At 42.9% G+C, this 72,089-nt stretch overlaps 1 protein-coding gene and 1 long non-coding RNA gene across 3 annotated transcripts; one reads left to right on the top strand and one right to left on the bottom strand.

Moving 5' to 3' along the window:
* Positions 1–27,491: 27,491 nt before the first annotated feature.
* On the bottom strand, positions 27,492–48,168 carry LOC311302892 (neoverrucotoxin subunit beta-like). Of its 2 annotated transcripts, none has more exons than XM_084429019.1 (4): positions 48,117–48,168; positions 40,340–40,432; positions 29,599–31,314; positions 27,492–28,332 (listed from the first exon to the last, which is right to left on the bottom strand). In XM_084429019.1, exons 2-4 carry the CDS (start codon positions 40,428–40,430, stop codon positions 27,875–27,877), a joined length of 2,265 nt encoding a protein of 754 aa, XP_084285145.1. In that variant the 5' UTR covers positions 40,431–40,432; positions 48,117–48,168; the 3' UTR covers positions 27,492–27,874. The 2 variants fall into 2 exon arrangements, with proteins under 2 accessions (XP_084285145.1, XP_084285144.1); XM_084429018.1 differs by lacking the exon at positions 48,117–48,168 and adding an exon at positions 40,796–40,864.
* LOC311302893 lies at positions 39,240–40,864 on the top strand. Its single transcript, XR_014629681.1, has 3 exons — positions 39,240–39,281; positions 39,328–39,490; positions 39,855–40,864. It is a non-coding gene; the product is annotated as an uncharacterized lncRNA (long non-coding RNA).
* Positions 48,169–72,089: the final 23,921 nt, after the last annotated feature.

Below are 72,089 nucleotides of genomic sequence, written 5' to 3'. Positions count from 1 at the left end.
ACTAGCATTAGCAGGCCCTTCCAGCATTAGCAGGCCCTTCCAGCATTAGCAGGCTCTTCCAGCATTAGCAGGCTCTTCACTAGCCTCAGGCAAAGAATGGAGGATACGTGTAACTCACAGCATTAGCAGGCTCTTCACTAGCCTCAGACAGGGAGTGGAGAATACGTATAACTCACAGCATTAGCAGGCTCTTCACTAGCCTCAGACAGGGAGTGGAGAATACGGATAACTCACAGCATTACCAGACTCTTCACTAGCATTAGCAGGCCCTTCCAGCATTAGCAGCCTCTTCCAGCATTAGCAGGCTCTTCACTAGCCTCAGGCAAAGAGTGGAGAATACGTATAACTCACAGCATTAGCAGGCTCTTCACTAGCCTCAGACAGGGAGTGGAGGATATGTGTAACTCACAGCATTAGCAGGCTCTTCACTAGCCTCAGGCAAAGAATGGAAGATACGTGTAACTCACAGCATTAGCAGGCTCTTCACTAGCCTCAGACAGGGAGTGGAGAATACGTATAACTCACAGCATTAGCAGGCTCTTCACTAGCCTCAGACAGGGAGTGGAGAATACGTATAACTCACAGCATTAGCAGGCTCTTCACTAGCCTCAGACAGGGAGTGGAGAATACGGATAACTCACAGCATTAGCAGGCTCTTCACTAGCCTCAGACAGGGAGTGGAGAATACGTATAACTCACAGCATTAGCAGGCTCTTCACTAGCCTCAGACAGGGAGTGGAGAATACGGATAACTCACAGCATTAGCAGGCTCTTCCAGCATTAGCAGGCTCTTCACTAGCCTCAGACAGAGAGTGGAGGATATGTGTAACTCACAGCATTAGCAGGCTCTTCACTAGCCTCAGGCAAAGAATGGAAGATACGTGTAACTCACAGCATTAGCAGGCTCTTCACTAGCCTCAGACAGGGAGTGGAGAATACGTATAACTCACAGCATTAGCAGGCTCTTCACTAGCCTCAGACAGGGAGTGGAGAATACGGATAACTCACAGCATTAGCAGGCTCTTCACTAGCATTAGCAGGCCCTTCCAGCATTAGCAGCCTCTTCCAGCATTAGCAGGCTCTTCACTAGCCTCAGACAAAGAGTGGAGAATACGGATAACTCACAGCATTAGCAGACTCTTCACTAGCATTAGCAGGCCCTTCCAGCATTAGCAGCCTCTTCCAGCATTAGCAGGCTCTTCACTAGCCTCAGGCAAAGAGTGGAGAATACGGATAACTCACAGCATTAGCAGACTCTTCACTAGCATTAGCAGGCCCTTCCAGCATTAGCAGCCTCTTCCAGCATTAGCAGGCTCTTCACTAGCCTCAGACAGAGAGTGGAGGATACGTGTAACTCACAGCATTAGCAGGCTCTTCACTAGCCTCAGGCAAAGAATGGAGGATACGTGTAACTCACAGCATTAGCAGGCTCTTAACTAGCCTCAGACAGGGAGTGGAGAATACGTATAACTCACAGCATTAGCAGGCTCTTCACTAGCCTCAGACAGGGAGTGGAGAATACGGATAACTCACAGCATTAGCAGACTCTTCACTAGCATTAGCAGGCCCTTCCAGCATTAGCAGCCTCTTCCAGCATTTGCAGGCTCTTCACTAGCCTCAGGCAAAGAGTGGAGAATACGTGTAACTCACAGCATTAGCAGGCTCTTCACTAGCCTCAGACAGGGAGTGGAGAATACGTATAACTCACAGCATTAGCAGGCTCTTCACTAGCCTCAGACAGAGAGTGGAGAATATGTATAACTCACAGCATTAGCAGCCTCTTCACTAGCATTAGCAGGCCCTTCACCAGCATTAGCAGGCTCTTCACTAGCCTCAGGCAGAGAGTGGAGGATACGTGTAACTCACAGCATTAGCAGGCTCTTCACTAGCCTCAGACAGGGAGTGGAGAATACGTATAACTCACAGCATTAGCAGCCTCTTCACTAGCATTAGCAGGCCCTTCACCAGCATTAGCAGGCTCTTCACTAGCCTCAGGCAAAGAGTGGAGGATACGTGTAACTCACAGCATTAGCAGGCTCTTCACTAGCCTCAGGCAAAGAGTGGAGGATACGTGTAACTCACAGCATTAGCAGGCTCTTCACTAGCCTCAGACAGGGAGTGGAGAATACGTGTAACTCACAGCATTAGCAGGCTCTTCACTAGCCTCAGACAGGGAGTGGAGAATACGTATAACTCATAGCATTAGCAGCCTCTTCACTAGCATTAGCAGGCCCTTCACCAGCATTAGCAGGCTCTTCACTAGCCTCAGGCAAAGAGTGGAGGATACGTGTAACTCACAGCATTAGCAAGCTCTTCACTAGCCTCAGGCAAAGAGTGGAGGATACGTGTAACTCATAGCATTAGCAGGCTCTTCACTAGCCTCAGGCAGAGAGTGGAGGATATGTGTAACTCACAGCATTAGCAGGCTCTTCACTAGCCTCAGGCAAAGAGTGGAGGATACGTGTAACTCATAGCATTAGCAGGCTCTTCACTAGCCTCAGGCAGAGAGTGGAGGATATGTGTAACTCACAGCATTAGCAGGCTCTTCACTAACATTAGCAGGCCCTTCCAGTATTAGCGGGCTCTTCACTAGCCTCAGACAGAGAGTGGAGGATACGTGTAACTCACAGCATTAGAAGGCTCTTCACTAGCCTCAGACAGGGAGTGGAGAATATGTATAACTCACAGCATTAGCAGGCTCTTCACTAGCCTCAGACAGAGAGTGGAGGATACGTATAACTCACAGCATTAGCAGGCTCTTCACTAGCCTCAGGCAGAGAGTGGAGGATACGTGTAACTCACAGCATTAGCAGGCCCTTCCAGCATTAGCAGGCTCTTCACTAGCATTAGCAGGCCCTTCCAGCATTAGCAGGCTCTTCACTAGCATTAGCAGGCTCTTCCAGCATTAACAGGCTCTTCCAGCATTAGCAGGCTCTTCACTAGCATTAGCAGGCCCTTCCAGCATTAGCAGGCTCTTCCAACATTAGCAGGCTCTTCCAGCATTAGCAGGCTCTTCACTAGCCTCAGACAGGGAGTGGAGAATATGTATAACTCACAGCATTAGCAGGCTCTTCACTAGCCTCAGACAGAGAGTGGAGGATACGTATAACTCACAGCATTAGCAGGCTCTTCACTAGCCTCAGGCAGAGAGTGGAGGATACGTGTAACTCACAGCATTAGCAGGCCCTTCCAGCATTAGCAGGCTCTTCACTAGCATTAGCAGGCCCTTCCAGCATTAGCAGGCTCTTCACTAGCATTAGCAGGCTCTTCCAGCATTAACAGGCTCTTCCAGCATTAGCAGGCTCTTCACTAGCATTAGCAGGCCCTTCCAGCATTAGCAGGCTCTTCCAGCATTAGCAGGCTCTTCCAGCATTAGCAGGCTCTTCCAGCATTAGCAGGCCCTTCCAGCATTAGCAGGCTCTTCACTAGCATTAGCAGGCCCTTCCAGCATTAGCAGGCTCTTCACTAGCATTAGCAGGCTCTTCCAGCATTAACAGGCTCTTCCAGCATTAGCAGGCTCTTCACTAGCATTAGCAGGCCCTTCCAGCATTAGCAGGCCCTTCCAGCATTAGCAGGCTCTTCCAGCATTAGCAGGCCCTTCCAGCATTAGCAGGCTCTTCCAGCATTAGCAGGCTCTTCACTAGCATTAGCAGGCCCTTCCAGCATTAGCAGGCTCCTCACTAGCCTCAGGCAGAGAGTGGAGGATACGTGTAACTCACAGCATTAGCAGGCTCTTCACTAGCCTCAGACAGAGAGTGGAGAATACGTATAACTCACAGCATTAGCAGGCTCTTCACTAGCATTAGCAGGCCCTTCCAGCATTAGCAGGCTCTTCCAGCATTAGCAGGCTCTTCACTAGCCTCAGGCAAAGAGTGGAGGATACGTGTAACTCACAGCATTAGCAGGCTCTTCACTAGCCTCAGACAGAGAGTGGAGGATACGTGTAACTCACAGCATTAACAGGCTCTTCACTAGCCTCAGACAGGGAGTGGAGAATATGTATAACTCACAGCATTAGCAGGCTCTTCACTAGCCTCAGACAGAGAGTGGAGGATACGTATAACTCACAGCATTAGCAGGCTCTTCACTAGCCTCAGGCAGAGAGTGGAGGATACGTGTAACTCACAGTATTAGCAGGCTCTTCACTAACATTAGCAGGCCCTTCCAGCATTAGCAGGCTCTTCACTAGCCTCAGACAGGGAGTGGAGAATACGTATAACTCACAGCATTAGCAGGCCCTTCCAGCATTAGCAGGCTCTTCCAGCATTAACAGGCTCTTCCAGCATTAGCAGGCTCTTCACTAGCATTAGCAGGCCCTTCCAGCATTAGCAGGCTCTTCCAGCATTAGCAGGCTCTTCCAGCATTAGCAGGCTCTTCACTAGCCTCAGACAGGTGGGAGAGTACGTATAACTCACAGCATTAGCAGGCCCTTCCAGCATTAGCAGGCTCCTCACTAGCCTCAGGCAGAGAGTGGAGGATACGTGTAACTCACAGCATTAGCAGGCTCTTCACTAGCCTCAGACAGAGAGGGGAGGATACGTGTAACTCACAGCATTAGCAGGCTCTTCACTAGCCTCAGACAGAGAGTGGAGAATACGTATAACTCACAGCATTAGCAGGCTCTTCACTAGCATTAGCAGGCCCTTCCAGCATTAGCAGGCTCTTCCAGCATTAACAGGCTCTTCCAGCATTAGCAGGCTCTTCACTAGCCTCAGACAGAGAGTGGAGGATACGTGTAACTCACAGCATTAGCAGGCTCTTCACTAGCCTCAGGCAAAGAATGGAGGATACGTGTAACTCACAGCATTAGCAGGCTCTTAACTAGCCTCAGACAGGGAGTGGAGAATACGTATAACTCACAGCATTAGCAGGCTCTTCACTAGCCTCAGACAGGGAGTGGAGAATACGGATAACTCACAGCATTAGCAGACTCTTCACTAGCATTAGCAGGCCCTTCCAGCATTAGCAGCCTCTTCCAGCATTTGCAGGCTCTTCACTAGCCTCAGGCAAAGAGTGGAGAATACGTGTAACTCACAGCATTAGCAGGCTCTTCACTAGCCTCAGACAGGGAGTGGAGAATACGTATAACTCACAGCATTAGCAGGCTCTTCACTAGCCTCAGACAGAGAGTGGAGAATATGTATAACTCACAGCATTAGCAGCCTCTTCACTAGCATTAGCAGGCCCTTCACCAGCATTAGCAGGCTCTTCACTAGCCTCAGGCAGAGAGTGGAGGATACGTGTAACTCACAGCATTAGCAGGCTCTTCACTAGCCTCAGACAGGGAGTGGAGAATACGTATAACTCACAGCATTAGCAGCCTCTTCACTAGCATTAGCAGGCCCTTCACCAGCATTAGCAGGCTCTTCACTAGCCTCAGGCAAAGAGTGGAGGATACGTGTAACTCACAGCATTAGCAGGCTCTTCACTAGCCTCAGGCAAAGAGTGGAGGATACGTGTAACTCACAGCATTAGCAGGCTCTTCACTAGCCTCAGACAGGGAGTGGAGAATACGTGTAACTCACAGCATTAGCAGGCTCTTCACTAGCCTCAGACAGGGAGTGGAGAATACGTATAACTCATAGCATTAGCAGCCTCTTCACTAGCATTAGCAGGCCCTTCACCAACATTAGCAGGCTCTTCACTAGCCTCAGGCAAAGAGTGGAGGATACGTGTAACTCACAGCATTAGCAAGCTCTTCACTAGCCTCAGGCAAAGAGTGGAGGATACGTGTAACTCATAGCATTAGCAGGCTCTTCACTAGCCTCAGGCAGAGAGTGGAGGATATGTGTAACTCACAGCATTAGCAGGCTCTTCACTAGCCTCAGGCAAAGAGTGGAGGATACGTGTAACTCATAGCATTAGCAGGCTCTTCACTAGCCTCAGGCAGAGAGTGGAGGATATGTGTAACTCACAGCATTAGCAGGCTCTTCACTAACATTAGCAGGCCCTTCCAGTATTAGCGGGCTCTTCACTAGCCTCAGACAGAGAGTGGAGGATACGTGTAACTCACAGCATTAGAAGGCTCTTCACTAGCCTCAGACAGGGAGTGGAGAATATGTATAACTCACAGCATTAGCAGGCTCTTCACTAGCCTCAGACAGAGAGTGGAGGATACGTATAACTCACAGCATTAGCAGGCTCTTCACTAGCCTCAGGCAGAGAGTGGAGGATACGTGTAACTCACAGCATTAGCAGGCCCTTCCAGCATTAGCAGGCTCTTCACTAGCATTAGCAGGCCCTTCCAGCATTAGCAGGCTCTTCACTAGCATTAGCAGGCTCTTCCAGCATTAACAGGCTCTTCCAGCATTAGCAGGCTCTTCACTAGCATTAGCAGGCCCTTCCAGCATTAGCAGGCTCTTCCAACATTAGCAGGCTCTTCCAGCATTAGCAGGCTCTTCACTAGCCTCAGACAGGGAGTGGAGAATATGTATAACTCACAGCATTAGCAGGCTCTTCACTAGCCTCAGACAGAGAGTGGAGGATACGTATAACTCACAGCATTAGCAGGCTCTTCACTAGCCTCAGGCAGAGAGTGGAGGATACGTGTAACTCACAGCATTAGCAGGCCCTTCCAGCATTAGCAGGCTCTTCACTAGCATTAGCAGGCCCTTCCAGCATTAGCAGGCTCTTCACTAGCATTAGCAGGCTCTTCCAGCATTAACAGGCTCTTCCAGCATTAGCAGGCTCTTCACTAGCATTAGCAGGCCCTTCCAGCATTAGCAGGCTCTTCCAGCATTAGCAGGCTCTTCCAGCATTAGCAGGCTCTTCCAGCATTAGCAGGCCCTTCCAGCATTAGCAGGCTCTTCACTAGCATTAGCAGGCCCTTCCAGCATTAGCAGGCTCTTCACTAGCATTAGCAGGCTCTTCCAGCATTAACAGGCTCTTCCAGCATTAGCAGGCTCTTCACTAGCATTAGCAGGCCCTTCCAGCATTAGCAGGCCCTTCCAGCATTAGCAGGCTCTTCCAGCATTAGCAGGCCCTTCCAGCATTAGCAGGCTCTTCCAGCATTAGCAGGCTCTTCACTAGCATTAGCAGGCCCTTCCAGCATTAGCAGGCTCCTCACTAGCCTCAGGCAGAGAGTGGAGGATACGTGTAACTCACAGCATTAGCAGGCTCTTCACTAGCCTCAGACAGAGAGTGGAGAATACGTATAACTCACAGCATTAGCAGGCTCTTCACTAGCATTAGCAGGCCCTTCCAGCATTAGCAGGCTCTTCCAGCATTAGCAGGCTCTTCACTAGCCTCAGGCAAAGAGTGGAGGATACGTGTAACTCACAGCATTAGCAGGCTCTTCACTAGCCTCAGACAGAGAGTGGAGGATACGTGTAACTCACAGCATTAGCAGGCTCTTCACTAGCCTCAGACAGGGAGTGGAGAATATGTATAACTCACAGCATTAGCAGGCTCTTCACTAGCCTCAGACAGAGAGTGGAGGATACGTATAACTCACAGCATTAGCAGGCTCTTCACTAGCCTCAGGCAGAGAGTGGAGGATACGTGTAACTCACAGTATTAGCAGGCTCTTCACTAACATTAGCAGGCCCTTCCAGCATTAGCAGGCTCTTCACTAGCCTCAGACAGGGAGTGGAGAATACGTATAACTCACAGCATTAGCAGGCCCTTCCAGCATTAGCAGGCTCTTCCAGCATTAACAGGCTCTTCCAGCATTAGCAGGCTCTTCACTAGCATTAGCAGGCCCTTCCAGCATTAGCAGGCTCTTCCAGCATTAGCAGGCTCTTCCAGCATTAGCAGGCTCTTCACTAGCCTCAGACAGGTGGGAGAGTACGTATAACTCACAGCATTAGCAGGCCCTTCCAGCATTAGCAGGCTCCTCACTAGCCTCAGGCAGAGAGTGGAGGATACGTGTAACTCACAGCATTAGCAGGCTCTTCACTAGCCTCAGACAGAGAGGGGAGGATACGTGTAACTCACAGCATTAGCAGGCTCTTCACTAGCCTCAGACAGAGAGTGGAGAATACGTATAACTCACAGCATTAGCAGGCTCTTCACTAGCATTAGCAGGCCCTTCCAGCATTAGCAGGCTCTTCCAGCATTAACAGGCTCTTCACTAGCCTCAGGCAAAGAGTGGAGGATACGTGTAACTCACAGCATTAGCAGGCTCTTCACTAGCCTCAGACAGAGAGTGGAGGATACGTGTAACTCACAGCATTAGCAGGCTCTTCACTAGCCTCAGACAGGGAGTGGAGAATATGTATAACTCACAGCATTAGCAGGCTCTTCACTAGCCTCAGACAGAGAGTGGAGGATACGTATAACTCACAGCATTAGCAGGCTCTTCACTAGCCTCAGGCAGAGAGTGGAGGATACGTGTAACTCACAGCATTAGCAGGCTCTTCACTAACATTACACTGCAAAAAATGCTGTTCTTACTTAGTATTTTTGTGTTGTTTCCAGTCCAAAAATCTAAAAATTCTTAAATCAAGAAGTATTTACTAGAGAAGTAAAACTACATAAGAAATTATTTTTTGTTTTCAGATAAACAGTAAGTAACTTAAGTAATTTTTGCTTAAAACAAGCTAAATTATCTGCCAGTGCAGTAAGAAAAAAAAACTTAATTCAAAAAAACTTAATAAAAACATAATCTTAAAACAAGATTATTTTCCTTACTGCACTGGCAGATAATTTAGCTTGTTTTAAGCAAAAATCACTTAAGATACTTTCTGTTTATCTGAAAACAAAATAGAATTTCTTATGTAGTTTTACTTCTCTAGTAAATGCTTCTTGATTTAAGAATTTTTAGATTTTTGGACTGGAAACAACACAAAAATACTAAGTAAGAACAGCATTTTTTGCAGTGTAGCAGGCCCTTCCAGCATTAGCAGGCTCTTCACTAGCCTCAGACAGGGAGTGGAGAATACGTATAACTCACAGCATTAGCAGGCCCTTCCAGCATTAGCAGGCTCTTCCAGCATTAACAGGCTCTTCCAGCATTAGCAGGCTCTTCACTAGCATTAGCAGGCCCTTCCAGCATTAGCAGGCTCTTCCAGCATTAACAGGCTCTTCCAGCATTAGCAGGCTCTTCACTAGCATTAGCAGGCCCTTCCAGCATTAGCAGGCTCTTCCAGCATTAGCAGGCTCTTCCAGCATTAGCAGGCTCTTCACTAGCCTCAGACAGGTGGGAGAATACGTATAACTCACAGCATTAGCAGGCCCTTCCAGCATTAGCAGGCTCTTCACTAGCATTAGCAGGCCCTTCCAGCATTAGCAGGCTCCTCACTAGCCTCAGGCAGAGAGTGGAGGATACGTGTAACTCACAGCATTAGCAGGCTCTTCACTAGCATTAGCAGGCCCTTCCAGCATTAGCAGGCTCCTCACTAGCCTCAGGCAGAGAGTGGAGGATACGTGTAACTCACAGCATTAGCAGGCTCTTCACTAGCCTCAGACAGAGAGTGGAGAATACGTATAACTCACAGCATTAGCAGGCTCTTCACTAGCATTAGCAGGCCCTTCCAGCATTAGCAGGCTCTTCCAGCATTAGCAGGCTCTTCACTAGCCTCAGGCAAAGAGTGGAGGATACGTGTAACTCACAGCATTAGAAGGCTCTTCACTAGCCTCAGACAGAGAGTGGAGAATATGTATAACTCACAGCATTAGCAGGCTCTTCACTAGCCTCAGACAGAGAGTGGAGGATACGTATAACTCACAGCATTAGCAGGCTCTTCACTAGCCTCAGGCAGAGAGTGGAGGATACGTGTAACTCACAGCATTAGCAGGCCCTTCCAGCATTAGCAGGCTCTTCACTAGCATTAGCAGGCCCTTCCAGCATTAGCAGGCTCTTCACTAGCATTAGCAGGCTCTTCCAGCATTAGCAGGCTCTTCACTAGCATTAGCAGGCCCTTCCAGCATTAGCAGGCTCTTCCAGCATTAGCAGGCTCTTCCAGCATTAGCAGGCTCTTCACTAGCCTCAGACAGGTGGGAGAGTACGTATAACTCACAGCATTAGCAGGCCCTTCCAGCATTAGCAGGCTCTTCACTAGCATTAGCAGGCCCTTCCAGCATTAGCAGGCTCCTCACTAGCCTCAGGCAGAGAGTGGAGGATACGTGTAACTCACAGCATTAGCAGGCTCTTCACTAGCATTAGCAGGCCCTTCCAGCATTAGCAGGCTCTTCCAGCATTAGCAGGCTCTTCACTAGCCTCAGGCAAAGAGTGGAGGATACGTGTAACTCACAGCATTAGCAGGCTCTTCACTAGCCTCAGACAGAGAGTGGAGGATACGTGTAACTCACAGCATTAGCAGGCTCTTCACTAGCCTCAGACAGAGAGTGGAGGATACGTATAACTCACAGCATTAGCAGGCTCTTCACTAGCCTCAGACAGAGAGTGGAGGATACGTGTAACTCACAGCATTAGCAGGCTCTTCACTAGCCTCAGACAGGGAGTGGAGAATATGTATAACTCACAGCATTAGCAGGCTCTTCACTAGCCTCAGACAGAGAGTGGAGGATACGTATAACTCACAGCATTAGCAGGCTCTTCACTAGCCTCAGGCAGAGAGTGGAGGATACGTGTAACTCACAGAATTAGCAGGCTCTTCACTAACATTAGCAGGCCCTTCCAGCATTAGCAGGCTCTTCACTAGCCTCAGACAGGGAGTGGAGAATACGTATAACTCACAGCATTAGCAGGCCCTTCCAGCATTAGCAGGCTCTTCCAGCATTAACAGGCTCTTCCAGCATTAGCAGGCTCTTCACTAGCATTAGCAGGCCCTTCCAGCATTAGCAGGCTCTTCCAGCATTAGCAGGCTCTTCCAGCATTAGCAGGCTCTTCACTAGCCTCAGACAGGTGGGAGAATACGTATAACTCACAGCATTAGCAGGCTCTTCCAGCATTAGCAGGCTCTTCACTAGCATTAGCAGGCCCTTCCAGCATTAGCAGGCTCCTCACTAGCCTCAGACAGAGAGTGGAGGATACGTGTAACTCACAGCATTAGCAGGCTCTTCACTAGCCTCAGACAGAGAGTGGAGAATACGTATAACTCACAGCATTAGCAGGCTCTTCACTAGCATTAGCAGGCCCTTCCAGCATTAGCAGGCTCCTCACTAGCCTCAGGCAGAGAGTGGAGGATACGTGTAACTCACAGCATTAGCAGGCTCTTCACTAGCCTCAGACAGAGAGTGGAGAATACGTATAACTCACAGCATTAGCAGGCTCTTCACTAGCATTAGCAGGCCCTTCCAGCATTAGCAGGCTCTTCCAGCATTAGCAGGCTCTTCACTAGCCTCAGACAGAGAGTGGAGGATACGTGTAACTCACAGCATTAGCAGGCTCTTCACTAGCCTCAGACAGGGAGTGGAGAATATGTATAACTCACAGCATTAGCAGGCTCTTCACTAGCCTCAGACAGAGAGTGGAGGATACGTATAACTCACAGCATTAGCAGGCTCTTCACTAGCCTCAGGCAGAGAGTGGAGGATACGTGTAACTCACAGCATTAGCAGGCTCTTCACTAACATTAGCAGGCCCTTCCAGCATTAGCAGGCTCTTCACTAGCCTCAGACAGGGAGTGGAGAATACGTATAACTCACAGCATTAGCAGGCCCTTCCAGCATTAGCAGGCTCTTCCAGCATTAGCAGGCTCTTCCAGCATTAGCAGGCTCTTCACTAGCCTCAGGCAAAGAATGGAGGATACGTGTAACTCACAGCATTAGCAGGCTCTTCACTAGCCTCAGACAGGGAGTGGAGAATACGTATAACTCACAGCATTAGCAGGCCCTTCCAGCATTAGCAGGCTCTTCCAGCATTAGCAGGCTCTTCCAGCATTAGCAGGCTCTTCACTAGCCTCAGGCAAAGAGTGGAGAATACGTGTAACTCACAGCATTAGCAGGCTCTTCACTAGCCTCAGACAGGGAGTGGAGAATACGTATAACTCACAGCATTAGCAGGCTCTTCACTAGCTTCAGACAGGGAGTGGAGAATACGGATAACTCACAGCATTAGCAGGCTCTTCACTAGCATTAGCAGGCCCTTCCAGCATTAGCAGCCTCTTCCAGCATTAGCAGGCTCTTCACTAGCCTCAGACAAAGAGTGGAGAATACGGATAACTCACAGCATTAGCAGACTCTTCACTAGCATTAGCAGGCCCTTCCAGCATTAGCAGCCTCTTCCAGCATTAGCAGGCTCTTCACTAGCCTCAGGCAAAGAGTGGAGAATACGGATAACTCACAGCATTAGCAGACTCTTCACTAGCATTAGCAGGCCCTTCCAGCATTAGCAGCCTCTTCCAGCATTAGCAGGCTCTTCACTAGCCTCAGACAGAGAGTGGAGGATACGTGTAACTCACAGCATTAGCAGGCTCTTCACTAGCCTCAGGCAAAGAATGGAGGATACGTGTAACTCACAGCATTAGCAGGCTCTTCACTAGCCTCAGGCAAAGAATGGAGGATACGTATAACTCACAGCATTAGCAGGCTCTTCACTAGCCTCAGACAGGGAGTGGAGAATACGGATAACTCACAGCATTAGCAGACTCTTCACTAGCATTAGCAGGCCCTTCCAGCATTAGCAGCCTCTTCCAGCATTAGCAGGCTCTTCACTAGCCTCAGGCAAAGAGTGGAGAATACGTGTAACTCACAGCATTAGCAGGCTCTTCACTAGCCTCAGACAGGGAGTGGAGTATACGTATAACTCATAGCATTAGCAGGCTCTTCACTAGCCTCAGACAGAGAGTGGAGAATATGTATATCTCACAGCATTAGCAGGCTCTTCACTAGCCTCAGACAGAGAGTGGAGGATACGTATAACTCACAGCATTAGCAGGCTCTTCACTAGCCTCAGACAGGGAGTGGAGAATACGTATAACTCACAGCATTAGCAGGCTCTTCACTAGCCTCAGACAGAGAGGGGAGGATACGTGTAACTCACAGCATTAGCAGGCTCTTCACTAGCCTCAGACAGAGAGTGGAGAATACGTATAACTCACAGCATTAGCAGGCTCTTCACTAGCATTAGCAGGCCCTTCCAGCATTAGCAGGCTCTTCCAGCATTAGCAGGCTCTTCACTAGCCTCAGGCAAAGAGTGGAGGATACGTGTAACTCACAGCATTAGCAGGCTCTTCACTAGCCTCAGACAGAGAGTGGAGAATATGTATAACTCACAGCATTAGCAGGCTCTTCACTAGCCTCAGACAGAGAGTGGAGGATACGTATAACTTACAGCATTAGCAGGCTCTTCACTAGCCTCAGACAGGGAGTGGAGAATACGTATAACTCACAGCATTAGCAGGCTCTTCACTAGCCTCAGACAGGGAGTGGAGAATATGTATAACTCACAGCATTAGCAGGCTCTTCACTAGCCTCAGACAGAGAGTGGAGGATACGTGTAACTCACAGCATTAGCAGGCTCTTCACTAGCCTCAGGCAAAGAGTGGAGGATACGTGTAACTCACAGCATTAGCAGGCTCTTCACTAGCCTCAGACAGGGAGTGGAGAATACGTGTAACTCACAGCATTAGCAGGCTCTTCACTAGCCTCAGACAGGGAGTGGAGAATACGTATAACTCATAGCATTAGCAGCCTCTTCACTAGCATTAGCAGGCCCTTCACCAGGATTAGCAGGCTCTTCACTAGCCTCAGGCAAAGAGTGGAGGATACGTGTAACTCACAGCATTAGCAGGCTCTTCACTAGCCTCAGGCAAAGAGTGGAGGATACGTGTAACTCATAGCATTAGCAGGCTCTTCACTAGCCTCAGGCAGAGAGTGGAGGATACGTGTAACTCACAGCATTAGCAGGCTCTTCACTAACATTAGCAGGCCCTTCCAGTATTAGCGGGCTCTTCACTAGCCTCAGACAGAGAGTGGAGGATACGTGTAACTCACAGCATTAGCAGGCTCTTCACTAGCCTCAGACAGGGAGTGGAGAATATGTATAACTCACAGCATTAGCAGGCTCTTCTCTAGCCTCAGACAGAGAGTGGAGGATACGTATAACTCACAGCATTAGCAGGCTCTTCACTAGCCTCAGGCAGAGAGTGGAGGATACGTGTAACTCACAGCATTAGCAGGCCCTTCCAGCATTAGCAGGCTCTTCACTAGCATTAACAGGCCCTTCCAGCATTAGCAGGCTCTTCACTAGCATTAGCAGGCTCTTCCAGCATTAACAGGCTCTTCCAGCATTAGCAGGCTCTTCACTAGCATTAGCAGGCCCTTCCAGCATTAGCAGGCTCTTCCAGCATTAGCAGGCTCTTCCAGCATTAGCAGGCTCTTCACTAGCCTCAGACAGGTGGGAGAGTACGTATAACTCACAGCATTAGCAGGCCCTTCCAGCATTAGCAGGCTCTTCACTAGCATTAGCAGGCCCTTCCAGCATTAGCAGGCTCCTCACTAGCCTCAGGCAGAGAGTGGAGGATACGTGTAACTCACAGCATTAGCAGGCTCTTCACTAGCCTCAGACAGAGAGGGGAGGATACGTGTAACTCACAGCATTAGCAGGCTCTTCACTAGCCTCAGACAGAGAGTGGAGAATACGTATAACTCACAGCATTAGCAGGCTCTTCACTAGCATTAGCAGGCCCTTCCAGCATTAGCAGGCTCTTCCAGCATTAGCAGGCTCTTCACTAGCCTCAGGCAAAGAGTGGAGGATACGTGTAACTCACAGCATTAGCAGGCTCTTCACTAGCCTCAGACAGAGAGTGGAGGATACGTGTAACTCACAGCATTAGCAGGCTCTTCACTAGCCTCAGACAGGGAGTGGAGAATATGTATAACTCACAGCATTAGCAGGCTCTTCACTAGCCTCAGACAGAGAGTGGAGGATACGTATAACTCACAGCATTAGCAGGCTCTTCACTAGCCTCAGGCAGAGAGTGGAGGAAACGTGTAACTCACAGCATTAGCAGGCTCTTCACTAGCCTCAGGCAGAGAGTGGAGGATACGTGTAACTCACAGCATTAGCAGGCTCTTCACTAACATTAGCAGGCCCTTCCAGCATTAGCAGGCTCTTCACTAGCCTCAGACAGGGAGTGGAGAATACGTATAACTCACAGCATTAGCAGGCCCTTCCAGCATTAGCAGGCTCTTCCAGCATTAACAGGCTCTTCCAGCATTAGCAGGCTCTTCACTAGCATTAGCAGGCCCTTCCAGCATTAGCAGGCTCTTCCAGCATTAGCAGGCTCTTCACTAGCCTCAGACAGGTGGGAGAATACGTATAACTCACAGCATTAGCAGGCCCTTCCAGCATTAGCAGGCTCTTCACTAGCATTAGCAGGCCCTTCCAGCATTAGCAGGCTCCTCACTAGCCTCAGGCAGAGAGTGGAGGATACGTGTAACTCACAGCATTAGCAGGCTCTTCACTAGCCTCAGACAGAGAGTGGAGAATACGTATAACTCACAGCATTAGCAGGCTCTTCACTAGCATTAGCAGGCCCTTCCAGCATTAGCAGGCTCTTCCAGCATTAGCAGGCTCTTCACTAGCCTCAGGCAAAGAGTGGAGGATACGTGTAACTCACAGCATTAGAAGGCTCTTCACTAGCCTCAGACAGAGAGTGGAGAATATGTATAACTCACAGCATTAGCAGGCTCTTCACTAGCCTCAGACAGAGAGTGGAGGATACGTGTAACTCACAGCATTAGCAGGCTCTTCACTAGCCTCAGACAGAGAGTGGAGGATACGTGTAACTCACAGCATTAGCAGGCTCTTCACTAGCCTCAGACAGAGAGGGGAGGATACGTGTAACTCACAGCATTAGCAGGCTCTTCACTAGCCTCAGACAGAGAGTGGAGGATACGTGTAACTCACAGCATTAGCAGGCTCTTCACTAGCCTCAGACAGAGAGTGGAGGATACGTGTAACTCACAGCATTAGCAGGCTCTTCACTAGCCTCAGGCAGAGAGTGGAGGATACGTGTAACTCACAGCATTAGCAGGCTCTTCACTAGCCTCAGACAGAGAGTGGAGGATACGTATAACTCACAGCATTAGCAGGCTCTTCACTAGCATTAGCAGGCTCTTCCAGCATTAGCAGGCTCTTCACTAGCATTAGCAGGCCCTTCCAGCATTAGCAGGCCCTTCACCAGCATTAGCAGGCTCTTCACTGGACTCAGACAGAGAGTGGAGAATATGTATAACTCACAGCATTAGCAGGCTCTTCACTAGCCTCAGACAGGTGGGAGAGTATGTATAACTCACAGCATTAGCAGGCCCTTCCAGCATTAGCAGGCTCTTCACTAGCATTAGCAGGCCCTTCCAGCATTAGCAGGCTCCTCACTGGACTCAGACAGAGAGTGGAGGATACATGTCTCACTCACCACCTTCTTCCTTTTATTGGCGGGTGGCAACCGACATTTAAGGTGCATATCCGCCACCTACTCTGCTGGAGTGTGGGCCAGAAATGTAAGCATCACAATAGATAAAAAAAAAAAGTAAAAAATAAAATAAAATAAAATAAAAAACTCACTTTACCTTCTTTCTACCTTTATAATAACTTCACCAATCAATTAAATCTTTTTTATTAAACCAGTTTCTTTCAAAAACTTAAACAAAGCTCCCATTATCTGCTCTCCAATTTTAAAAAGATTTTTAAGGTTCAACACATTTTCCCCAAATTTCAATAATTCCTCTTTTAATTCTATCCTTTGATTTTCATATTTAACACATTCACTAATCACATGTTCAGCTGATTCCTCTCCCCTTCCACAATCACACAAACCTGAAGGGTGCTTTTTCAATAAATACATATTTTTATTTAATTTAGTATGTCCTAATCTCAACCTCGAAATAATGCTACTTTCTCTAATACATCGATCTATAGATTTCCTTTTCCCTACTTCTTGCACAATATTGTATAAATGTCGCCCTTTCTTCCCTTCATCCCATTGTGTGATGTGGAGTGCCCGTGTGAGCCACTGGAGGGCACTCTCTCCCTGCATTATGTTTCACCTTGGACTCATTATGTTTAATTATGTTTCAGTTGTGTTTGATTACTGGTGATTGAGTTCCTTATTTAAACCTGTATGTTTCCTTTGTTCAGTGCTCAGTATTGTACGTGTCACACTGCTTGATCTAGCTTTGTTTCTAGTTTCTAAGTTTTCTAGTATTTAGTCTCCGTGTTTCTGACCTCTTGCCTGCCTGCTTTGATTACGCGACTGCTTGTTCCCTGTTTGTACTGCTGCTGATTTGGACTGCTTATCTGGACTCTGACTACTGCCTGTTTCCCCGTTTGTGCTCTTTGGATTGTCCTTCAATAAAAGCCTGCATTTGGATCACCTGTCTGTTTCCCGGTGCAGTTCGTGACAGAATACTGAGCCAATACAGATCCAGCGGCTGAGAAGGTCCCGGTCCTCGAGATGCATCCTGTGGCAAAGATAATGTGTCTCCGTCAGGGAGATCGTTCTATTGAAGAGTACGTGGTGGACTTTCTGGAACTGGCTCCCCAAACTCCCCTGGACGAGCAATGTCTAATGATATTCTTCCGTGGAGGTCTGTCGGAACCACTGTATTCGTATATGCCCACCCATGGTTCGTACAGCAAGTTAGTCCAGTATATTGAGTGCGCTCTTTCCATGAGCGGTTCTACGTTCTCGGTGGGCTCTGCGAGAGAGGAACAAGCTCATCAGGAAAGCTTCATTGAACCAGCGCTTCACTCTAGCTCCGCCAAGTTCACGCCACTCAACAGCCCCGTTGTACCGGTGTTTTGTGAAAGGTCTGTCAAACCTCCACCACGAGTGCTTCACGTGGGCTTTATTGCTCTGGCGTCTCACATGCGCTCTGCCGCACCAGCACCCCAGATGAATTCCGTTAAGACACCGCTTCAGGAGGGTCTCGCGACTCTCGCTGATTCTGCGCATCTAGTCAGCCCCGCCGAACCGGCGCTTCCAGAGAGGATTGAGTCAAGTGAGTCGAGTCCCGCCAAGTCAAGTGAGTCGAGTCCCGCCAAGTCAAGTGAGTCTACTGAGTCAAGTGAGTCTACTGAGTCAAGTGAGTCTACTGAGTCAAGTGAGTCAAGTGAGTCTACTGAGTCAAGTGAGTCAAGTGAGTCTACTGAGTCAAGTGAGTCTACTGAGTCAAGTGAGTCTACTGAGTCAAGTGAGTCTACTGAGTCAAGTGAGTCTACTGAGTCAAGTGAGTCTACTGAGTCAAGTGAGTCTACTGAGTCAAGTGAGTCTACTGAGTCAAAGCCACCATGCCCTGCTTTTACCCCACGCCGACGCAGGAGAAAGAGGAGGACTCGCAGGGCTCGGCTGACTCCAGAGGGCGTTCCCAGGCTCCTCGCGCTGCCGGCCCCGCCTCTGCGCCTCGCCCTGCCGGCCCCGCCTCTGCGCCTCGCCCTGCCGGCCCCGCCTCTGCGCCTCGCCCTGCCGGCCCCGCCTCTGCGCCTCGCCCTGCCGGCCCCGCCTCTGCGCCTCGCCCTGCCGGTCCCGCCTCTGCGCCTCGCGCTGCCGGTCCCGCCTCTGCGCCTCGCCCTGCCGGCCCCGCCTCTTCTCCCCGCTCTGCCGGTCCCGCCTCTTCTCCCCGCTCTGCCGGTCCCGCCTCTTAAGCTCCGTGAGGTTGTTTTAGAGCTTGTTTCCAGCCCGGAGGCTGGAACCTTAAAATTTCCCAAGTACTTTTTGGGGGGGGGCAGTAGGGGTCCGAAAAGGGCCATGGAGGCGAGGGCGACATGGACCACTACACCACTGCCTACTCCTGAGGGGATCATGGAGGTGGCAGCTACATGGACATTGACACAACCTCCTAGACCTGAGAGGGCCATGGAGATGGCTCCTACATGGACCTTTATCCCATTGTTGATTATGCCTGAGCTTCCCATGTTACTGGTTCCTTCCAGCTTTGCTAGATGTACTCTGCCCTGGTCTTGTGCCAAGCATGCTCTGCCTTGGCTGCCTGCGGAGCGTGCTTTCATGTGGACTCATGTTCTGCTCTGGTCTCCAGGCCCCAGGTCTCTCCATGCACCTGGCCTACTGCCTCTCCACGGGCCTGGCCCTCCATCCCAGCCCCCGTTGACCTCCCCCCAGAGCTCTTAAGAGCGTCTGGAAGCCGCTCCTTTGGTGGGGGGCTATGTGATGTGGAGTGCCCGTGTGAGCCACTGGAGGGCACTCTCTCCCTGCATTATGTTTCACCTTGGACTCATTATGTTTAATTATGTTTCAGTTGTGTTTGATTACTGGTGATTGAGTTCCTTATTTAAACCTGTATGTTTCCTTTGTTCAGTGCTCAGTATTGTACGTGTCACACTGCTTGATCTAGCTTTGTTTCTAGTTTCTAAGTTTTCTAGTATTTAGTCTCCGTGTTTCTGACCTCTTGCCTGCCTGCTTTGATTACGCGACTGCTTGTTCCCTGTTTGTACTGCTGCTGATTTGGACTGCTTATCTGGACTCTGACTACTGCCTGTTTCCCCGTTTGTGCTCTTTGGATTGTCCTTCAATAAAAGCCTGCATTTGGATCACCTGTCTGTTTCCCGGTGCAGTTCGTGACACATTGTCTCTGCCATGTCTTCATAATATTTTCCTTTATTTTTACTTTAACTTCAGCTTTACTTAGTGCCACTTTTGTAATTCTGTCGAGTTTCAAAGCTTGCTTAGCCAACATATCTGCTGTCTCATTTCCCTCAATCCCCCTATGAGCCGGAATCCACAAAAATCTGACCGCTGCATTAATATGTTGCAGTCTATATACAGTCTCATAAATTCCGTACACAATATCAAGTCTACTATTAGATGATAACGACTGAAGAGACATTAATGATGATAAACTATCCGAGCAAATTAGAACCTTGGTAATTTTATTTTCCTCTACCCACTGTAATACCCTTAAAATAGCTAACATTTTCACAGTAAATACTGTCAAATGATCAGAGGTTCTTTCCTTAACATTTATCTTTAATTCTGGAATAGTGAATGCAAAACCAGTAACACCACTCTTAGGATCTTTTGATCCATCCGTAAATGCAGCTATAAATGAATTATATATAGGCTTATTCTGTCCTCCATTTTTTCTACCCAGTTTCCTTTCCCATTAAGTCTTATTATTTCTCCTTGAATATAGAAGTCTATAATTAGTGGCGAAAACAACCAAGCTGGCGTACTTGAAGAAAGGAACATTAGGACTGAACTTATTCTCCTGCAATTTCATTTCAATTGCTATTTTACTAGATGCCCAAGCAAAGCATTCTATCTTAGCCTTCCCACTTTCCCAACAAGGGATAAGACTTAACTGTAGGATGCCATCTTTCATTATGACCTTTTAGATTAGTCCAATAGTTCATCATCAGTTGCTCAAATCTTAAAGTAACAACATGTAACTTTTCAACCTTCATAATATATTTCCAAGACCCTTGTGATAGTACATCGACTTACAATAGGTTGAATGAGACGTCTGCCAGAGCCTGACGGGGTCTGTATCGCTTTTACTGGCACTATGTAACTTCGGGGAGCGGGTAGTAATCAGCGCTCAAAAAGAACTACAAAATTCGACTGCTTTACGGCATACGTCATTTCGCCCACCACTTCCTCAAATACGGCTGTGATAGGCCAACCAACGCGTTTGTTTTCGTGAGTCTGTTTTTGTCATGGCTGAAGCAGCAGCTAAACGTAAGAAGTCCAAGGTTTTGTCGGAGTAGAGTCGGAAGAGGAAAAGGGAGAGTGATAAACTGAAAGGCAGGACAAGGATCAATATTGGTCGAGCGCTGGCGTGAGCTTATGGAGGAGGAGTGTTACCAGACCGATGCTGACTTGGCCGTCATGCTGTTGAACTAGTAAGTAAATTGCTTGCATACTATCTTTAGTTTTTCTAATCTGTTGTCTGCCTGGCTACGGAAACTATCTGGTCCTCCATTTATCTTCATGAATCGGCTAGTAGATGAGCGAATTATCAATCTGGTAGCTAATAAACACTAACATGCTAGTTTTAGATGGTTAGGATGCTATCGCTATCCTTCTCGTTCAGATTTGAGCATTGCAATCGACATGCAAATCACAAATGTTTGAGTTAAAATGTTTAGTCTACTAAACATGTAGAAATTATGAAAGGAGGAAGATTAATAATATTATCATTGCCCAAATGCCCATATGAAAAAAACCTGCATGCTTCATATACAGTAACCGTAAATCATTTTACGACAGCGGTAATGGACAATTCCGCTTCCAACCTGTAGGGCGACCGCAGAGGAAAAGTTCCATGTTGTTGCTTTAAACTTAATGGAAGCTCGCCCACCTCAACTTGCAATGCACAAGCCGGTGAGGACCTCATGGCTCCACAACAAATTCGTAGTGCTTGATTTTGTATAATTTCCAGTCTCTTTAATGATGTTTTCGACACAGATCTAAACACTATACTTCCATATTCCATCACTGGTCTTATTAAAGCCACATATACCCCTCTTAAGGCTCCTTTACTAGAACCCCACTCTGTCCCAGTTAAGCACCTCATTATATTTAAAATCTTCTTACACTTTTCCTCTACTTTCCTTACCTGCTCTGTCCAAGTTAGTTTAGAGTCAAATGTTACCCCTAAAAACCGAAAGTAATTTACCTGCTCAATTTGATTCCATTACAATAACACCTTAGCCTCTTTATCCCTCTTTTGAGTAAAAACCATCATCTTTGTCTTTTCCACTGAGAATTTAAAACCCATGAATAAGGCCCTTTCTTCATTTAAACCTACTGCTTCCTGTATCTTCTCTTGAACTAAAAATAAGCTCTTACCATTTTTCCAAAGGGCAGCGTCATCAGCAAATAATGACTTCCCAATACCATACCTTATTTTACTAAAAAAATCATTGATCATAATAGAGAAAAGCAATGGGCTTATCACACTACCCTGCGGGGTCCCATTATCCACTTTGAATTTATTAGATACTGAAGCACCAATTTTAACCTGAATATACCTTTCAGATAAAAAACTTTTGACCCAATTAAAAGCTCTTCCCTTAATACCCATTTTATCTAATTTAATCAATAGCCCCTCTTTCCATACCATATCATAAGCTTTTTCCACATCCAAGAAAACTGCCATAACCGATTCCTTATTTATCATAGCTTTTCTAATTTCTGTTTCCAAGCAAACCACAGGGTCCATTGTTCCCCGTCCTTTCCTAAACACACTTTGATAAGGGGATAAAAGATATTTATATCTTTCTATATAAAATGTCATTCTTTCTACAGTACAATCATCCGTTCCATAATTTTCCCAACATGCGACGTAAGGGCAATGGGCCTGTACTGTAGTTTGCTGGATTCGTTGAATCCTTACCTGGTTTTGCTATAGGTATAATAATAGCCTCTTTCCAACTTATTGGTAATCTCCCTTCTTCCCAGCTCTTATTATACCTAAAAGTTTCATTTGCATTAAAATTCCAAACTGTTGCAACATACTATAACTAATCTGATCTTTTCCTGGAGCAGTTACCTTAGCTTTATCTATTGCCCGTTTCATTTCGCTTAATGTAAAAGGGGAATCCATAGCATCCTCTGTACTTTCCTTTCTTATTAGTGCCTCTGGGTATGCATCTCTAGTCACTTCTCTTCCTCTTTTTCCAGCCTCTGACAGATTATTAGAACTATGAATTTCAACCAAGGCCTTAGCTATGATATCAGCTTTTTCCCTATTTGTTACTGCAATGGTTTCTCCTGCTTTTAAAACTGGAAACTGCCAGTCCTTTCTAATTCCCCTCATTTTCCTTATCATTCCCCACACATTTCCTAATGGAGTCGTTCTACCTATTTTATTACAATATTCTCTCCAACTGTCTCTTTTTGCCTTCTTTACTACTTTCCTAACTTGAGCTTGGGGCTTTTTGTATTATATTAATCTTTGGAAGTTAAGATTATTCTTCAGCATTTTAAATGCCTTATTTCTTACTTTAATGCTTTTCCCACACTCTTCCGTCCACCATGGAACTGGTTTTTCTATTAATTTTTCTTTTGCTTTTTGGAATACATAAGTTAGCCACTCTAATCACTACTACTTTAAATTTTTCATCAATTTCATCTATATCCTGGCTTAAATCAATTTCACTACTCGCCTCCTCACATAAATATTCAAATTTACCCCACATAGCCTTATTTAATATCCATTTATCCTCTCTTCCTTCTTCCCTCTCATCCTTTCTCACACATAAGTTACATAAAACAGGAAAATGATCACTATCCATAGTAGAGTCCTCCCATAACTCCCACTCACAAATACCTGCCACCTCTTTTGACACTAGTGTTAAATCAAGTGCTGAACTTTTACCTGTGTGAACATCTATTCTTGTACTTCTCCCATCATTAATGCATACCAGATCAAACTCATCCAACAACTGTTCTATTATTAGACCATTTAAATCAGTTTTTCCCCCTCCCCATAATGAACTATGGGCATTAAAATCTCCACATAAAACAATGCGGTCACTTGCTAGTTCAACGATCTGCTTTAATTTATCACCATCTAATCTTCTACATGGATTATAATAATTTACCACAGAAAACTTCTCTAGCTTAGTCCATATTTTAATCATAATATACTCTTCCTCCCTTCCTTTTGATATAACTTGATATGGAATATTCTTCTTGATAAATGTAGCACACCCACCCCCTACACCATCTTCCCTATCATTCCTTACACCAACATAATTATTAGGGGTGTAACGATACGCGTATTCGTATCGAATCGTTCGGTACGAGGCTTTCGGTTCGGTTTTCGGTACGCATTTTGGCTTTCGGTTCGGTTTTCGGTACGCATTTTCAAACCGAACGGTTCGTTGTACCATTTTTCCTGCCGACCAAAATTTGATCATTTCAAATGTAGGCGCATGGCAAGCGCGCTCATAATGTAAGAGACGCCGGCGTGACCACAACATTGTCCAACATCAAATGGCAAACGTAATGCAAACGGAACGAAGCTGCTCATTATTGCGTGGTTGAAGGACCGTTTATCAGTTTGGACCAGTGCAGCGCGAGCATATTGTCTATGAGCGCGAGCCGATCATGATCAAGCGACACTGTTACTTACACAGAGATCCGGTAAAGAAAGCATTTGAATTCTCCACAGAATAAACGTTTACATTTCTCCGTTATTAACGGATCAAACAGCGCTGACGTGGAAACCAGGAAGAAACATTGTGCCTTGAATGAACTTGTCCACAGATCAGCAACATTCACTATGGATATCTGAACTAAAATAAACCTGTTTATAACTAGCCTACTACAAAATTACATTTATTTTTTTCCAAGGAGCTGTTTGTTTTATATGCTCCTAGTCAATCATAGCTCCAGAATTGCTCAAAGTAATAATAATAAAAAAATACTTCATGATGTTAGTTTTAATAAAAAGAAAAAAAAAGGAAATAAAGAAAATTTCTCTGGCATTTCTTTCTTTTTGCTGTATCAAAAACGTACCGAACCGTACCGAACGGAACCGTAACACAAGTGTATCGTATCGAACCGAACCGTGAATTTTGTGAACCGTTACACCCCTAATAATTATATATACTAAAATCTAATTTCCGTGATAACCATGTTTCTTGTATACAGATTACATCAGGTGTAGTTGGTAACGAACTGATAAAATACTTAAATTCCTGCCCATTTGCCACCAAGCTTCTTGCATTCCATTGAAGAATCAGAACCATAATATCAGCCAACAAATTAAGCTTCCTGACTGGCCTGAGCACTTAGCTCATTCCTTACCTCTTCCCAGGACAAATCATTCAGGCTAAGATGGTTCACGGCTGCCTTTACTATTATTTGTATCCTTTCCGTTTTTGACTTTGCCTCAGTTGTAGCATTGATGACCCCTGCTATAAAGATGACTAATTTCCTTAAATCAACCAGAACTTTAACCCCTTTTATCGGTTCATGCTGATCATTATTCAGATTCTCACTTGCCTCATTTACTACTCTTTCCTCCCTGTGATTCACCAGTCCAACGGCCTCTGCATATGATATTTTATTTTTCACTCTGACCTGCTGAATCTCAACCTGCCTTTTCATTACTTCACATCCCCCATATGCCACACTGTGATTTCCTACACAGTTACAGCATTTCGGTTGCACATCCCTTCTACATTTCTCATAATCATGGTCCTCACCACATCTAGCACACCTTCTTTTCCCTTTGCAATTCATGGCTGTGTGACCAAACCACTGGCATTTAAAACACCTCAAAGGTTTAGGAACATATTCTCTCACATTATACATCATATATCATAGGGATACTCTGTTAGGAAGCATTTCATCCTCAAATTCCAACAGCACACTTTCACTTACTTGTCTCACCCCATTCTTAAAGCTGGTCAATCTTCGGGCATCTTTCACTTTCCCTCCTTTTAAGTTTGCTTTTATTTCATCCACATTCACATCAACAGGGATCCCCCAAATCACCCCCCTTTTCCACATGTTTCTCTTCTCCACGCGACTAACGTTACTTACTTTAAACCTTCCTATCTCCTTCATTCTACAGGCCCTTTCTCTTTGATCTTCATTTTTGCATATAATTAAAAGGTTTCCATCCCTCAAAACTTTGCCCATTTTGACATCTCCCACTTGTTTTTTTAAAATCGTAGTCAACTTCACTGGATTCATACCAAGCACTCCATTTTCTTCCCCAAATCTAAGTATTACTTTGCACTCATCATCTATCTTCATATTATCATCCTTTCCATCAGCTTTAGTCATCATCCCTTTGAATTTCTTTGACCCCTCTTTTCCACTCTCACCACCCCGTTTCTCTCTTATTCTATCTATCTCCTGGCTAAACTCCATATGATCTTCATTCTCAGTGTCATCCGAGTTAGCCCATTCTGGCCCATTTCCAGCACAGCTTTGCCTACCCGACATCGTTTTCACCCTTTTGTCACGTTTACCCATTTCTTCCAATAAAGTTCATTGTCTTCTCTTCATTAGGTGACAGCAACTCGAAGAACTTTTATCATCGCTTCTTCAACTTTTCCCGCTTAAAACTTTGCGAAGGGTAAGTCTCCAGTATCCAGGGAACAGTTTTCCAGCAAAAAAAAACAACAACAACAACAACAAAAAACACAGTAGCCAATTCAACCCAAACGCCAAAACGAAGCCTCGTGACTCAACGCCACTCAGACACTCACTCCCCTCTCTCCTCCTGCCTTGTTCCTTTTATCTGCCACTCAGTCCAATTACCCCTTCAGGATCTTTCCCGCTGCCCAGCTGCCAGCAATCGCGCTCAATCGCGCTCATCGGCTCTCTTCCATTGCTTCTCGCTGCTTCCGTATTTTCCCGGAACTGGCCTCGTGTTACGCTGGAAGCGCTCCCCGTACACAATTTCCACACATAAGGTTCCGTTTTTAGTCACCATTTTAGTCACATTTATTTAATTAAATTTTTTTAATTAAATATTCAGATGTTTTTGTGACTATGTTCAGACAGGGTGTTTATTTTAGTCTTTAGTCTGTTTATATATATAAATATTTTTAAGATATACTTTCTTCATGCAGTTGTTTTAAGGCCCTGACACAGGCGACTAGAGTAGGCTTTAGTCATTGCTTGCTTCGGACAGACCTGTCCCCACTGCTAAAAAAAAAATCCTAAAGGAAACACTGGCATGCTGTTGTGTCTCTGCTGCTTCTCATCTTTCACTGTGTCTTATGGTTCTATATGACACACGCAGCCACAATGTTTCAGAATTTTCACATCCTAGCCTTGTATTTAATGCATTATGCATTGTCTTTCACTGTATTTAATGCATTATGCATTGTCTTTCACTGTATTTAATGCATTATGCATTGTTTTTCACTGTATTTAATGCATTATGCATTGTCTTTCACTGTATGTAATGCATTATGCATTGTCTTTCACTGTATTTAATGCATTATGCATTGTTTTTCACTGTATTTAATGCATTATGCATTGTTTTTCACTGTATTTAATGTAGTATGTACTGTTTTTTACTGTATCTTGTAAAGTGCTTTGTGATGGTTATCCACTATGAAAGGAAATACAATAAAGACTGATTGATGGATTGATTGGTTGTGCTGTTATCTTACAAGGCCCTGAATGGATTATCACCCAGTTATTTGCAGGAGTTACTGACCTTGTATCTTTGAAACCACACTCTGAGATCACAGGATGCGGGGCTGCTGGTTATTCCGAGGGTCAACAAAAGCAACAAGGGAGATAGTTTATTTTCTTGTAGAGCTCTGAAATTATGGAATGCTCTGTCTTCATTTGTCAGGGAAGCTGAGACCGTTACAGTTTTCAAGTCAAGACTAAAAACACATTTTTATAAAGTGGCTCTCTTGTCTTAGTGGGTTTTAATATAACTTTGAAGTTGCTGTTTTTGTATCATTATGCGTTACTGTTATTTAATTCTGTTATTTAAATGGTCTGATCATGGCAGTTGTATGTGTGACATGCTATATAAATATATTGTGGTTTGTTCTTTTTTTCTGCTATGTGCTGGACAGAGCCTTGCGATTCAAAAAGCACTAATAATCATTTGGTACAGTAAATGAAGCAATGTCTAGTTCTCTTAAGCAAAATAACGGTCCACTAATACATTATTGAATGTGTTTTTTGTTTTTAAAGCTTGTAACTGTAGTTGGATATTTGAATTCACCTTCATGCTGTTGGAGGAACTACACATGCACCAGTACAGACTGATATCACAAGAGTTACCCCAAAACATCCACCCACTGGCCATTGAAGGAACAGTGAGCATGAACATTAGAAGAAAACAGGTTTCTAGTTGTAAATCTTTTTTAATAAGACAAGCAGAGTGAAGGTTCACCATCTTTAACATCCTTACAAGATTGCATGCAAACTGTGAAAACTGCTACTGTATTTGTAATAAACCTAATGCCTGAATGTTTTTTAAAGCATCTGCTACTGATTGACATACAGAAACTGTTTCACAGAAATGAACTGGTAAAATTAACTTGTTATTTTATATTTTGTTATTTTCTAAGTTAATCTTTTTCTGTCGTACCCCCACTGCTAACAGTAAATTTGCAGCAGACATCCGGAGCATCTTTAGCAGGCTCTATGTTCTGTATCCAAACATGGTCCATTCTGCTTAGCATCTTTCCATTATCAGCTTTAAAGAGGACTTTCTCATCCTCAATGAAGACTTGGAATTCGCAGCATACATCAGGCACATGCTTAGCAGCCTCAATATAGTTATTCCCTCCCCTGTCAATTCTACTGAGGTACATGCCCCGCTTGTCCCTCAGCAGGATATTGCCATTGTGAGCCCTGGACACCTTGAACTTGCACCAGTCATCATTGTAGATCTTGGCAGCCTCAATGTTGTAGATGTCACCATTACGATTAATGCAGCTCCAGAACATGCCATTGTCTGCTATTAAAGCGATCCCCTTCTCTGTATCAATGTACCTCTTCAAAGGATCCAGACTCTCCACTGAGACTGCAAAAGAATTACAATTATTCATTCACGTCCATTCATTCTATACATTGTAAAGATCCTACTGGTAAACTCTTGAATACAGTATTATAATTATATTTACACGTTTCCTTTATCCAGTGGTATTATGTGAGCTAACACACTGTTTTATACATTATTGAATGTGTTTTTTGTTTTTAAAGCTTATAACTGTAATAACTAGTTGGATATTTGAATTCACCTTCATGCTGTTGGAGGAACTACACATGCACCAGTACAGACTGATATCACAAGAGTTACCCCAAAAAATCCACCCACTGGCCATTGAAGGAACAGTGAACATGAACATTAGAAGAAAACATGTTTCTAGTTGTAAATCTTTTTTAAGTCAAGGCGTACTTGCCACCAGTCCTGTTTTGCCCTCTCATGGGTTTTGTTTTCTGTTTGTGTAGAAATAAACCTTGAGTGTCAGCATATCGTCTGCGTTTGGGTTCATCTCTCTTAACCACCTCCATGCCATGATGCCATGACATTGTTGTGTTCAGACTTTTAGTTTGTTTATCTTCAGTCATGTCTCCTTTGTTCTATTTTCCCACCACTCTTTAGTCACTATGGTTACACTCCTTTGCCAGTCTATTTAAGCTGCTTTTTATGCACTTATCCTTTGTCTTATCACATCAAGGAATTGCAGTTGTTTGGTTGCCTGCCTGCTTTGTTTGGATTTCCTTCTGTGTGGACTATTAAATAGTAGTGGGCAGATCGAGGCTTTGTGAAACACTGAAACAACAACCCGACACTCATTTCCACGGTGACTCCTAGTGGTCAGATTTATTCTAATATTTATGCTAATCATAATCACTTCTTTTTTTTTTCAGGGATGACTGAGGTCTTTCTGCAGAAATGCCATCATACAGTGGGCTTAAGTCAACAGTTTTTGTGTGTTAAGCTGTTTATTTGTTGTTGTTTTTTTTGTGTGTGTTTTGTTTATCATTGTCATTGTTTATTCATTTTTGTTTATTCATTTTATTTTATGTCAGATATATTTATAAATGTCCTATTGGTTTTCATACAGAGAAATGTATGTACATAATATACTGTCTTTAAGGAATATCTGCAAAAACATGAACGAAGGACATATGTTGATATACGTATATACAGTCAAATGAGAAACACTTTACAACATGTTACACATTTAATTATAGCCACATCTGTTAGGAAATATGGTTGTCAATACAAAAATTGACTGTGTAAGATAAAGATTAATGCCATAAATGTGCATATGACACTTACCTGAAGACGGTATAGCGTCACTGGCTTCACTCACTCCCACTTTACCCACTATCCTGTAGCGGATCGAGTACTTCTTTCCAAACTCCAATCCTGTCAGATTAAAGTCTTCCTCAGCTGTGTTTATGACAAGCCACTGTTCCTCAGCGCCAGAATCTACTTTCACCAGCTGGTACTCCACTCTGAACTGCACAGTTTCTCCAGTTGGGGACTTCTGCAGTTTCAGGGTCACACTGTCCTCCAGGACCTTCATCACTTCTGGTGGAGGAGGCTTCGACACGGGCTGAAACTGTGTGTCCGTCAGCTTCCCTTTTTCATACAGATAGATAGAGGAGCCAGGACTGGAGGGATCAGAGATGGCAGAAATAATGAATCGATATCTCTCTTCATCTTTATTAGCCTCTGAATAACTTCTGAAAAGAGATAAGTTCTCTCTCATCTTTGAGATGACATCAGGATCGGTGAACCCCTTTCTGACAGATGCTAACATGCTAGAATGCGGTTTCATTCCCACATTTAGCCCTTTAAACTCATCAGATTCCAAAAAATTCTTCATGGCTGAAAGATACGGGTCTTCATACTTCAGAGATGTGAAGGTCAAGCACACTACAACATCAATATTAGGATTAAAGAGGATGTTGTTGAGACGGTTTGAGTCTTCAGTATTGATTACCTTCAGTATTTCAGTGTGAGAACTCAAGAGGTCAAGTTCAGCCTTTGCATGATCTAACCACTGGTTAAGCATGTCAACATTAAAGGGGGAGCTGTAGTGGATCTTCAGGATGTCTTCCAATGAATGTTGCTCCTTCTCTCCTCCTCGTATAGCAGGCAAGACCTTGGCCACTTCTTTCAGGAGCACCATTTTGTAAATGTTAAGAGAGCCCTGAAACGATGAGAACCTCTCTTTGATGTCTTTGAAAACATTTACCAGTGTTTTTCTGGAGAGGTCATTGCATGTCCTCTGTACTTCTCCCAGCCCCTCTATTATATCTTCAGTTTTGGAAACCAGACTTGTGCTAATTTCTCTCTTCAACTGAGCAGCTTTTGTATCCAGTAGAGAAAGAGGATAGAGCCAGACTTTTATTGGAACTGCACTCTGTGGATTCTTCTCCAGTATAGCGGGGAGCTTCTTGTACACCTCTAGGGCCTCCATGTAAGTGGTGGGGTTCTGCTCAAGGTGGACGTCACCATAAAATGTGCAGGTGATATTCTCAGCCACTTTCTTTAGATCTTCTTTCATATTTACAGCTCCGTGTCCCTCAATGGAAAATTGAGGAATCTTCTTGACCATGACATTCAGTTTTCCCTCAATCTCCTGCTTGTTTTCCTCTTCTGAAAATGTCCGATCAAACACCATGACGGCCTGAGCTCCGTATAGTACAGCAGTGACCACATGAGTTGCAGTTTTCTGGTCAAAGACCTGAGGGTAAGTGATCTGACCCAGATGAGTCATAGTGAGCTGTTCAAATCTTGTGCGTTCGCTGTAATACATTGTAACTCTGGACTGTTGGTTTGAGGATTTGGTGTCACGCAGGAACTTGGCAGATCCTCCCACCTCCACCAGCCCTCCCAAGAAGCTGGCCTTCAGGGAAGCACTCACATCCAGGAGACTGGACTTACTGGAGAGAGAGTCAGAGCTACTGAACTTCACATCTGTCATGGGCTTTGGACGACTGTCCAAATCTTCTCTCAATGATTTCTCATCCCACAGAGTGACACCTGAAATGAGAAATGGCTTTAACAGTTACGTATGAGGACACAATGTACTGTTGAAGTAAACATGCTGATCTTGTATGCATGTCTGTCTGTGTATGTTAGAGTAGTTTAAGTGTTTAGACTAGTTTAACCAATTATTACCAATTATTAATATATCATAGAGCTAATTTGCTACAATCATATCAGGGAATCCCTCCTCAACCACCACCAGTGTGAGCATCCACTTGGATGATGCGACGGCAGCCACAGTACAACGGCGCCAGTGCGCTCACCACACACACACACACACACACACACACACACACACACACACACACACACACACACACCAGCTACAGTGGAGAGAGAGAGTGATAGAGCCAGTTCAGTGGATGGGGATTATTAGGAGGCCATGATTGGCAGGGCGATTGGAGGGAATGTGGCCAGGACACCGGGTTACACCCCTACTCTTTACGAGAAGTGACATGGGATTTTTAATGATCACAGAGAGTCAGGATCTCGGATTTGCATCTCATCCGAAGGACAGTGCTCTTTGACAGTATAGTGTCCCTGTCACTACACTGGGGCGTTAGGACCTACACAGACCACAGGGTGAGCCTCACTAACACCTCTTCCAGCAGCAACCTGGTTTTCTCAGGAGTCTCCCATCCAGGTACTGACCGGCCTCAACCCTGCTAAGCTTCAGTGAGACACCAGTCTTGGGCTACAGGGTGATATGGTCTTCTCAAAAGAGATCTGTTATAATTGTGTTGTGCATTATATTTAATCACATATGATTCTGTTGAGTTTATGAAAACAGTTTCTAATAATCCGAGGTATTCAGATTAGTCATTTCTGAATCGCCAGAGTTTTGTTCAGAGCGCACTCACACTCACTGAAATCTGCGCTCTCATCATAAACAACAAAGCAGAAATGAACATGCGATGTATGTTGGAGATTCGGTAACACTTTATAATAACTGCACACTATTAATCATTAGTTAATCATAAGAAACAATTATTTAATCATTTATAAAGCATTAATAGACATTAACAAACCGTTTATAAATACAGCTATAAATGCTTTATTCTTGATTTATAAGCATATCTATATTGTGTTTAATAATTGTATTTTCATACTCATATTAAGCATTCATTATTTACAAAGCAGTTATTTAGGAGTTATCAGTGGTTCATAAGATCACTTAGAAAGTGTAAGTAAATGATTAATAAGCAATCAGGAAATAACCAAACACAAATCACTGATAACAACATAGATAATGCAAGCTTAATGAAACACAGGGCTTAAATACACAGCTGATGAGGGAAACAAGACACAGCTGGGACAAATAAACTCAATGACAGTAACCATAGTAACAAACAGGGAGAGAACCGAGAAGGTCTCGGTTATGTATGTAACCCTCGTTCCCTGAGTAGGGAATGGAGATGTTACGTCGGGTGACGACGAATGGGGTTTCGCTTAGAAGCCTATCACCTTCGAGTATATAAAACGAGCCAATGGCAATGAAATGCCATGGGTCTGCGGAATTTGCATAGCATAACTCCGCCCCACCCTGGGGGTATATAAGGAAGTACACCGGCAACATGCAGGTATGTCTTCGCTGAGGAGCCGAGACTGAACTCAGTCGTTCCCAGCGGTACAGCGGAAGTGGCAGGGAGACGTAACGTCTCGGTTCCCTACTCAGGGAACGAGGGTTACATATGTAACCGAGACGTTCCCTTTCGTGGTCACTCCGAGTTACGTCGGATGACGACGAATGGGGTTCCCAGTGTAATCACGCCACCTCTCGACAGTCTCCCAGTGCCCTGCGTAAGTCTGAGCTCCCTGTCGTGAGACTAGCACGGACGAAGGAGTCCTACTTAACACAGGAAAACCAAGGTACACTGGGAAGCATATCTCAGAGGAAATATGCAATTATGCCCAGCCCGAAGGGGGGGACTTGGAATACACATATGACCCCGAGGGGCTGCATATGGAGTATCACTGGGGTGTCCAGGTGGCAAGGTGGCTTGCCGAGGGAAAGACACATGCTCAGAGAAGCTTACAGTGGAAATACACATGTGGGGGTCACCCAGAGGGGGAACCATGCACATGGAGGCACCTAGTCAAGCGCGAAAGCTGCCGGTCTTTGGCATAACTCTGGTGTTGACGTCAACAGTGCTGGAGGAGACTCAGGGCTTATTAGGCTCACCTGAGGAAAATATCGCACATATCACGTCAGTGGAGAGGAATGGCGAGCAAGCGAAGACACCTGAGCAGAATCTAGTACCGGCTTGTTGAAGCGAGTACATGAGAAGAAACTGGCTCCACTCGGAGATTATAGAATCTCTCGAATGTGTTAGGTGTCGCCCAGCCTGCAGCTCTGCAGATGTTTGTTTGCTAGGCACCATGTGCTAGAGCCCAAGAGGATACCATACTCCGAGTGGAGTGGGCCGTCACACCAATGGGGCATGGTCGACCTTGCTGCTGGTATGCCAAAGCAATGGCGTCTACTATCCAGTGAGACAACCTTTGCTTGGAGAGAGCCTTTCCCTTCAGCTTCCCACCATAGCAAAAAAGAGCTGGTCTGAGGTCCTGAAACACTGCGACCTGTCTACGTAGGTATGGAGGGCGCGTACTGGACAGAGCAGTGCCAAGGCTGGGTCTGCCTCCTCCAAGGGCAACGCTTGCAGGTTCACTACCTGGTCTCGAAAGGGTGTGGTGGGAACCTTGGGCACATATCCAGGCCGGGGTCTCAGGATCACGTGAGAGTAGGCCGGCCCGAATTCCAGGCACGCTTCGTCAACCAAAAATGCCTGCAGGTCCCCTACCCTCTTGATGGAGACCGGGACTTGATGGAAAGCCAAAGCTGAAGCGGTGTCATATGAAGCAATCTGAGTGGCATTACTGCGGCTGCGGATGCCATATGCCCCAGGAGCCTCTGAAATAGTTTCAGTGGAACCTCACTCTTGTCCTCGAACTGGCGAAGACAAGTCAGCAGTGACTGCGTGCGCTCGCTTGTAAGCTGCGCGCACATGGCGACCGATTCGATCTCCATACCGAGAAAAGAGATCCTCTGCACGGATCTCAACTGGTTCTCCAAGTTGACCTGAAGGCCAAGACGAGCTAGGTGCCGGAGCACTAGGTCCCTGTGTTCGCAAACCTGATCTTGAGAGTGAGCTAGGATCAGCCAGTCGTCGAGATAGTTCAGGATGCGAACCCCATGTTCCCGGAGGGGAACAAGGGCTGCCTCGACGACCTTCGTGAAGACGCGAGGAGACAGGGCTAGCCCAAATGGGAGAACCGCGTACTGGTAAGCCTGCCCCTCGAAAGCAAACCGAAGAAACAGTCTGTGTCAAGGTAAAATGGAGACATGGAAGTAGGCGTCCTTCAGGTCGATCGCTGCAAACCAATTCTGGATGCATTTGGCCGTGAGCATATTGAACGGCAGCCTGTGAAGGGAGCGGTTCAAGACGCGCAGGTCCAGGATCGGCTGTAACCCACCGGATTTCTTCGGTACAATGAAGTAAGGGCTGTAGAAGCCGGACTTCATTTCAGCAGGAGGGACAGTCTCGATCGCACCCTTCGCCAGTTGGGTGGCGACCTCCACTCTCATGATAGGGGCATTGCCACTGACCATAGTGAAGTGGACTTCCCTGAAGTGGGGAGGAGACCGCGCGAACTGAATCACGTAGCCGAGCCTGATGACTCAGCGGGACAGTCTGGGAAGCTCTAGCCAGGCCTCCAGAAACTGCGCCAGCGGGGTCATTCGAACCATGAGGCGGAATGACCGGCCCTGGCAGGGGTGGCATATCGGCCCTGTGCGGTGGCACGGTCATTTACCGCGTCCTGCCAGGGGAGGACCAGCGTCCCACGGGGGCGTGCTCTGGCAGGGGTCTGGCAACAGAGCGGGATGAGAGGAGCGTGGCCAGTGAGTGGCACGTGCTATCATCTGAGAACTCTGTGACAGAGGGGGGCGATAGTGGCGCGACCCGTGGGCGGCGTGCACTATGCCCCGAGAACTCTGTGTGCTCAGAATTGGGGGAACCAGTTCTTTCTTTAACCACATTAGGGTACTACTTGTCTACTTGGTACTACTTGGTACTACTTGGACGAGCAGAGGGGAGTGGAGAACAAAAGATTGGGAGTGGCCCTGCTACCATCTCCTTTAAAGAAATGACAGCCAATCCTGAGCAGCCCGTCTCAGGGGCGCCGCTTAGCCTGGCGTTTAGCGGGGCGCAGGGCCGGAGAGGGCTGTGGCACCTTCCTTCGGCTTCCTCCACGACGCGGCCCGGGTGGAGGCTGCTGCTGGGGCCGTGCGGGAGCCGCAGGAGGGTGCCCTCGGCGGCGAGCAGGCTGAGGATTCTGTGCCGAAGGCTGGGTGGAGGCAGCAGTGGGCCGTCGGGGCAGAATGTGCTTGATCGCCTCAGTCTGCTTCTGAGCGGTCGAGAACTGTTGGGCAAAGTCCTCGACCTCACTGCCGAAGAGGCCGGCCTGGGATATGGGGGTGTCGAGCAGACGAGTCCGCACGGCCTCCCGCATATCAGCCAGGTTCAGCCAGAGATGTCTCTCCTGGACCACAGCAGTGGACATCACCTGACCCAGGGAACGTGCGGCTCTGTAAGACTTCGCCACCAGGGTAGACGAAAATCTACAGGCTTTTTTTTTTTTTTTTTTTTTACTTTATACTTTATTGTCCCCTGGGGGAAATTTGTTGTGGACTCAAAAGTGCTTAGTGCCATTGCTGCCTTTACAGACAATAAATACACATAGGAAATAGAAATAATACACAACAACATACATACACAAATATAGATAACTAAGGTTAAAATTAATAAAAAGTACAGCACACAAGATTATTGCACATACCTCAGGCCTATCACATACAAATCATCACACAACTTCTAATTTAGATTTTGATTTAAAATTTTGGTGGAAACTGGTACGAAGGAGTATTTAAACCGGTTCAATCTAGTTTTTGGTATTCTGTACCTTCTACCAGACGGCAAGAGTTCATATTCTTTTCGAAGAATGTGGGACGGGTCCGACAGAACTCTCTGCGCCTGTTTAAGTACAGACTGCTCATAAATGGACTGAAGGGAGAGCTTTTCAGTCCTCCCCATCACCTTCATAGCAGTCTGTACCAGGCGCTGCAACTTTGATTTTGACTGTGTGGAGAGATTGCCGAACCACGCTGTCATCCCATACCTGATGACACTTTCTATCACTGCCTGATAAAATAAAAACATAATATTCTGACTGACACCAAACACCCTTAGTCTGCGTAAAAAATACAGTCTCTGCTGTAAACGGGAACAAACATAATCTACATGGTCACTCCAGCTTAAGCGGTTATCCAGGTGGATACCCAGATACCTATATGAAGTGACCTGTTTTATATCCTCTCTATGAATGGTCAAAGGGGTATGATCCCCCACCGACCGAGGGTCAAACACCATCTCCTCTGTTTTTTTTGTGTTGATTGTAAGATAGTTTTTGTCACACCACAAAACAAATTTGTTAACTTCCATACAGTACAGCGATGGATCTGAGTTCTGGTCAAGCAGACTAAGAATGGCAGTGTCATCAGAAAATTTAAAAAACAAGTTGCCCGGGAGACTATTGGTGCAGTCGTTAGTATAAAGGGTGAACAGGACGGGTGAACTTACACAACCCTGAGGCGCGCCTGTACTGATGCGTTTTGATTCCGAAAGCGAGTTGTTAATCCTAACAGTTTGAGTTCTCTCTGTTAAAAAAGAATAAAACCATTTAATAATAAAAGAGTTAACATTCATCTGACTCATTTTCTGTAAAAGCAGATGAGGCTGTAATGTGTTAAAAGCAGAGCTAAAATCAATGAACAAAAGGCGTACATAAGCTTTAGGATCCTCCAGGTGTTTAAGAGTTAGGTGGGTGATGCTATTAATTGCATCATCAGTACTCCTCCCCTGCCTATACGCAAACTGTAGTGGATCTAGTTCTGTGTTGACTTCAGCTTTCAGTAAGGATACCATGTATTTTTCAAAACATTTCATGACAACGGACGTTAAAGCCACCGGTCTATAGTCGTTGTTTTCTGTAGGACAGGGTTTCTTAGGAATGGGAACAATGATGGATTTTTTCCAGAGGGCAGGGACCAGATTGGAATCTACAGACCTCTGAAACACAGGGCACCATGTAGGGGTTAACTCTGCAGCGAAAGTTTTAAGGAGGAAAGCAGAGATGCCATCCGGGCCTGCAGATTTTTTTTTACATACATGGCTAAAGATTGACTGAATTATGAGGGGATCAATAACTATTCTAGAACACAGATCACTTGTTAATGACTGTAATACATTATTGCATTCCAATGAAAAATCATGTGTATCACACCTCAAAAAGAAATCATTCAGTTCATCTGCTTTACTCTGCTCATCATATGTTGTGAGGCCCTTTTTATGTGTTATCATATTTGTTGCAGATTTCATGGAAACCCAAAGTTTTTTAGAGTCCATAGAGGCAAAGTTCTGTTCTATGACATCTTTATGTTTCCGTCTTGCATCCCTTAATAACTTATTAAGCTCCTTTTGAACTGATTTCACCCCCATCTTATCACGATTCCTAAAAGCCATTTTTTTCCGGTTGATACAGATTTTTAACTCTCTGGTTATGTATGGCTTATTGTTAGGATAGATTGTAATAACCTTCTTAGAGGCCACACAATCCTTACAGAATTTAATATAATCCGTGATAGTGTCAGTGGCCTCGTCAATACCCAGATCATGAAAAATGTCCCAGTCAGTACAGAGAAATGAGCCCTTCAATGTCTCAATACTGTCATTCGACCATACAGTCACTGTCTTGGTTACAGGTTTGCTGCTCTTCAAAACAGTCTTGTATATAGGTATAAGATAGAGTGCATTATGGTCAGAGTTTGACAAAGGGGGCTTTGGACTGGCCCTGTATGCATGTTTTATATTACCGTAACATTTGTCCAACACTCTGTTGTCTCGGGTGCCGCACTTGACGTATTGTTCGAATCCAGGAAGGGAAAGTTCCAATTTGCAGTGATTGAAGTCTCCAAGAATGAAGACAGGGGCTCCCGGCGTGCGTTGCAGTTGGTGGTGTACACAGTCTGCGACTCGAGCTGCAGCTCGGGCCGCATTCCCGCTGGGTGGCACATACACTGAGCAAATTATAATATTGCCGAACTCCCTCGGGAGGTAAAAGGGTCTTAAAGAGATACACAGCAGTTCAATATCAGGGCAGCAAACAGTCTCTCTCACAGAATAATTCCTGCACCAGCTGTCACTCACAAACACACAGATACCTCCTCCTCGGCTTTTCCCCGAAGTTTTTTCCCTGTCTGCACGGACTAGGGAGAAACCCTCCAGCTCGATCAAGGAATTGGGGATGTCTTCGTGTAGCCAAGTCTCAGTAAATACCAGCAAGCCCGCCTCACGGTATTCAAAACATACTCTCATGTTGATACGAAGCTCCTCCATTTTGTTTTTTAGAGAGCGAACGTTGCTCAAGATCATACCGGGCAGCGGAGGTCTACTGCCTCTCCGGCGGAGACGCTGTCGGGTCCCCCCACGCCGGCCTCTCTTCCGTAGTTTCCCGCGAAACGGCAGGATTTTAAATTCCTCCGGCAGGTTGAGTAAATCCGCGGGCGGCGATGTTGTTCTCGGGTAACGGAGAGACAGCAGCATGTCTCTGGAGTAGATGACTGGTAATCCACCCATCGATTGTGGAAAAGTTTGGCACATCCTTAAAAACTGCCAGACAATCAGTACAAGTAATAGTCCTTGTGCATATAACGCCATAGTGCTCGTCTAAAATACGATGGGTATTTATACTTAAAAAATACTTTGGATGGGTGCTTAGGGTCACCACGAGAGGAAGCGCTTGCCGGACACAGCTGCATCGCTACAGAACACACCCACAAATCCACACAGGCAAAAACCTCTTTAACATTTATATGTATTTGTTAAAATTGTGTTTTCATAATAGTACTTCTATTAATAACATTAGTAAATAAGAAATGTCACAACTCAGTGTAGTTTTGTATGACTGTTCATTACTTATTAAATTTTCTTGAACCTTAATTAGTAGATAATTAGTAGTAGTTAATTAACTAATTAACTAACTGATACTTAACACAATCATAAAATTATATTACATACTGATTAGTTAACACATCTTCCTTCGTAGTTAAAGAGTAACTAAACCCCTGGTCAGAGCCTGACTCCACCCACTGGCAATATTTGAAAAATGCTGGAAAAGTAGGCAGAGCCCAGTGGAGAGGGGGCATGCATCTGAGACGTATCTCTCTGCAGGCAAGGTACCCTCTGACATCAGAGTGTACCACAACTTCCAATAGGAAAATTCAACTGCAGTAGCCACTGTTCAACCTGAAGAGGGCAGCACTCAGACGTTTTTACACCATATTTAGTCAAATTAAAATACTTTAAACACAAATGTCAAAAAAATTACTTGATTCAATGAACAGCACTAATAAAGCCCCATTCTTACAGATCATTCACTAAAAAAAGTTGGTTTAGGGTTTAGTTACCCTTTAACAGTAGTGAAGTATTTAATGAAGAATTACCTATTAGTTCTTCAGTAATTCCTTATTAGTTTATTAGTTTATTAGCAGTAAGTAAGAAACAGTATTCTGGAGTGTTACCAAACAATTTTTTTTCAGACAAGCAACTGTTAGTGTGTCACTGTCTAGATTAAGGAGCTTCACACACAACATTATTAGAGTTAAATTGCCCTATTTGATGACCTGGCATGTTATACAGTACATTTCATGTAGACTTGATTTGGGTGTGTACAGTGGTCATTTACATATAGCCAACAACAAATTTCCCAACAACATTTTGGCCAATGAAAATGCTGAGTGGCTAGTAACTTTGGAAAACTGTGGCAAGTCCTGAAGACTACTAATTTAATATTTGTGTGCTTCATCTTATGTCTCGAAATGACCACACATGTACTGTTTTGTGGATTCATATTTGGGTGAAAAAGGGAATAAAAAGCATTTTAGTAGGAACTGTACAATAACCTGGAATGAAGGTGTCCTTGCGGCAGTCATACAGCATACCAGGATACAGAGGTCTTCCAAGAGCTGCCACTTCAATGGGCTGTGATGCCATGGCTGCAGTAAATAACAATGAACAACAGGGATATTTAAACATTTTAAGTTTAATAATAACTAATTAATCAATCTAAAAATATTTTTACTTGTTCTGATTTCATTAGTTTACACATTGTTTTGAGGATAATAAAGGCATAAATCCTTCCTTCATTAAATGCAACCGGTTAAGTAATTTCTAACCATTACCTGCGGTGAAATGACATCTGATTAGTTTGAAGATAATTCTTAAGATATATTTTTGTTCCTAATGGATTTTGAGTCTTCTTGCAATACTGTTGAGATCTAAACACCTTATAATCTGTAGGTGGCTACTCACATTGTCCTTACATTACCTGCTCATGTCAAATTTAATTGGTGTCTCACCTGGGGTCCTTGCGTGTATTCGGTACGTTAAGAAATGAAGTCGTTTGGTAATGTCTTAAGTTGAAGTCTGAAGCCAACTGGGTTGTTTGGTCATATTTATAGTACAATTGTACAGGAAATGATGACTTAAAGCATTTTCACTGGAAGAAAAACTTCCACAGAATTTTTTCTGGTTAGACAAGTGTATTGCTCAACAAGAGGGTAAATACCTGGCTCTATAAATCTTTCAGACTAAACCACTCGCTCCAGCTGCCAAGCAACTCCATAGCAACCAAACAGAGTACCCTAGCAACCATTTTGCAAGACCTATATCTCTGCATCAGAATATATCGTATAGAGATGGGGGTTGGCTAGTTTGTTTCGGTAGGAAAACAGTCTGTAAATATCACCATGGTAACTGTATATTCACACCCTAGCAACCGTTTAGAGCCACCTAGCAACCATATTGCAACATATAGAAGCCATATTTCAGCTCCACAACATCGTACAAAAATGGTTGTTGGGTCGTATGCAATCATGTACAACACCCTAGGAACCAAGTGGCGAGTTTTGCCACTGCAAGCACCCACTCACATTTTCTTCAGGAAATGTACACAATTCTAGTTCTATTTTCTAATCTAATTTCTATGAGGCTCCATACCTCATCACAACTCCAAGTTTGTTCGCGAGCTGCCATGCTAAAAGTGCAAACTGTCAAAAAAAAAAAAAGAGTCCTCATCCCATAATGCACAGCGCAGCTGACTACGGCAGCTGGTTTAGTCCAAAAATGCGCAGTTCTTTGGCAATTGGGTCTGTTCGAGGTCAGATATCGTTCTCACCACAAACGAACCGCTCCAGAGTTCATTTGAAAGCTTACCGAGACCACCTCTTCGAGGAGGTCTCTGTACGCTTGTTTGGTCCGCTTTTGGTGCGCACCTGAGTGCGATTTCTGCATTCACACCTGCCCAAACAAACCGCACCAAGGGGAACAACAAACTCTAGTGTGATTCAACTGAACTAAATGAGGCAGGTGTGAAAGCACCCTTAGATATTATAGGTTCTATCAAAAGCCCAGAGTTTTGTGACCTAGAGCGTGATGGATTGTAAGGCGATAGATGATTAGTTAAATACACAGGAGCTAAACCATTTAAGGCCTTATAGGTCAGTAGCAATACTTTGCAATTGATACAGAACTTAATAAGTAACCAGTGTAGAGATAATTAAATTGGTGTTATGATCATATTTTGGCCTAATTGTTTATTGAGGATGCAGGACAACCAGCTAGTAATGCATTACAGTAATCTAGTCTAGAGGTCATGAAAGCATGAACTAGCTTTTCTGAATCAGAAACAGATAGCATATTCCGAAGCTTAGCGATGTTTCTGAAGTGGAAAAGGGCTGTTTTTGTAACATATGAAATATGATTTTTGAAATATAAGTTGCAGTCTAATATAACGCCCTGGTCTTTGACTGTAGAGGATTGAGTTACAGTACATCCTTCCAAATGCAAATTGTATTCTAAGAGATTCTGTGTGCAGGTTTTTGGTCCAATAAGTAATACCTCAGTCTTAGCTAAATTTAATAGAAGAAAATTACAGGTCATCCAATATTTTATATCTTTGACACATTCTGTCATCTTAGATAATTTGGAGAATTCATGTAGTCGTGATGAAATATATAACTGAGTTTCATCGGCATAACAGTGAAAACTAATTCCATGTTTCCTTATACCCACTGCGCATAGACAGGTCGAAACGACGTATTTTCTACGTCGTTTTTGCACGTCCAATTTTGCTCCCCTTGAAGGTGCAGACTGTGACGCCAGATGACGTCTTTTTCCGACGTCTTCCGCACGTCTAATGTTGACGTCCGTCCAAAGTTCGTTTGTGGGAAGAAGGAAGGAGACGGGGTTGGCTTGCTGTGGATCATGTGTTTTATTAGATACTGTGCGTCTTTTCCAAACAATAATCGCGCTCAGTGCGCTCAATCAAAACGCGCTCAAAAAAAAAAGAAGAAGAAGAAAAAAGCGGCTTCTACACACACACACCCCTTATTCTTGCTTTCCCTGGGAATCGAACTCGTGATCTTAGCGTTACAAACACCAATGCACTACTGTTTGAGCACTACTGGACGAGCAAATGAAGCGAATTGAGCGTCTGGCGCGATACGCGCGAGTGATTTGAGGGTGAGAGAGCGAGAGAGAGTGAGATAATTCTGATTAGTCCAGAGGATATATCGCGTTTAGGCTAAAAATAGGTTCGGCGCATTTTAAACAAGGAAATAGAGATTTGGCATGAAACGTGGATGGAGCGAATAGGTTCAGTACACAGCAAAATGATATGACAAACTCTTTTTTTTTTTTTTTATGGCGTTTATTGCGTTAAAAAAAAAAAACCTGCACCTGTCATAGACGTCCAAATGACGTCCAAAAAAATACCCAGTTCAAAGGTCCAATGTTGAACGTCAATATAACGTCCAAGTTGGGTCATGGTTGGACGTCCAAATAGTGGACCTAGTTTGGACGTCGAAAAAAATTACTCAGTTCAAAGGTCCAATGTTGAACGTCAAAATGACGTCCAAGTTGGGTCATGGTTGGACGTCCAAATAGTGGACCTAGTTTGGACGTCGAATAGATGTCCAGAATTGGTCATGGACCAACGGACCCAATATAGACATGATCTGCACGTCTATCCGACGTCCAATGTTTAGTGGGTAATATTTCCAAGTGGCAGCATATATATTGAGAATAATAGAGGGCCTAACACAGATCCTTGCGGCACTCCATAGTTTACTGGAGTTATCGATGTCGATTTGATTTTTCCTCATTTAAGTACACAAAATGGTAACAGTCTGATAGATAGATACAATCTAAACCACCTTAATGCCTGACCCTGAATACCAGTGTAATTTTGTAGTCGATCTAAGAGTATTGTGTAATCTATAGTGTCCAACGCAGCACTAAGATCAAGTAAAACTAATATTGAGATACAGCCTTGGTCAGAAGCTAAAAGTAAATTATTTGTAATTTTAACAAGTGCAGTTTCAGTGCTATGATGCGGCCTGAATCCAGACTGAAATTTTATATATATATATATATATATATATATAATTTTTTTTTTTTTTTTTTTTGCAAACAAACAAACAAACAAACAAACAAACAAAAAGCCTAATTGAGTGGACACAATTTTTTTCTAATATTTTAGACATAAATGGAAGATTTGATTTATGAGATGCTTAATAACTGCCAGCTTGAACGATCTTGGAACATAACCTAGGGATAAAGACGAGTTAATAATATTGAGAAGAGGCTCTTCTGCTACAGGTAACAACTGAGTAATTTAGTGGGTATTGGATCTATAAACATGTTGTTGGTTTAGATGCAGAGATTATTTTATTTAGCTCTTCCTGTCCTATGGTTGTAAAGCAGTGCAATTATTCTTGAGGGGTGATAATTGAGGCTGAATCATAAGACGCTGTTAAAGGTAGTACATAAAACTAAATACAAATCTTGGATTGTTTTGGTCATTTACTATTATTTTGCGGAGATGCTCGGCCCAGGCTGCTTTTAAAGCCTTTTTATTACGGGAAGTGCTGTCTTTCCACGCGATTCTGAAGACCTCTAGGTTAGATCCCAGCGGGCACCTTGATATCAATTTGATGTCAAATTAGTTAGTCAAGTCTTGATCAAGATGCTGCATATCAATTTAAGGTCAGTTTGAAAGGCAATGTCTTCCAGTGGAAATTAGGTGAAAAGAGAAAGTTAATACCCTCACTGAAATTGGTTTATGTATATGCAGGTCAATATGTTTGACATTTGTGAGCCTTTTGTGAGCCTGGGTTCTCCCAAGGTTTTTTTCTCCATTCTGTCCCTGATGGAGTTTTGTTTCCTCCACTGTTGCCTTGGCTTTGGCTTGCTTAGTTGGGGACATTTAATATTCAACGATATTATTGATCTGCCTAATTAGGGTGGACAATGATGCAATTTTCTTCTAGAAACAAACTTTGTTGTATTATTTTCATTTTATCAATGTGAAGCTGCTTTGATACAATCTGAATTGTAAAAAGTGCTACATAGATAAAGGTGACTTGACTTGACATTCAGTTTACATCAAATCAATGTCATGGATTGGTTTTGACGTCAATTTGATTTGCATATTTGACCATTTTTGTGACGTTGATTTTGACATCAATTTGATGTCTTTTCAACATCAATTGCCCACTGTTTCCATTTGTGCTCTAGATTACGAGTTTCTCTCTTGATTCTCTCTAACCTTTTTTAATCTGATCGTTGCAACAGTTTCTAATGTACTACAGAAAATGTTGCAAATACTGCTAGTCATTTCCTCTAGTTCATTTGTGTGTTTGGGTACACTGAGAAGCTGAGACGGATCAGGCAGGCTATTTTGTGAATCTATCAATAGTATTTGGGAGAATTGTTCTACCTTGCCGATAACGCGGCGTTACATGGCACATTTCAGCAGTACGCAGAATGCACGTTACAAGGTAGTGATCAGTGATATCATGACTTTGCAGTCTGTATCAGTAGGATTGGTTCCATGCGACGTAATTAAATCTAGTGTATGATTAAAACAATGGGTGGGTCTAGTGACAATTTGCTTGACCCCAAAGGAGTTTAGTAAATCTGTAAACGCAGCCCCTAACGCATCATTTGAATTATCTACGTGAATGTATTGCTGAATGTATCTGCTGTAAGGCAAGCCTCCTCCAACCTAGTGAATAAATTATCATGACTATACTTTTATCTTCTTGTTATTATGTGTTTCATATTGAGAAATGGCATGTTTAGGGGTCGGGTCAGGTGCTCAAAAACATCGACACAATAGTCATACCGCAGAATATCATGGCAACAAAATTATACCCCAAATTATAATTTCATGATGATAAAATTCCCATGCCCATTGCGTCTGTGTATTGATGCCGAAGGTTTCTCAATGAAACCAATGAGCTACTGGCCGCGGCACAATAAAGAGGCTAAAAGGCGCTTTTGGCATGTGTGTAGTGTCACACGCATTTGTCTTGAACACGTGGTGATATTGGACACCTTGGGAATGAGAAGCCATTGTCTCACACCCTTTTTCAGTCAACCAGGTGCAATCTCTCGAGAAAATGCTTGAAATGATTTAAAAAGTGTTTAAATCAGAGTGCTAAAATTAGGGTAGAAAATTACCTATGTATAAATTATGACAGTTTTGATATTCAGTTTTGAATTCTACTACCATTATAAGAACAACACAGGAAATAAATATTGATGCATGATCTTTTTACATGAAGATACAAAAATGAAGCTGAAATCAGTGAGTGAACTGAGAAAATCTACAGGACAAAAATATGTATTACCAGCCATTAAACAGAACTAGCAGAATGTTTCCTTATCTTAGTAGTGTGATGGTTTTTTTTTTATTATTTACTACAGATGGTGAGAGACCAGAATGCCTATTACCGCCGCGCCAGCCGCAGCGGCAAACCTATCGCGGCAAAAATAAACCAGTCGCATTTCAAAGTCATTCGCGAAATGACCGCCAGGTGGCGCACAGGGATATAGTGCAAAACAGTAGCAATTGCTGCATTTTTTTTTTCAATTGCCGTAAGTGGGGTTAATTAAGCATAAAAATAACTGAAATAAATATATATTTGATGAACAAATTAAGCCAACTAATATGATTTATATTCTTTTAGTTTATCTACTAATACATTTAAAAATACAAATGCAGTGAAAATTCAGGTATCGGTACTTGGCATCGATGAGTACCAAAAATGAAAGTTTGGGTATCGGACTCACTCTGCAAAAAGTGGTATTGGTGCATCCCTAATTAAAAAAATGTTGTTGAAAAAATACAATATTTTCACGCTAAATTAATGCTGCAGCCTGTCTGAGATATAGAATTATTTCGCATGGCTATGAGCATGATATTAAGTATATGATAAGTATATAATGCAACTTTCATTCTTCAGGTCAATCATATATTCATAAGAAAAAAAAAATCTGTTTCAATATCCTTTCAGTGGTTAAGGTGATTTCCCATTCCTGACAGCGCTGGTCAATGGATTGATCTCTATGACGTGAAACATTAGATATCGTATATATGTAATTTGAGTAAAAAAATGAATAAATATATTTTTTGATAAGTGCTGATTGAAGTCCTTGAAATCCCCAAAATTAGTGCTTGAAAAGTCCTTGAAAGTCCTGGAATTTCATTTTACATAATCTGTACGAACCCTGTAGGAGGAACTGCCATTCTTACATGAGGCTCCTTTTCAACTACAAGGTCAGTGTTGTTTTTCACTAACGACAAAACAACAAATTATCCGTGCATTTATATGGATCTAAGCTTTAGGAGCTTTCCATCTTTACTCTCCTTCCTCGACCACTTTTGACTTGCTAGATGGAATGCGAGCGGAAAAACCAATTGCTACAGTGAGTTGTTAAAATCTTTCTCTTTAGTAATCTCTGTGTACACAAACAATGTTCTCAATGCTTGCGTTCATGTGTAGAGCCCCTGGTGATACTTCAAGGAGAGTTTCATGTTGTGACGAGCCTTCTTAGTGTTTTACAAATAGTGATTTTGATGCTATCATAGTAGTGCACTCCCATTCAAAAGGCCATTTGACCGAAAACGAGAATACAGTAAATCTTAAAGTGGCTCTTCCGTCCTAATTATGCTTTTAAACGAACGTTTGCCTCGTGTACATTCACAAAAAGACCCTAGGTTGCATTTTGGCGAGAGTTACGCTTTAAGTTATATATTATACAGGAATCCTGTACCTATTCTTAACACCTGCACATTTCCTTTAACATGACAGCATATATTTAGTGTAATGGCTGTGGCTGCCTGCCTGCCTGGGGAAACCAAGTTAGTTCCAGTATGACCTGCCCGAGCCAGTCAGAAGAGTCGAGGGAGAAAAGCCTGCAGGAGTAGAGGAATTTCCTCATTTTAATACATGCCATTATTATTAGTATATCTAAAGGCGAGACACAGAACGAAAGGAGTGTAATTGTTACGTGAACATCTGGCATTAGTGACTGCTACCCAAACATGATATTGAAAATCCATATTTCCCTTCCTTAAATTATGATTGTCTATATTTCATCAATATGATGGTTACCATGCTTTTACCCAGTCATCATGGTCCGAAACCTCTTTTTTACCTCATGCAAAATAACGATTTCTGCAAAACTCAAACTGGGAGAAAATTGACCAGTGCATTTGTTATACTTACAAAAACAATTAATTCTAATACTAAAATTAATTCATACAATTATGTTAATACAACTAATATATTCACTATCACAAACACTAAAAGATAAAAAGTGTGGACTTACTGTGTTCAGCAAGTTACCGCTCAGTTAGTCTCAGGAACGGAGCACGAGTTCTGTTTTAGTTTACTCTGCTGCTTCCTTTTATATATTCAGAGTAGGGGGAGGCTGCAGACCTGGAGCCGGTAGATCTACGCCCCAGCAGTTTTACGCCCCTGCTGTTCCTGATGCGTCCAGTAGGGGGAGACTGTACAGCGACACGAATTGAGGTATATTAAATAATCTAAGTTATTGCTGTTTAGCAATGATGCAACATTTATTATTTATAAACGATTAGCTTGATAGAGCAAAAAGTTCTGGACGGTCAGGTTGATGTTCTGTCTGGCTTAAACTTAGCTAACCACGTGTAAGTTTAGCTGCCCTAGTCTTCTCACTTTCAAAATTATTATTATTTTTTTTCTTTTGTTGCCTGTCTTTATCTTGCGTGAGATGGCCTCTTCTGGTAAGACTATGTTTACTCCTTTCTAGTTTGAGTTGTTTCTTATAAATGAGATGATCTAACTATCTAATTAATATCTAAATATACATTTCTCTTAAAATAGCTTACTGAACTGGACTTAATGTGGGATTTATCATACTCTGTCTTTACCAAGTTCTCTTTAACTTGCATCCCATAAAGGTGTGTGTTTGCTTTAGCTACTTAAGAAAATGAAAATCTCTCTCTCTCTAAACTTGTGTAAACTATAAACACCCATCTCTTTTTTTAACTGCATTCCAAACCAACAGCTTCTCTAGTAAATAAATGACTTACAGAGACATACATGGACATGTTTTTAATGTCATTTTCAATTTTCTCTGCACAGTCCATCATCAGTGGCCAAAAGAAATCAAAGTGTCTTGACACTTTTTCCAAAAGTGTTCCCCCAACAAGTGCCTGCGCCGTTGTACTTTGAAGATCAGGAGCAAATTGATGCAATCCACACTCACCTGACATAAATTCTGGGCACACACACTGTGACAAGATCAAATTCACCATGGATGTCCTTTTTACATTTTTTTAATCTTTAAATTATTTATTTTTTAATGAAATACCCACAGATATGAAACTCTAATTAAAAAGGCAGTTTGTGTTCACTTTCTTTTATGTGGTCTGTGACTCTTTTATGTGGGTCTACAGTGATTCTGCAGGGTTTTCAATAAGTCTTATAGTTTATCTTAGTTGATTTGATGCATTTCTCAGATCACAACTGAAATCACATCATCTTGTCACTTGTGCACATCATAAAAGCAATTTCTCATTATTTTATACAAATTGCAAATGCTTCAGTACATTCGTGCAATTGATAATGTACAACTGTCTGCTGTTTCCTATCAACTCTTTATGTCATGTTGATCAAAATATAGGTCTATTATACTATTTCTCTGTTGAATTGTCATACTTCTCAAAACATAGGCATTAGTTCCTTGCATAAGTCATTAAATGGAAAATGGCTGACTATATAAACTGTCAAGCATATTTTAAATACATTTCTATTAGACTTTATTTTGTAAATGTGTCCTGAATTGATGAATTGTGGAGGTGTTAGAATTTCACTAATGAAGGAAATAATGAATTGATAAATTAGGAAGCAGCAAGGCAAGCAGTGAGTCCTGCTGCGTGTGAATTTGACAAGATCAAATTCACCATGGATGTCCTTTTTTAAATGTTTACATTTTCTTTTTAATCAGTGAGCAGAAACACTTTGACAGGAGGATAGAAAAACAGTTAAAGAAGAGTGGCAAGCCATAGGGGAGTCATCTACAGGAGTCATCATCATAATTCATAAATGGTGTTGATAAATAATGTTTTTATGAACAACAATATAGTCTATTTCTTCTAAATGGCCCTTGGAATTTTAGAAAAGGGATACATTGTGTTTGTCTTCATAAAATGCTGTGTAGGACACTGTTTTGTAGCTGTATGATGACCAATAGTGAATAGTATAGCATATATAATCGAGGATCCATATGATTACACGGTGCTGTATGTCTAATGGGCTGAATATGGTTAATATCTAAATGTAACTTTATATAAATTCACAACAACATATTTCACCCTGTCTCCTGTATATAAAAATATTCTATATTATAAAAATATATTCTATATTCAAAGAACTATTCTACAGTAGGTCATATAACTATTCTACAGTAGGTCATGTATCATTACTTGTCATCTGATCCAACTATGTGTATTATTATTTTTTTAATTTACAAAAACAAACAGTCATCTGTAGGCTGAGTGAAGAGAGTGAAGACCAACTGAATATCTACAGATATTGACAGTGCAGATCAACACTGTAACGTTTATATTTAAATTAACAAAAAACATACAATTGGGCAAAGTCTATGAACGGGAAGGTTATTAATGTGGAAGTTTTGAGCGTCGATTTAATGGTGTTATTTCGCAGTATATCCCCCTACTGGACGCATCAGGAACAGCAGGGGCGTAAAACTGCCTGGGGCGTAGATCTACCGGCTCCAGGTCTGCAGCCTCCCCATATAGTATATTCAGCCTACAGTACACAGTCCACACACACACACACACACGCACGCACACACACACGCACGCACGCACGCACACACAGCAAATGAGACCATTTCCCAGAAACCTCTCTTCATAATATTGAAAGCAAAGGTAGCTTTTGCATCTTTGCACTCAATGATAATAGATTGCTGACACATGCATATAATTAAGCAAATATCTAAAACAGAAGAGTAATTCATTTCCAAAACCTAATATTGAAAACCATCTCATGTAAAAATACTCAAAACTTAAAAACAAGTAGTAAATTAGCACAAAGTTATCATATGCAATCATTTAATTCAGCATCACCAAGTTAAACCAAGTATTTTTGTATTTAGCAAAGTTGAGTTGGAAGCAAAGTTCATAGTGAATGCAACTTATAGACATGTACTATGGCATGGCTTCATTGAGTTAATTATTAAATAATCACTATAGTAGAAGCATAACACATACTGTAAGCATGCATTTGAGAAGTCTAAAGTTATCTAACTTCCCTTTTCTGAACTGCGAATATATATTTAAATCCAAAAGCTCTTCCCTCTACACCCTGCAGGTCCTGTGATTTCTGGGAAATCAGGCTGATTCTCCTCTGTGCCGCCCCCTATTAATGAACAACGATCTAGGGGAGTTTCTCTCTCAGAGACCATATAATGTCTGAAACTCCAGCTGTGCCTCACACATCTTCTCTCTAAGTACATTCATTCTCTTTTGTAAATGTGCTGTTGCTGTGGAGTGAGAGTCCTGCAGCTTCTCCTTGCTTAACCAGTGACTGTGGATATGTTTTATATGATGTATAAGCAATGCAGTAATAGATACATAGATACAATAGATGTCATAATAATTTCCATGAGGGAATTAATTATATTATTCTGATTATGAAGTAGATAGACCAAAAAGAGGTTCCATAGAAAAGGAGAAATTGTTCACGGTAGGTTTATGCAAATACATCTGCAAGAAGGAAAACAGTGTAATAATGTATGCTACCTATTAAAACAGATGAGAGAGGCATTGTTCAGAGTTTTTATAGAATGTAATGTAACAGATTTACAACAAGTTTAGAAGTCCACCTTTTACTTTTGCTTTTTTTAAAAAAAAATAAAACATAGAAGATAGAAGTTTGCAAAAGTGTATTGGGAGTAAAATAAGCCTGTACCCATATTAGCAGACATTGCCATCACTTTGGTACAGACTGATATATCAATACAAATATATTGTATGGATTGCTGAGAAATCAGACCCTTGTGTTTAAAGAAAAAAGCAGTACCATAAGTAAACTTTTCAATGTCTATTTAGGTAATTTGTGGTTTGGAGTCTGTCATGGAAGTTTATTTACAATCAGTGCTGGGAGTAACGCATTACAAAAGTAACGCAACTCAGTAATGTATTCCTTTTTGCTGTAAAACAGTAATATAATGCATTACTAATACATTTTTGGTAACATACCCGGTACAATCGCAGTAACGAGCATTACAACACATTTTCAATATAGCCAAGCTTACATTTTTTGTGAAGTTGGACTGAAAGGACTGAGCTGTATTTTCACATGAGGTCTTATAGGCCCAAGCACTTTATTTTTGGCATCCTTGAAAAACATGGCAAGCCCCACAGAGCCATTTGCTACATGTCTAGCTATAAGTGATTTCAATTTTACCACCCTTTATTTGGTTGCCTGTGTTTTAGCCAATGTTTGGCAAATAGCAGGATTCCTCTGTTCTGCCTGTGTTTTATTTTTTATAATCATTTATAGACTTTGTTTAGCCTACATGTTGTTTTTTGTGAAGTTGGACTGAAATTACAGTCGTATTTCCAGGAAGCCTAGTTCTCCAAGAGCACTTTTTGAATCTTTGAATCTTGATATGCATAGGCCTAGGCTTTAAATAACAGTAAATCAATCAGAATCTACCAGATTTTGATTCTTTGCCTGCTTTTGTCATTTTGACAGTGATTGTTACTTTTTGTATTGTGTGTGTGTTTCCCTTTTGTTTTCTATTTACATTAATGATATTTGCCCTCATGGCCCAAAAAGTTTGGCTTAAGTTGAGGAGAAAATGTTCTTCAGTTGTCGGATGTTATAAAAGTAGGAAATAAAAAAAAATATACTAAAAACCATCAATTTCTGAAAAAAATGTAGGGCTGATTTTTACACAAATTATTTGATTTTAATTGTTTGCCTTAACATATCTTTACTTTAGGATGAGCTACATGTATTGTTAAAGTTAAAGCTCTACAAATCAATAATTTAAAAAAACAATTGATCAAATTACATTTATAAAATGTGAAATTGCTCATAGAATGAAAAAAGAGATGTATCACCAACTTCTGCAGCAGGCTTATGCAAAATTCAGAATTGTCCTCCATTCAATTCATAAATTGGAATTTGAATTAAATTGACTCCACCCCTTAGGAAGTGACAGGAAGTGGAATTAAATTCATGGCAATTCAAAGAAATTCCACACAGTCACACAACATAAATAATGTGTTTAATCTCACATGCATTCAGTGTTAGGAAGGGTACTTTGGAAATATAATTGCTTACTGTTAAAAGTTACCCATTATAAATGTGTTTTGGATTACTTTATTTGGATTACTTTATCAATGCAAAGACATTTCCTACATTTGATTATTAACTAATTGAATTTCACATTTTACCTCAGTAATACAACTAAATAAAATTACATTAATTTTGTAATTGAATTACATAATTTCATTACACGTAACTAGTCAGTGTTGGGGGTAACTCCTTACGAAGTAATGCCATAATATAATCACATTTGGCTGTAACTGAGTAATGTAACACATGTAATGTTACTGTTACTGTTATGTTGTGAATTGAAGGTGTGTTTAAGCCCTTTATGAGCTTTATGCCAGGCTCTTGCTGTTTTGCGCCACAGTAATGTAATGAGTTACTATCCATAGAGAATAACAAGTAAGGTCATGCATTATGTTTTTTTTTTTAAGTGAATAATGTGTATTACACGTTCTTGAGTAGTGACCCCAACACTGATGGTATCAAATATCAGTAGCATAATACCATCAAGAGATGGTTTTCAAAATAAAAGACTGTCTGTCTGGGAACTTACTTGTAGATGCCTTTTGAAATTTGCAGTAGCCTTGATGGAGCCACAGACTGGAGCACTGCATATGTGCATATGGCTCTGTGGTTTCCAGGGGTTCTTGTTGGAATTGGTTCTTCAAAATGAACTAGTACAGATGACCTTTTAGGCCTGCTATTATTTTCCATGTCGCTCTTATTACAGGTGTCAAATCTATAAACGTTGGTAATCTGAAGTTGTAAGGGACTTCTGAAACTTAAAAAGTCCAGTGTTGCCCATCAAATTGTGTAGAAAAGAAGCTTTTAAACAAATGTCCACCTCAAATTGTTTGGCAACCATTTTAAATACGTTGTTAAAGTAAAGGATTCTGGGAAATGGAGTCATGTTCCATCATGTTCCACAAAATTACAATAAATCAAACTTATTTGTTCTGTGACTAGAGTTTTTAACATTCATTGCTGGGGGAAAACATTTCCTGTTAATGTAATCTGTACAAGTAGTTCAAACTAAGATAATTTATAGAATATGTAATGCAATCATATCTGACATTTATTGTAAAGCTTCACTGTTAAACATTCACTTAAATTATGTATATGAATTTCTTGGAATTTGTATTGAAAACAATTCTGCTTCCTTTAATTCAAATTTTAATTGTAATTCTAGATCCTGTTTTTGCCATTAACCTCTTAAGCGGCACCCCCCTTTTTCTTTTCTTTTTTCGGAAATGCTCATTCCGAACTTAAATGGTTGTAATTCAAGAATGCTTTGGAATTTAGATGTTAGATTGGTCTTGTTTTAAAGAAGGCATTTGGCAGATTTTTGTAGAATTGAAATAAATTAAGAAAGTTAAACAGAAAAAAAAAATTATACATCAATGTGTACTTACGATGGGGAATTGTTTAATTTGGACGATGGGGAATTGTTTTAATTTTGACTTTGTGCATGCTCTTTGAGACAGTGACCATAGACCTGCATGAAATGACTGACAGACAAGAACGGTTTGACCTAAAAATATCAAAATTGAAACTACTGCGGAAAAAAAGACACCTACATCTTGGATGCCCTTGAGGTAAGCTAAAACATACCAAAATTTATTTTCAAAGTGAACTATCCCTTTAAATGATAATGAGCTTTGCTCACCCCGCCCCGCTGTTCTGTGCAGACACCGTTTCTAACACAATGGCTGCGTTCGAAACCGCATACTCAATGAGTAGGTACTTAATTTCAATAAGTACTTACTTAACGAGCGCTAAAAGAGTAGGTACTTCATAGCCAGATCTCGTTGAGTATGAATGCGAGCCGGACATCTGCCATGTTGACGTTATCATGTGTATCATGATAGTATTCAGCATTTGTAATCTCAGCATTTGTAATGTCTGCACAAAGGGCAGCTGTGCGAAGATTCGCCTTTGGAGAAAACTGTTGATTTTATATGCAAAAAAAATTATCTTTGGTAAAGTATCATTAATATGTATGTCATATGAAATACATATTAATGATACTTTACCAAAGATCATTAATATGTATGTCATATGAAATAGCTATGCATGAATACACTCTAGATGTGTATATAGTGAACATATCTACATTTTCATTCAAACAATAAATAAAGTATTAATTAAATAATTATATTTTATTTACTGACAACAATATTTTTACAATAAATTAGTAAAAGAATGAATCAAAGTCACCATCACACAATAAACAAATGCATATACAAGTCAACACATGAAACAAAGCTTTATTGAAACTACAATCATGTATGTAGGCTGAAGGCGCTCAGGTTGTTGCGTGATGTGTTGTGTTTCACAATCTGAGGCAATAAGGGCAGGTGGAGTGATGGAGGGTCTCGTAAGGGCAGGTGGAGTGATGGAGGGTCTCATGAGGGCAGGTGGAGTGATGGAGGTTCTCGTAAGGGCAGGTGGAGTGATGGAGGGACTCATAAGGGCAGGTGGAGTGATGGAGGGACTCATAAGGGCAGGTGGAGTGATGGAGGGTCTCGTAAGGACAGGTGGAGTGATGGAGGGTCTCGTAAGGGCAGGTGGAGTGATGGAGGGTCTCATGAGGGCAGGTGGAGTGAAGGAGGGTCTCGTAAGGACAGGTGGAGTGATGGAGGGTCTCGTAAGGACAGGTGGAGTGATGGAGGGTCTCGTAAGGACAGGTGGAGTGATGGAGGGTCTCGTAAGGGCAGGTGGAGTGATGGAGGGTCTCATGAGGGCAGGTGGAGTGATGGAGGGACTCATAAGGGCAGGTGGAGTGATGGAGGGTCTCGTAAGGACAGGTGGAGTGATGGAGGGACTCATAAGGGCAGGTGGAGTGATGGAGGGTCTCGTAAGGACAGGTGGAGTGAAGGAGGGTCTCGTAAGGACAGGTGGAGTGATGGAGGGTCTCGTAAGGGCAGGTGGAGTGATGGAGGGTCTCATGAGGGCAGGTGGAGTGAAGGAGGGTCTCGTAAGGACAGGTGGAGTGATGGAGGGACTCATCCATGGCACCATCTCCAGGATTCAGCTCTGGGCTCTTCATCCTCAGTGTTCACACCAGCCTGCTGGCATTTCAGATCCTACAAAAATGCACACACATAACACAAAAGCAGTCATTTTAACCGCACAATGTCATTTGATTTCAGTATTATTTAGAAGACAAAAACGCTTTTTTTCACAAATGCTGCCATCATCTTTCCTTGCAGGTCCTGCTCCACCACAAAAGATCTGCAGCAAATGCACAGAAATCAAGAATCAGAAAGGTGCTGTAATAGCTCTGTTTGAAATTACAATAATTAAAATAAACAACAACTTAATATTTAAATAGATTTTGTTATTCATTTCTGTAGTATACTCACTCAAAGCCTTCTTCAGCCACTCTCCACCGGATAAACACACATGTTCATCTGTCCCTGTAACATCCAGACGAGATTCACGTTACCTCTGTGATTTATGAACTCAACACTACATTTACATGTTGAGGTTGTTTGAACTTTTTATCCAACATAAATGTTCCTCAATTTATCAACAGTACTAATGGACAAATAAAAGAGATAACTTATGCTTAATTACTTTATTTGTTCTACATAATAGCACACATTCATCACTCAGCTGTCTATTTCATGTTGTGATGTGCTCTTCTGCAATACTTACTGAAGATTTTCCTGTCAGATGTAAATAGATATTTAAAATAATCATCTTTAAGATGTATATGGTTTATGTAAATCCACTTTAGAGACGCAAGTTAACTTACATGTCCGTACTGGAGCTCCCCTGTTAGCTAACGTTATACATAAAACGTGTTTTTAACAGCAAAATCACAACTATACTATACTGTAACTTCTTTACACCTCCAACAATTCAACAGTTTACTCTACAGTAGTTCAACACATGCAATTTTAACACAAGGAACCGTGTTTAATCACATTTGAAAGCACCCGCGTTGCTGATCTCTGCGATGTTTAATAATGACGTATCCTCTCACGTGGCCTCCTGGGATAGAAGAGTATCCATCGGTTGAGCACTCAAAAATCTGGCCGGAAGTAGTATCCCATCCGGGAACTTCTCGCCTACTCTTTTATGAGTACTGATGTTTCGAACGTACTGCTTCCTTCTCGTACTGTTTTCGCCTACTATATAATAGGAAAGTAGGCATATTCGAACGCACTTAAGTCCGAATCTCACAATAATTAGTACGTCACCCAGGTAATTCTCGCCTACTCTTTTGGATTCATACATACTTTTTTGCTCGCCTACTCTTTTTCCCATACTAAATAGTAGGGAAGTATGCGGTTTCGAACGCAGCCAGCAACACAATAACCATAACGCGGTGTTCATTATAAACGTGGGATAAGGAATTATATTGAGATCGTCGTACATAGAAAGCATGTCGTAATGTAGGCTACCCTTGAGTGTAAACAGCCACATTCATCGTGAAGCATGTGTTGTGGCAAATTCAAAGTTCTTTTTGGTTCAGGTCTCAAAAAAAAAGCTTTCTCGGAGTCGAGGTTCCAGGTCAGAAGAATTTACTTTATTGTACAAAACAACAAAGGAGAAGCCAGCTGGACATCTGACGTTATAATATTCATCATTCATTTTTATACCTTTTTCATATCATCAAGTCTCCAATGGATACCCTCAGACCTATCTCTTCTCTTCTGTCACGCCTGGTGACCTTGGCACAGTTAGACATGTCTTCTCTATTGGTCAAACCTCACACAATGGTGCTCTGTTTCATGCAGTATTTTTGACACTTTGCATTGCTGATGCAAGCTGGTTATTTTCCATTCTCTCATTCTTTTTCAGACCTATTTTGTCATGCTTGTCATTTTCATTACATCATACTTAGACATGAATCAAGGAAAATTCTCCAACATATCCCCCCTTTGGGACTAATCCTAGTCCCACCTTCATTTCTGTCCCAGAATGTATCTACATGAATAAGCTTCTCTCTGTCATCTACCAATCATGGCCAATATAGACCATCCATCTCTCTTATCAATAAGCCCACTCACGAAGGTACACCCTGGAGGAATAGTGAGACCAAACATCTCCGCCCCCACTTGACTAGGGTGGAGTAAAAGATCCCACCTTCCTTTTCTATCTTCAGTCTTGAAGGGATAGATTATTTCAAACATTTGATTTTTCAACATAAACAACATATTTCAGTGTAGAGACTCAAAATTAAGATTATCCCACGGTGCCAGAGGAACTGCACAGGTGCTTCCGGTGGCCTGGAGTGCTATCTGGGTTGCTCCATCGTTGCCAGAGGTGCCCTGGGCACTATCTGGTGTTGGAGCAGACAGCGGGTTTTTAAACCACCAGTTGAGTCTGCCCTTGCTGGTCCGGCAATTGGCGACCGCGCTTGTAATTAATTTCTCTGTTTACCCCGTGGAAACATCTACCAGTAGTCTTATGCACGTACTTCACTTTCGATTCATAAAAAACTTTAAAATATTAAAAGTACTCTGTTATATGTAAAATGATTAGTAAGTGATAAAAATAATAAAAACATTCTTATCTTTTTCTTTTTTTTTTAAACATTTGTTTATTGATTTTTCAGTGACATAACAAAATTAAGAGGTAAATTCGGGAGTCAAAACAATGTCAAGTACAAGTACAACTACAGAGAAAAAATAAATAAAAATAATAATAATAATAATAAAAAAAAAAAAATAAAAAAATAAAGCAGAACAAAACAAAAACACAAAATGGTCCCCCACTGCTAAATAAAAGCCCAATATGTAATCTTTTTCCTTTATATCTGGTTGCATTACCTCATACCACGGGCAATGACCTGCTTCAAACCTTGTATCGTCCCCTCTCATTCACATATTCATATTTGTGACAGTTAGTTTGATTATATGTAAAAATATTCTCAGTAGGATTATAAGTGTAAAAAAGAAAACACTCAGGAAGGGGTCTGTGGCGAGGGGGGCGTGGTTCAGCGAGGTCTGCGACAGGAGAGAGAGCGGGGAGAGAAGCAGCGGTAAGTGGGTTAAATACGAAATGATTGACACCTGTGTCTCGTTGCAGTAATTGGCGTGGGGAGACTGCATTTAAGGAGAGCTCTCACAGCCATCGAGGAGAGAGAAGGGCTGAGCACTCGTGGGACACACTGGAAGCGGACTGAGACACTTGTGGACTGAGGAAACAGAACTGCTTGTTGCTGTAACATTATATTGAGTTTGTGAGCGCATGTGGCGCGATTGTTATGTACGAATTGAGTTTATTATTAAAGTACCCACGAGTCTCAGCCAGCCGACCCTGGTCTCCTTCCTTCTCATAAACAGATCTAAAGGGATTTATATTACACTGGTGCCGATACCCGGGAAGGAAGGAGAACGCCGCCGCCGAAATGCAATCTCTGCCAGGAACATCGGGAACGCCATTTGCGGACATCATTACATCGCTCGCGGGTCTACATCAAGAGAACCATCAAGCCCTGCTGGACTTGCGGGCCGATCAGGAGAAACGGTTCCACGTGATGATGCAAGCCCAGCAGGAGGACCGCGAGCTGTTCCGGAGCTGGCTGGACCGGGGGGTTCGGACGGAGTCGGCTTTCCCCGGCGCTGCGGCCACCGCAGCAGCTCACATGCCTCTGAGTAAGATGGGACCCGCTGATGATCCCGAGGCCTTCATGGACTTGTTTGAGCGGACGGCCGAGGCATGTGAGTGGCCACAGGCCAGCTGGCCGGTGCGCCTGATACCACTGCTGTCGGGGGAAGCCCAGAAGGCTGCTCAACAACTGCCCGTCCAGAACCTCCTGGTGTACGCCGATCTACGACGAGCTATTCTCCAAAGGGTCGGCCTCAACCCTGAACAACATCGACAGCGCTTCCGCTCACTGGAATTGGCGGAAGCGGGCCGACCCTTTGTCCTGGCACAGCAGCTCCGGGACTCGTGCCGCAAATGGCTGTTGGCCGGAGGAAGCGACGCCGAGGACATTATCAACAAGGTGGTACTGGAGCAGTTCATTTCCCGGCTGCCAAGGAGGACTGCCCAGTGGGTCCAGTGCCACCGACCGGCGTCGCTGGATCTGGCCATCCAACTGGCGGAGGACCAGATGGCGGCGTGCTCCGGGGTCGGCGAACCCCTGCCATCAATCTCTCTCTCTCCCTCTCCCCCTGTCCCTCTCTCTACCCCTCCCCCTAAACCTGTTCCTTTCCCCAGGACCCGTATCAGTGGCCCGCCACGGGCCTACCCGAGATGGAGGGCTGGAGCGGAGCTTCCAGCCGGGCCGCGGGGCCCCGTCAGGGGGCCGGGGTCCCAGGAGGGACTCGATGGCGCTGCTGCATTCTCCCCACGCCAATCACTGGACCCACTTTCTGCCACTAGGGCGGCGGGAAAACCTGGGCCGGTCTGTTGGCGTTGCGGGGATCCGGGCCATTTCGTGGATAGGTGCCCGGTTATGGAGGTGGGGACGATGGTCCGGATCCCGGACGTCCCGCAGACCGCCCCTGATCAAGCCGGGTTGTACCAGATACCTGTGAGTATTAAGGGGGGTACCTATCAGGCATTGGTGGATTCTGGTTGTAACCAGACCTCTATCCATCAAAGCCTGATACAATCTGGGGCATTGGATACGGGCCGCATGGTTAAGGTGAGGTGTGTGCACGGGGATATAGTGGAATACCCGTTAAGAGCCATCACTATTAAATTCAAGGGACAAAATCATTGTGTGGAGGTGGCAGTTAGTCCGCGCCTCCGACATCCGTTAATTCTGGGGACAAATTGGCCAGGTTTCGAACAATTATTGGGGTATTTGACAACGGATGTCTCTGGGAAAAAGAGAGGGCGGGGAAGGGGAGCTAGCACTCAGGTGGGAGAGGCTGTACCTGGACCTAGCGGGTCTGTTTCAGAGGATGCGAGCGGCGTGGAGAGGTTAAACCTCTCCAACCGCGATGACTTTCCTCTGGAACAGTCGCAAGATGAGACGCTCAAACATGCATTTGAACAGGTCCGTTCCATCGATGGGCAGCCCCTCCAACCTGATCGCGCGCTCTCCTATCCTTATTTTGCCATAATTAAGGACAGGTTGTATCGAGTGACCCAAGACACTCAGACAAAGGAAGATACAACCCAATTGTTAGTACCACGGAGCCGTCGGGAAATGCTTTTCCAGACGGCGCATTGTAATCCGATGGCTGGGCATTTAGGAATGACTTCCACACTAAATCGTCTAATGACCCGATTCTTTTGGCCGGGCATTCACGAGAACGTGCGCAGATGGTGCGCGTCGTGTCGTGAATGTCAGTTGGTGAACCCACCGGCCGCCCCAAAAGCGCCTTTGCGCCCTTTACCTCTCATGCAGGTCCCCTTCGAGAGAATTGGTATGGACCTCATCGGGCCATTAGAACGAACCGCACGGGGACATCGCTTTGCGTTGGTCATAGTGGACTACGCAACGCGATATCCCGAAGCAGTGGCGCTCCGCACCATTTCCGCTAAAAGTGTGGCGGACGCATTGTTTCGTTTAATCTCCCGCGTGGGAATCCCGAAAGAGATTCTCACGGATCAGGGCACCGCGTTTATGTCTCGCACGTTAAGCGAATTGTACGAATTATTGGGCATTAAATCGGTACGAACCAGTGTCTATCACCCACAAACGGACGGGCTGGTCGAACGGTTTAATCGCACGTTGAAGACAATGATTCGTAAATTCGTACAAGAGGACGCGAAAAATTGGGACAGATGGCTAGAACCCCTCTTATTTGCTGTGCGCGAGGTCCCGCAAGCCTCCACGGGGTTTTCCCCATTCGAGCTTCTTTACGGACGTCAGCCTCGCGGGGTTTTAGACGTCCTGAAAGAAACTTGGGAGGACGGACGCTCGGATAGCAAAAATGAAATTCAGTATGTCGTGGACCTGAGAGCAAAACTCCATACACTGGGGCGGCTCTCTATGGAGAATTTGCTCCAGGCTCAGGACAGGCAAAGCCGGCTATATAACAGGGGAACTAAGCTTAGAGAATTCACACAGGGAGATAAAGTGCTCGTGTTACTACCAACTTCCAGCTCTAAATTATTAGCTAAGTGGCAAGGACCCTTTGAGGTCACACAGCGAATAGGCGATCTCAATTATGAAGTAATACGAACGGACAGAGGCGATTCACGACAGATCTATCACCTCAATCTCCTGAAAAAGTGGAGTGAGGAGGAGTCAGTGTTGCTTGCAACGGCAGTGAGTGGGGAGGAAGATCTCGGGCCAGAGGCGATCGTAAAAGGGAAATCTCTCGCCCTGGCCCCCGGAGGAGATCACCTCTCGCCCTCGCAGCTCGCTGACATTGCAAAGATACAATCTGAGTTTGCAGATGTGTTTTCGCCCCTGCCCGGTCGTACTAATCTGATTCAGCACCACATTGAGACGGAGCCGGGCGTGGTAGTTCGCGGCCGGCCATACAGGTTGCCTGAACACAAAAAAAAAGTGGTTCAGACCGAATTAGAGGCAATGCTGGAGTTGGGGGTAATCGAGGAGTCTTACAGTGACTGGGCGAGCCCGATAGTTTTAGTTCCTAAAACGGACGGCTCGGTGCGGTTCTGTGTAGACTATCGCAGGGTGAACGCAGTGTCGAAATTCGACGCATATCCAATGCCGCGGATTGACGAGTTGCTTGATCGGTTGGGCTCGGCTCGTTTTTACTCGACATTGGACTTAACGAAAGGATATTGGCAGATCCCCTTATCTCCCATGTCCAAAGAAAAGACGGCTTTCACCACGCCGTTTGGATTACACCAATTTGTGACACTTCCTTTCGGGCTGTCCGGGGCTCCGGCTACGTTTCAGCGCCTTATGGATAAGGTTCTGCGGCCCCACACTGCATATGCCGCTGCTTACTTGGATGATATTATCATCTACAGTAATGATTGGCAGCGGCATATGGAGCATGTGAGGGCCGTTCTTAGGGCGCTGAGACAGGCGGGGCTGACGGCCAACCCGAAGAAGTGTGCAGTTGGGCGGTTGGAAGTAAGGTATCTGGGTTTCCACTTAGGTCATGGGCAGGTGCGTCCTCAAATTGATAAGACCGCAGCAATTGCAACCTGTCCGAGACCTAAGACCAAAAAGGAGGTGAGGCAGTTCCTGGGGCTGGCGGGATATTATAGAAGGTTTATTCCTGGTTATTCGGACCTCACCAGCCCGCTGACTGACCTCACTAAAAAGGAAGTGCCAGATACGGTCCAGTGGACGGAGCAGTGCCAACAGGTTTTTACCAAGGTTAAGGCTGCTCTGTGTGGCGGGCCGCTCTTACACTCCCCTAACTTTTCTCTCCCTTTTTTGTTGCAGACTGACGCGTCGGACAGGGGGCTGGGTGCTGTACTGTCCCAGGAGGTGGAGGGGGAGGATCGCCCGGTGCTGTACATTAGTCGCAAGCTCTCGAAGAGAGAGACTAAGTACAGCACCATCGAGAAGGAATGCTTGGCTATCAGGTGGGCGGTCCTCACCCTTCGCTACTACCTCCTGGGGCGGGAGTTCACCCTCTGTTCGGACCACGCTCCCCTGCAGTGGCTCCACCGCATGAAGGATACCAACGCGCGGATCACTCGTTGGTATCTCGCTTTACAGCCTTTTAAGTTCCAGGTGATCCACAGGCCGGGTGTACAGATGGCTGTGGCCGACTTCCTCTCCAGGAGGAGGGGGGGGGAGGCTGCAGGCCGGATGGCTCCCCGGCCTGAGTCGGGCGGTGGGGGTATGTGGCGAGGGGGGCGTGGTTCAGCGAGGTCTGCGACAGGAGAGAGAGCGGGGAGAGAAGCAGCGGTAAGTGGGTTAAATACGAAATGATTGACACCTGTGTCTCGTTGCAGTAATTGGCGTGGGGAGACTGCATTTAAGGAGAGCTCTCACAGCCATCGAGGAGAGAGAAGGGCTGAGCACTCGTGGGACACACTGGAAGCGGACTGAGACACTTGTGGACTGAGGAAACAGAACTGCTTGTTGCTGTAACATTATATTGAGTTTGTGAGCGCATGTGGCGCGATTGTTATGTACGAATTGAGTTTATTATTAAAGTACCCACGAGTCTCAGCCAGCCGACCCTGGTCTCCTTCCTTCTCATAAACAGATCTAAAGGGATTTATATTACAGGGTCCTTTATAAAAATCAAGTAAACAATTAAAAACCCTCTAACTAACTCCCTACTCTACTCATGTTCTAAATGATCTGTCTAATTTTACCCCAAAAATAAAATACACAGTGTTACTACCTCCCTCTCTTTTCAAAAACAGAATCAAACTGTTAGAAATCAAAAGTAACAAGGTACCCCATTCCTTACTCCTTCACCAGAACTCCTTACAGGAAGTCATCTAGCTCGTCCAGTCCTGGCCCAATTTGGTGCACTCTTGTGTTTGTGCACCCGATGTCAACTCCCGATGGTTTGACTGACACATTAATCATCTGTCTGGCGGCCACGTTGGCTAGCATGGATCTGAGAAAAGGCACAACACAGCAGAACAACAAAAGAAAAATGACAACAGCCACAGATATTATTACTTCGCACATTATTGAACCATACTTTCCAGGACCCAAATATAGAGTCAAACCAGTATCCAACGTCTCTGTCTCTCCCCGCATTTTCAGCAACCTCTTGTCTCAGATCCTTCAGCTTCTTCATGGAATCATGGCCCTAGTAAAAGCTCCATCAGAGGCTGTATTATTCGGAATAAAGGTACAACAGTCAGTTCCAAACATCACACATACCCCTCCATTTTCTGCCAGTAGCCAATTCAGAGCTTGTCTGTTTTGCCATGTCATCTTTGCTGGTGTATTTTAGCTAATGGCCTAAGGCATCCATTGCTTGATCTTAGTCTTAATTGTTCTGTTGATTGTCTGAGCTAATCTGAGATGGCATGCCAAATCTTGGGATGACTTCTTTGGTTACATTTTTTATCAGTTTCTGCTCCTTGGTCTGATGAGGGTTCTGCTTCGACCCATATGCTAAATCTGTCTACCAAAACTGTCTCTGTATCTTTTTCCTCTTACTGATTTTATTATGTCCAAATAATCCATCACTAGATGTTTGAAGGGCCCAGTGCCGCTGCTAGCCATTTTGGTGCCCTAAGCATAATTCCTTTATGATGTCCCCCACCCATATAACTCAATACCAATAACACAATAGCACCATCACAGTATACAACTTAAGAACACTAAAAAGAGAAAGTAAAATCTTCATAGCTTTGCTGACTTTGTAAACATATGTAGAATAGCCAACACACATTTGAAAGTGCAAACTTTTCTTCAGTAAACAGAATAGCAAAAAAAAAAAAAAAATCCAAATAATTCAGACATGTTTTTCCCAAATTCAATGTCACTTTGAATAAATACATTTATTTTACAAAATATTCAAACAAGGAATCTTATACCGGAAACAATGATAAACATTTAAAACTGAAAGCATGGCAGCCAAGGAGTTCTCCCCCTTTATTCCTTATTTATCAACTATTTGATAAATCTAATCTAATCTAATATAAAAGCTTAATAGAATGAGGTGCAATAATGCACACAATTCAACAGTAATGTTTGCTTTATATCATTCATAATGTCATTTTATATTTTTTATATATATATTTAACAGGAATTGTTAGCCTACTATGTGCACTGCACTGACTGCTAACATTAACTGTTACTGAGAAAGTATTAACCACCGTCACGTCAAAATAAACCATAACTACTCAATATCTAAAGAAAGATAGTAAAGAAAGTAACAGCTAGCTGGCGTCAGTTATTTGTAAAATAGATAATTAATGTTTAACAGTAAAATCTCAATTTAGCTTGCACCGAAGTTATAAGTTTTAATAACATAGTTTGCTAACATTAACGTTCGTCAGCAAGTTCGAGGCGCATTACGATTAGCAGCAGCACATTTCCCGTATTTAAGAATGATTAAACATGGACTTACCTGCAAGTGATACACGGGCATCATCTCGCAGTTTCTTTTTCTTTCTTTTCTCAGATCCTGACTCCTGCTGTCTTTGGCCATTTCCAAAAAAGTTGCCTACTGTCTGTCTGTCAAACTTCGTCAGGCGCCCGCGCGAACAACCGGCACGGACCATCCAACTGGGCGGGCGTAGCCTACTTTCTAGACTAGAGCAATTAAATTATCTTGTTCCCCTTTTTTTGTTTGGCTAAAATGTGCCTAATAATATTTCTATAGGCTAATGAAATAATATAGGCATTATAATTTTTTTTCTTCTTTTTTCATTAGGCTATTTTTGGTGCCCCTTCAGCACTTGGTGCCCTGCACACAGCGCGTGGTGGAAGCGGCGGCGGTGGAAGGGCCCTTCCAGAACTGGGACTTGCTGTTCCTTTTCTGACATTATTTTGTGAATCTTTTGTCTTTTTTTATTTTTCTATTTTTCTAATTTTATTTTTCTAATAATCTCCCCCCTTGCGCAATGGTCAAAACCATGCGCATCTTCAAATTAAAATTGTAAAAAGGGTTGCTAGTGTAATTATTTGTCTTTTAATACCTCATTTGTCCAATAGTCTGAAGTTGAGGGTTTTGCTTATGCCTTCTTGACTAATGATATAGACTTAATTTTATATTCAATTATCTATTCTAAATTCCAAGGTGCGAATACAGCCAATTGTAAATTGGTAACACAACTCTGATGATAAAAGCTACTGAATGTAGGCAATGTGTCATTCCCCATGTGACAGTGTCTAAATGTTTTGAATAACACAGCTGGCCGATATCAGTTGCCATTTGATTGTGTTAAACACTGCTGTCATAAACCCCACATTTTTCAATATCTAATTTCTGGTAGTTCTGGACATGCTGTCATTTGAAAGAACCATTATCAATTTATCTTATCTGATTTGTCATTCATCTGTTAATTTAATTTCTCTTCAAAATATTTTCTTCTGTTGCTTATGAGATGCTCTTTTAAATGACTGGAGATTTCAGCATAATCTTGAATTCATGACCAACAATATTAACATTGTGTAATCCCTGGTAATGACAGCATTTGTGATATCTGTGATATGTGATATTTGTTTGTAATTTGTGTAGTTACTATTTTTATTTCCAAACCTAAAATAAAAAAAGAACTATTGACCAAGATGGAGTGACCAGCACCATGGCTTTATCATCCATATTTTTTGTTGTTGAACATATTATGTCCTCTTTTTTTCCTGATAGAGAGCTCAGTTAATGCAGTAGTCCCTCACTATACTAAGTCCAGCATCAGTTTTAGTTAATTATTGAGTCATGCAATGAGTCATTCCCCTCCATTTTTTTTAATGCTTAGAGCTGGACTAATGTCTACTGAAAGAAAGCAAATAGAGAGTGTCAGCTTCACAGAATATAGAGAACTGCTGTTGGACCAGTGAATAATCAAAATACAATTAATATGGCCAATCAATAAAATTTGAAGCGGTCTCTGTAGTGATCATTGAAAACGCATCACCTGTGCCCACTCAGTAAAGGATGAAGCCCTTCTGCTTGGACCAGCGATCAGTTGAACTGGTTGGGCTGCTGTCTGAGTGTTTCCCTCCTCATCCGATTCATTTGATCTGTCAGTCTTTGTTGGCAGTCAAGAGTCTGGTGTCATGTTGGGGCATAGTGGTTTGACTCTGGATGCTGTTGTCTCTCTGCCTCTTCTCAGTCTGGCTTTTGGTCAAGCCACGGAGGAAGCAATTTGCATGATGGCAGGATGATTTTCTTGGTTGTTTCTGCATCAGCACAGTCTACCAGCCCCTCAGTGGTTTCAGCTTCCTCTTTCAGAGGTGATGAAGGCCCACCAACCAAACGCCTCTTCTTTTCTCTGCAGCCGTGTGTTTCTTGCTCTCACTTGTTGCACAGTCCAGTTGCTGTTGGTTATGTCGAGGCAGCCGTCCCAAAAGCTGTCTGGTGTTATCTGGAAATTGAACACTCAGAGATCCGCATGAATCAAATTCATCCTTTATAAATTCTACAACCATCTCTTTCAATTGTCCCTGAATTTCAGAAGTCTCATCTGGTTAATAACAGCAGTTTCCCCATGCAATTTTAATAAAGCAAGTTCTTCTTTGCAGAAAAGAGCAAGCATTTTTCTTCTTTGCAGAATGCAGAAAATAGCAGTCTTTCAGTCTGTCTGAGTTGCCTTATTTTCAGTATTTTTATCACTCGTTATATCAATCTCTACTCTCTCAAGCATTTTAGGATTAACCCTCTGAGGTCTGAGCTGTTTTCTGGGCCCTGGAGGTGTTCTGACATGCTCTGACATTTCTGGTTACTTGTGACATTTTCATGGCTAAAGTCTAATTACACTGTATTCAGCACAAACTCTGCTACAACAATATATCAGCAGCATGTATGTAAAAAGTTGTAGTTTTGAGATAATGACATTTATGCGTGGTTTGTGAAAATACAAAAAAAAATTCTCACTGAAATAAGGCCATGAAACCCATACTGATTATTTCTTCACAAGACTTTTGAAAATTGTATCACGTAGCCTAGAATATATGCTGCAAAACTATGTGAAAATCACCCTGACTGCTCATTCAGATAAGACAATATATTGATTTAAAAATGTTACGACGTGTTTTGTGTGAAAAAGCCTTATGCGGGACCTCATTAATATGTAAGCTTTTCTTACCTGAGAAAAACAAAGAACCTCCCCCTAACGGCCCTATTAGGAGCTATCAGGGTCCTATTTATTCTGAGCAACCTTGCACAATACTGTAAATGAGGAGATTTAAAAAAGAATGGCTTTTAAATTGTTTGGATTTATTTACAACACAACATAATCCAAAGATACACGACAAATGCCAAAAAACACTTCAAAGACAGACCTTTGTGCCATTCCTAAAAACATTGTACATACCTTTCATTTCCAAAGTGTTTGATTTTCACTTTACCATGTTCATGTTCCAGAGACTCATGTGAATGTTGAAGTCGGCAGGACTCAGTGGCATCTGGACCCTGAAAAAAAAAGTGAACATACTGATATCAAGAGAAAGGCCTGCACGATTTTGCAAATAAATATTAGATTTTTCTGGTTAAAATTGCTTTTTAAAATTCACAAAATAAACACACACACACACACACACACACACACACACACAAATGTTTCCAAATATATATTATGTAATGAACACCAGGTTTGTTGTGCCTTGTAGGCATAAGCTATGCGCAGTGCTGGGTAAAATAATAATAACAATAGATAGCAGTATAAATCTTTCAAAATATTTCAGTAACAACCAAGCTAGAGAAAAATATATTGATTATCATGTTACTTAAAAATGTTTCGATTCGTTATGATGATATGAAATGAGATAATAGTAAAAACATGAAGCCGTTTGGTGTGTTTTGCTTTTCAAATTTTCAAATGATACATTCAAACGCGATCGCGCTGCACAATCTGATACATTCAAACGCGATCGCGCTCAAATATAAAACATTATGGTTACCATACATATCTACGTTTGACCAGATATCCACAAACACAGTAAGCTTAACAGTAAACACGGGTCTAAATATTATAATATTCCCCATATATCTAGCAACAGTTCAACTGCAATGTGACATTTATGCAACAATAACAAACTAATATGTAAAAATTTCTTACCTTAAATCTTTCTTGTCTTCAAATCGCGTTATTCTTCTTCTGAGGTAGCCTAAATCCAATGTAAGCTCTGGCGCGTCTTTCAAACACAGTAAGGAGTAAGTTACGAAGTCTCTGCTTCTTTGTTTTGAGGTGATGAGGGCGTTTACAGGTCTGCTTCTCCGCATGGATCATTTGCATGTCAATCGCTCGTGCGCTCGTAGGCGTGTTCAAATTAAATTTAATGAAGACGTGTTTGAGAAACTGTACATGCCGCTGTTTTCGTATGGATTACTTAAAAATAGAATAACCCTAGGGTTCTAACCCTAACGAATGATGATTTTTTTAGCAAACCGTATTGCTATACTGAGATGGGTAAAAATCAACTGAAATATGTTGAAATAAAATGTAGGCTATTTGTATAAGCAACGTAAACTGCAAATTAACATTTATATGCCCTAATATTTCATGAAAACAACGTTACAGTCAGGCGAAATATGAAAGACAAACATTTTGTTTAGTATATTTGGGTACAGTTTTTACTGTAGAATATACTGCCTCGTCAAATAAGCTTTTGTTTAGCAATTTCTATATATAAAATAGCCTACTATTTTTGTCAAAAATAAAGTCATCAACTAAGATGTTAGCTGTAATGAATACATAGATAAAATGTAGGCCTATAATCTTTTTTTTTTTTTTACAAAGAAAGAGTACACTTGAAATATTGTTGAAATTGTAATTATTGTTGTAATTGTAACCTTTTTAATAAAATAGCAAAACATATTTACAAGATAGATGTAAGCAAAATCTTAAATGGTCAATATAAGTCTTCTTCTAAATATCCTTTGTCCTTGCATTGTGGCTCAGCCAGTTTCACACGTGTGTGAATGGCTAATTATGCAGAGTCATTATGCAGAGTGGGATGGGACATTGTAATTTCAGGTGTAAACCACTCCTCGTTCACGCCCCCTCGCATATTGGCTTTCCAAGCAAAACCTGTTTTACATCAATTTAAATCAATGTATGGTTTTATGTGAACAATAAAGCAAGACTATTTTCACATAATTTTGAAGAAAAAATTCTAGGCGAGGACATCCATTGGTCAAAAGTCTTATTGACACATATTTACTATGTGTTTTGAGGCCTTATTTCAGAAATGTTAGTTTTTAGTTTTTTCAATATCCATGCATAAACATTATTCTCTCAAAAATGAAAACATGTACATTCACGTGGCTCACATATTATTGTAGCCCTGTTTGTGCTTTATAGAGTGAATTTACACCTTTGCCATTAATATGTTTATAAGCAACTGAAAAAAGCACAAATGTCAGAACATCTCAAGGGCCCCAAAAACAGCCCAGACTCCAGAGGGTTAATTATTATCATATAACACCTTACTAACCCCAGCTTGCATCTATTCTTAACCCCCTGAGGTCGACGATCACGCCGGCGTGATCTGCTCGTTTTTTTTATATCAGTGCAAAATACTCTGTTGATTTTGATTTTACATACTTGTATTGTACATCATTCAAAACTGTTAAATGTCTTCTTTTATTTGTGTACACTCATAATAAAAACAAAATGTTGTGTTTTTCGTAAAACAAAGAAAATAAACATGATGCGCGTTCTGCCGTCTCTCTCAATGTGAAACTCATTCTGAAACGCGACAGAAAATTACCTGTAACTCAGCGAATGTTTGTCACACAGACTTGAAACGCATGTCTATACAACACTTGGAATCTCTATTTTTAAAGTATGTAAATTATATAAAAAACAAATATTCTATTTTTAAGTAATCCATACGAAAACAGCGGCATGTACAGTTTCTCAAACGCGTCTTCATTAAATTTAATTTGAACACGCCTACGAGCGCACGAGCGATTGACATGCAAATGATCCATGCGGAGAAGCAGACCTGTAAACGCCCTCATCACCTCAAAACAAAGAAGCAGAGACTTCGTAACTTACTCCTTACTGTGTTTGAAAGACGCGCCAGAGCTTACATTGGATTTAGGCTACCTCAGAAGAAGAATAACGCGATTTGAAGACAAGAAAGATTTAAGGTAAGAAATTTTTACATATTAGTTTGTTATTGTTGCATAAATGTCACATTGCAGTTGAACTGTTGCTAGATATATGGGGAATATTATAATATTTAGACCCTGTTTACTGTTAAGCTTACTGTGTTTGTGGATATCTGGTCAAACGTAGATATGTATGGTAACCATAATGTTTTATATTTGAGCGCGATCGCGTTTGAATGTATCAGATTGTGCAGCGCGATCGCGTTTGAATGTATCATTTGAAAATTTGAAAAGCAAAACACACCAAACGGCTTCATGTTTTTACTATTATCTCATTTCATATCATCATAACGAATCGAAACATTTTTAAGTAACATGATAATCAATATATTTTTCTCTAG

This window comes from Rutilus rutilus (assembly GCF_951802725.1).
Source record: "Rutilus rutilus genome assembly, chromosome: 13".
NCBI lineage: Eukaryota > Metazoa > Chordata > Actinopteri > Cypriniformes > Leuciscidae > Rutilus > Rutilus rutilus.
This window is presented reverse-complemented; position numbering and strand designations above follow the sequence as displayed.

What these genes read in the sequence shown, in the direction of transcription:
- LOC311302892 (XM_084429019.1), bottom strand. Translation starts at nt 40,430, where the DNA reads ATGGCATCACAGCCCATTGAAGTGGCAGCTCTTGGAAGACCTCTGTAT. An exon ending in CAAGGACACCTTCATTCCAG is followed by an intron (nt 31,315 to 40,339) that starts GTTATTGTACAG and finishes TTCTCATTTCAG; the next exon opens with GTGTCACTCTGTGGGATGAG. An exon ending in TGACGCTATACCGTCTTCAG is followed by an intron (nt 28,333 to 29,598) that starts GTAAGTGTCATA and finishes ATTCTTTTGCAG; the next exon opens with TCTCAGTGGAGAGTCTGGAT.